The 72,089-nt window shown below is 43.0% G+C and overlaps 1 protein-coding gene and 1 pseudogene across 1 annotated transcript; both read right to left on the reverse strand.

The window, feature by feature from the left end:
* Nucleotides 1–28,391: 28,391 nt before the first annotated feature.
* Nucleotides 28,392–50,408, reverse strand: LOC138085675 (zinc finger protein 627-like). Its single transcript, XM_068980180.1, has 6 exons — nt 50,062–50,408; nt 32,628–32,727; nt 30,439–30,565; nt 30,176–30,236; nt 29,061–29,802; nt 28,392–28,976 (listed from the first exon to the last, which is right to left on the reverse strand). The coding sequence occupies exons 1-6, from the start codon at nt 50,406–50,408 to the stop codon at nt 28,392–28,394; spliced, it is 1,962 nt and encodes a 653-aa protein (XP_068836281.1).
* A 10,050-nt stretch (nt 50,409–60,458) lies between these two features.
* Nucleotides 60,459–71,730, reverse strand: LOC138085676 (zinc finger protein 709-like; annotated as a pseudogene).
* Between the last annotated feature and the right edge of the window lie 359 nt (nt 71,731–72,089).

The following is a 72,089-nucleotide window of genomic DNA, read 5'->3' on the forward strand; positions in this document are numbered from 1 at the left end:
GGAGCTTAAAAGGTTAAGCTGAGAGGTCAGCAGAGAGGTCAGTCCCATCCTCAACAAACAGACTTCTTATAAAAAGCAAAGAAACTTAAAAATCAATGACTCTTCTTTAATCTATCAAAGGACTGAGGTCACAGGGTGAAGTACTGTCTCCAAAATTGGAAAGAGACTGAAAAATAGCCATTTTGAAATATGCCTACAATATTCTGCTCTTCTTAACAAGTCTTGTCCTCAAAAGAATGTTTCAACTTAGAGAATGAATTTATAGTTGCTGGGGGAAAAAACAGGGAGAAGGGATAGTTATGGAGTTTAGGATGGATATATACACACTTCTATATTTAAAATTGGTAACCAATGAGGACCTGCTGTAATAGCACAAGGAACTCTGCTCAGTGTTATGTGGCAGCCTGGATGGGAGGGGAGTTTGAGTGATAATGGATACATGTATATGTATGGGTGAGTCCCTTAGCTGTTCACCTAAAACTATCACATTGTTACTCAGTTATACCCCAATACAAAATTAAAAAAAAAAAGAATTTATGTCATTAGAGGCTAACCAACTGGGATCCTACCAATGCCAGAGGGTAGTGCTATGGTGGGAGGCAAAGGGTCAACTGGACTCCCCACTAGTCTTTCTGCTGACCTCTCAGCAAACACATGGTATGTTTTCTAAAATAACTCCAATTCTCTTAACACCAACTGGGTGTCCTGCAGTGCAATTCAAGTCTGCCACAAACTAACCAGAATTAACATCAGATTCCATAGTTTATGGGTTGAATCCTATGACTGTACCCACCGTCAGATGCCAGCTGCAAAGTGGGCAGGGGCCGGGCTAAACACATTTCTGCCTGACCCACCACAAATTTAGAGGTTCCCTGGACAACACCTCATCTTTGTTAATTGTCTAGAGCAGCTATCAGAATGAAGACAAGCACTACTTATTATTACCAGTTTATTTGATTTTTAAAAAATTTTATTTTGTATTGGGGTTGTTGTTTAGTCACTAAATCATGTCTGACCCTTTTGTGACCCCTTTGGTGCCAGGTTCCTCTGTCCATGGGATCTGCCAGGCAAGAATACTGGAGTGGGCTGCCTTTTCCTTCTCCAGGGGATCTTCCTGACCTAGGATTGGACCTGTGTCCATTGGCAGGTGGGCTCTCAGTGGAGCCAGCTGGGAAGCCCCTCTATTGGTGTATTTATGTTTGAGACATGCATGTGTGCTCCATCATTTCTGACTCTTTTATCAGGAACAGCCACATGGAGAGGGTGCCCAGGGCAAAGTGGTTGGGGTCGGGGTGGCAGGGAGCTTCCATGTTATCTACACACATGACAGGTTCCTGGCTCACTGATGGGTTCACCAAGTCAGATCTCTCTGAATCCTGAGCTTTAGGGGTTTCCATAGAGTTTTCTTATGTCGACAACTGGAGAAGGACTCAATCTCCAGCACCTCCTTCCTCTCTGGAGGCTGGGAACTGGGCTGAAAGTTCTGCCTGGTCACCTGGTGACCAAATCCCTACCCTGAAGCCATCCAGGGGCTTGGAAACAGTTGCCTCATTACAACATAAGATGCTCTTATCACTGATAGAGGTGGTATGGTTAGATAGCCCTACTTATAAGCACTGACTCAACGGATATGGATTTGAGCAAACTCCCAGAGGCAGTGGAGGACTGGAGCCTGGTGTGCCCCAGTCCATGGGGTCACAAAGAGTCGGAAACAACTTAGCGACTAAAAACAACATCACCGGTATCACTCAGAGTCCAAGGGCCTTGGGAAATATTTGCTAAGAACTGTGGACAAAGACCAAACATTTTTCTTATCACACCAGAGAAGGGCAGAGCCCAGGGACACAGGCTCATTAAAATACTGAGACCAGATCATGGGATGATGAAACTTCCCTCTTAGCCACAATGAGCCACTACATCAGAAGACGTATGTTTAATCACAGTAGGGAACTTGGAAACAATGGTATGTTCCAGAACTTATTTAGAAGTCTCTAAAGGGCTGCAATGCAGGAGGCCTGAGTTCGATCTTTTAGTTGAGAAGATCCCCTGGAGGAGGGCGTGGCAACCCACTCTGGTATTCTTGCCTGGAGAATCCCACGGACAGAGGAGCCTGGTGGGCTACAGTCCATGGGGTTGCAAAGAGTCAGACACAACTGAGCGACTAACCCAAGGTAGACAGGGGAGACAAAAGCAAGGACAGCTGAGGCTATTTCACCTCTGACCGCAACAACAAATAGTCAACAGAACTTAAGTTTAGTCAAATAAACATCAAATCTGACATTAAAGGCCTATTTACCTCAGTTCCTTTTCACAGTACAACCTGTCCAGTATCTGCCAAAAAAATTCATAGGTACAAGAAAAAATTAAAAAAACACATCTTCAGGAGATAATTTAGACAGCTCTTTATAGGAAAATGCCCTCAGCAGGACGTCCCTTTCCTTGCCATTTCAGCAAAGCTGTAATGGAACTAACTTTTAAATGAGGCACCTCCATGCCCTATTCATCTCCCGCCCAAGCACACCTTTCCAGTATTTAATCACACAAAACCTTGACTAGTTTGTCAGTTCTTTCTGTAAATCAAAGAAGCAGGTCGAGAGGGAGGAGATGTATGTATACTTATAGCTGATTCATGTTGCTCAGCAGAAACCAACATAACATTGTAAAGCAATTATCCTCCAATTAAAGATAAATTTTTTAAAAAGTAGAAATGAATAAATAGAATAAGAAGTTAACAGAGGACCATATATCATCCCTAGATTCCCCTTCAGGAACCTCACAAACTGTGTGGCCAAATTGTGTGATTTATGTCTAGAGGAAGAACACAAGTCAACGAGACAGCATGTAGTGGGGAAAAGGGACAACTCTGATCCCCAGCTGTTGCAGGGAAAAGCCAGCTCTGACTCTGTGATGGGAATGGTTTCTTTGACTTGCTTTTCCTTGCTGTTGTTACTATAATCATACATAATGGCCTGCTCCAAAGGACCCTGCCCCTTTGTATGCACGTGTTAGTCGCTCAGTTGTGGCTGATGCTTTGCGACCCAATGGACTGTAGCCCACCAGAATCCTCTGTCCATGGGATTCTCCAGGCAAGAATACTGGAGTTGATTGCTATTTCCTCCTCCAGGGGATCTTCCAGACCCAGAGACTGAACCCAGGTCTCCCACATTGTAGGAGGATTCTCTACCAACTGAGCTACCAGGAAGTCTGACTGTTAAACTATAGTGCTTGTGTTTAGCTAACAGGTATATAATCTCACTCTGCCCACCTGTGAATGGCTACAATGAAAAGAAAAGATTAACACACCCTTCCAAATGCTAGACCTTCCCGGAGATGTTTTGCAAGACTTGTTCAGTCGCTCAGTCGTGTCTGACTCTTTGCAACCTCCATGGACTACAACACGCCAGGGTTCTCTGTCTTTCACCATCTCTCAGAGCTTGCTCACACTCATGTCTATTGAGACGGTGATGCCATCCAACCATCTCATCCTCTGTCATGCCCTTCTCCTTCTGCCCTCAATCCTTCCCAGCATCAGAGTCTTTTCCAGTGACTCAGCTCTTTGCATCAGGTGGCCAAAGTATTGGAGATTCTGCTTCAGCATCAGTCCTTCTGATGGACACTCAGAACTGATCTCTTTAGGATGGACTGGTTGGATCTCCTTGCAGTCCAAGGGACTCTCAAGAGTCTTCTCCAATACCACAGTTCAAAAGCATCAATTCTTCAGTGCTCAGCTTTCTTTATGGTCCAACCCACATCCATCCATGACTGCTGGAAAAACCATAGCTTTGACTATATAGACCTTTGTCAGTAAAGTAATGTCTCTGCTTTTTAATATGCTGTCTAGGTTGGTCATAGCTTTTCTTCCAAGAAACAAGTGTCTTTTAATTTCATGGCTGCAGTTACCATCTGCAGTGATTTTGGAGCCCCCCCCACCCCCCCGCCAATAAAGTCTGTCACTGTTTCCATTGTGTCCCCATCTATTTGCCATGAAGTGCTGGGACTGAATGCATGATCTCAGTTTTTTGAATGTTGAGTTTTAAGCCAATTTTTTCACCCTCCTTTTTCACTTTCATCAAGAGGCTCTTTAGTTCCTCTTCACTTTCTGCCATAAGGGTGGTGTTATCTGCATATCTGAGGTGATTGATATTTCTCCCGGCAATCTTGATTCCAGCTTGTGCTTCATCCAGTCCAGTATTTCGCATGATGTACTCTGTAAATAAGTTGAATACAGTCTTGACATACTCCTTTCCCAATTTGGAACCAGTCCATTTTTCCATGTCTGGTTCTAACTGTTGTTTTTTGACCTGCATACAGGTTTCTCAGGAGGCATGTCAAGTGGTCTGGTATTCCCATCTCTCTCAGAATTTTCCACAGTTCATTGTGATCCACACAGTCAAAGGCTTTGACATAGTCAATAAAGCAGAAATAGATGTTTTTCTGGAACTCTCTTGCTTTTTCCATGATCCAGTGGATGTTGGCAATTTGATCTCTGGTTCCTCTGCCTTTTCTAAAACCAGCTTGAACATCTGGAAGTTCACAGTTCACATATTGCTGAAGCCTGGCTTGGAGAATTTTGAGCATTACTTTACTAGTGTGTGAGATGAGTGCAATTGTGCGGTGATTTGAGCATTCTTTGGCATTACTTTTCTTTGGGATTGGAATGAAACCTGACCTTTTCCAGTCCTGTGGCCACTGCTGAGTTTTCCAAATTTGCTGGCATATTGAGTGCAGCACTTTCACAGCTGCAGGGAACATCAACAAAAGACATAGACTTCCATCATAGCTCAGTCGGTAAAGAGTCTGCCTGCAATTCAGAAGACCCTGGTTCGATTCCTGGGTCAGGAAGATCCATTGGAGAAGGAAATGGCAACCCACTCTAATATTCTTGCCTGGAGAATCCCACGGACAGAGGAGCCTGGCAGGCAACAGTCCATGAGGTTGCAAGAAAAGACATAATATATGCATCATGGAAATCCCATAAGTAGAAGAGAGGGAGAATAGTAGAAAGCTTATTTAAAGAAATAACTATTGGGACTTCCCTGGTGGTCCAGTGGTTAAGAACTCTGAGCTCCCCACGCAAGGGCCCTGGTTCGATTGCTGGTCAGGGAACTAGATCCTGCATGCCGAAGCTAAAGAGCCTACATGCTAACTAACGATCCCACAAACTGCAGCTAGGACCTAGCACAGCCAAAAGAAAAAGTATTACAAATTTTTTTAAAAAGATGAAAAAAATTATATAATCACCTTAATAGATGCAGAAATAGAAATTGACAAAATTTAACATCCTTTCATGATAAAAACTCAACACATTAGGTACAGAATGAATACACTTAAACATGATAAAAGTCACACACGACAAGCCTACAAGTAACATTGAACTGAATGGTGAAAAGTGACCTCTTCCAAAACTATGGTACCTAGAAAGAGACTGGAGGAGGGGAGGAAGCCTTTTCCTACAGGAAGGCTGAGCCAGAGGCTCAGGTTTGGCTTCATTGTATTTCAAGAGGGTCTTATTATCAGGGGCTTCCCTGGAGGTTTAGTGGTGAAGAATCTGCCTGCCAATGCAGGGGACACGGGTTTGATCCTTGGTCCTAGAAGATCCCATGTGCCACGGAGCAGCTAAGCCCATGCTCCTCAATACTGAGCCTGCGCTCTAGAAACTATGCTCTGCAACAAGAGAAGCCACCACAATGCAAGCCCATGCACCATAAGAGAGAGTAGCCCCTGCTCGCTACAACCAGAGAAAAGCCTGCCCAGCAACAAAGACCCAGCATAGCCCCAAATAAACTCCATTTAAAAAAAAAAGAATATGTTGCCTTCCAAACATCAAAACAACCTAGGAGTTGCTGTGGGTGCAGAGAGGAACAACTGTTATTTTTTTCATAGTGTCAGGGAGGAAGGAGCCCCTTGTTTATTTACCACATAATTTTCAGGAATTTAACCAAGGGGTCAGGGCCTTACTTATGGATGGGCTAATGACCCATGCACTTTTCATGAGCAACTTTTTTCGGTATCTGCAATGTCCTGAATGTCAGATGAACTTCCTCAGAGGAGAACGTCATCAATGTCATGTCATACCTGTGCTCTTGGAGCCAAGAGGATGCAGCTCACATCCTGACTGCAGAGACCGTGTGCAGTGGCAGTGGTGCTGAGGTTCCCAAAGCTAACCAGGTCAAGGTGTATCACGTCCCTTCAGAGGTGAGGGCCAAGTGCAGCAAAGAAGCTGTTGAAATAGGCATCAAACACAACAAATTTATCCGAATCTGTGAGAGCAGGGTATCTGCCAGCTGTTGACAGGATGGAGTCGGTAATTTCCACAATGTTGGGGACTGAGTACAGAGGTTCATTTGGTGTGACCACAACCTCAAGTGTTCAGTAATCCACTGTCAGGTGTCATTCAGTCTTTTTAGATTTAAGAACAGGCCAAATTCAGCTGTGAAAAGAAGTACAGGGAGTAATCACCTCTTTGCTAAATAATTTTTGTGGGGACTTCCTTGGTGGCCCAGTGGTTAAGAATCTGCGTTTCCATTTCAGGAGGCACAGGCTCAATCCCTGGGTGAGGAACTAACATCCTAGGTGCTATATGGTGCGGCCAAAGAATTTTTTTTTTGGTAATGGTCTTCAATCCATCAAGGCCCTGTTTAATTTTCATTGGCCCATATTATGTGATTTAGGCTTCCTTGATGGCTCAGTGGGGAAAGAATCTCCCTGCAAAGGAGGAGATAAAGGAGACTCAGGTTTGATCCCTGGGTTGGGAAGATCCTGCAAAAAGAAATGGCAACGCACTCTAGTATTCTTGCCTGAAAAATCCCGTGGACAGAAGAGCCTGGCAGGCTACAGTCCATGGGGTCACAAAGAGTCGGATACAACTGAGCATGAGCACAATAATGCAATTTACCTAGGGGGGTAGATTGTGGGGTCCTATTTTGTCAAGCCAATTTGGAATTAGCAAAAAGTATTTAACTTTACTTTGTGAATCATTGGTTCAGAGCTTTCCTGTTCACTATAGGATACTTTAGGAAAATTGATCCTATGACCATGGGAGAATTTAGGCAAGAAAAGAGTTGGCTGACAATCATTAAAGAAAGATATGCCTATTCAGTAATTCCTCTAAGATTATGGGAAGTTCCTTGCTTAAGTTTGTTGGTGTTGTTTAGTCGCTCAGTTGTGTCTGACTCTTTTTAGACCCCATGGACTGTAGCCTACCTGCTCCTCTGTCCATGGAATTTTCCAGGCAAGAATATTAGAGTGGCTTGCCATCTCCCTCTCCAGGGGATCTTCCCAACAGGAATTGAACCCACAATCTCCTGCACTGGCAGGTGGATTCTCTACCACTGAGCCACCAAGGAAAGCCCTGCTTTAAGTTCACTGGGATTCTAATATAATTGGAAACCCAGCACTGATTATTTGCATGAAGGTTTGTGAATCAATGCAACACAGCAGATGACCAAATTAATTCAGAAGCTCTGCTGTAGGGGCCCAGAAACCCAAAAGTACCCCTTTATCATTTGGGTTGTTTAAAGTCTTTTAGTGTATTTTAGACTTCCAGTTGGGTCCAATTGTGGAGCCTTGTTTCTGTATTTTTCCTTTGTTTCCTCTCTCCTGTCCATCCCTGTGTTGTTTTTTCAGTCACTGAACATATTCCAGGGGAGACAGTGACCTCTCCACTGTGGTATTTATAAGATTTTCCCTCCTGAGGGCCTCACGTATGTGCCAGAAGGAATAGGGGGCTCGTTCATGACAACTGTTGCTGTGTTGTTTAAAGTAAGTTTAAACTAACCCGAGGTTTAAAGGCAGTCTGAACTAACCCCTTGGCTGTGCTACAGCATGTTGTCCCTGTAACTCTGAGGGTCAGGAGCTTTGCTGCAGTAGAGGCAGGGGCAGAGAAACTTAAGAGGAACTTAAGCATGCTCGTGAGCCCTCTGTGTTAGGGGAGTATGGTTTTAGCCTGCCAGCTACTGTCTGCTGTCTATCCCCCCACTCTCTCTCTTTCTCAAATTTTTGGCCACATTGCTACTAGTGATAAAGACCCCCCCCCTGCCAATGCAGGAGATGCAAGAGACAGGGTTCAGTCCCTGGGTTGGGAAGATCCCCTGGAGGAGGGCATGGCAACCCACTCCAGTATTCTTGCCTGGAGAATCCCATGGATGGGGAGCCTGGTGGGCTACAGTCCACAGTGTCCCAAAGAGTCAGACATGACTGAAGCAACTTAGCATGGTACAGCATGTGGGATTTTAGTTCCCCAACCAGGGATTGATCCTGCACCTGCTGCAGTGGAAGCTGGGAGTCTTAACCACTGAACCACTTGGGAAGTCCCTCTCTTTTCAGATGACGGTTCTTTCAGGAGCAACACTCCTTGAAACCACCTCCTGCACAGCACAAAGTCCCTCTCTCCCACCCCTCACTGGGGTATATCAGGGCCAGCCAACCCTGCCTCTGTCACAGCTTCACTCTAACACACAGTTAGATCCCGGCAAAGATACTGACCCAGGACTAATTCGTTAAGAGCCCAATTCCATACTTTGTTGTTTAGTCGCTAAGTCGTGTCCAACTCTTTTGCAACTGCCATTTCCATGGGATTTCCCAGGCAAGGATACTGGACTTGGTTGCCATTTCCTTCTTCAGGGGAGCGTCCCAACCCAGGATTAAACCCAAGCCTCCTGCATTGGCAGGTGGGTTCTGGAAGCCACCAGGGAAGCCCAATGCCATACTACTGCTCCCCAAAGCCAAGGAATTGAAGCTGCCACTCTCATCTGCTGAACCTAAAACTGAGGCCTGGTGGGGTCAATGACAGAACACAGGGCAGCAGAGTGGCCAGCACAAGCTCACCAGCGCTGAGCAGCCCACAGCACCAGCTGCCAACAAAACGCAGAGCAGGTGAGCAAGGCAGGGCAAGAGCAGACAGACCCCCAGGAGTGCGTCATGCCTGGCCAGGCTGCTCATGGTGCCAACTGGCATCGTCACCTACAGTGGTCTGGTTCCCACGATGGGACTGACGCTGGTGTGTCATGCAAACACACACACTCAAGGTAGGAAAAAGTCTATGACCGGGACTTCCCTGGTGGTCCAGTGGTTAAGACTCTGTGCCCCCAATGCAGGAGCACAGGTTTGATCCATGGTCAGGGAACTAAGATCCCGCATGCCACATGGTAAGGCAAAAAAAAAAAAAAAAAACAACACAAAAAACCACATATAAAGAAAGCCAGATTTTCCTGATGGTCCAGTGGTCAAGAATCCTCCTGCCAATGCAGGGGACACGGGTTCCATCCCTGATTTGGGAAGATTCCATATGCCACAGGACCACAGCTACTGAGCCCATGACCCCTAGAGCCTGTGCTCTGCAATGAGAGAAGCCACTGCAACGAGAAGCCTGTGCACAGCAACTAGAGAGTAGCCCCCACTTGCTACAACTAGAGAAAGCCTGCATGCAGCAATGAAGACCCAGTGTAGCTGAAAGTAAATAAATATTTAAAAAGCCTATAACCCACATAATTGACGTCTTAGGGGGTAGGTACGGCTGCCCTTTCAAGTAGCGCTGAAATGGCTTCAGCAAGCAAGGGAAGAGGGCCTGGCCTGGGTTTTGATCATGGCTAGCGGGTGTTGGAGAAAAAACTATTCAATGACAGAAACAAGATAAAGCAGATTTCATCCAGAACCGTTGGGACAGGTATGGAGACTGCTGGGCTGAGATTTCACAGCAGGTGAGAAATGAGACTGCGCTCAGCTCTGAACACAGCATGTCGAAGTGGGAAACCATGGCCAGGGAGCAAGGTTCGGGGTCAGTGGATAGAAATTTACTTGAAGAAAAAACAGGGGTAAGTGGGACTGGATACACTGACCTCACAGGATTTTTACTGAAGTCAGGTCATGGTGAGCACACATCACCTGAGGGGCAGTGGTGGGGCATAGGAACCCAATTGGACACAGAAAATGATCAGATATGAGGAACTGGGGAGCTCTGGGTTAACTGACTTATTAGTGGGGTTCCTGGACTTGCTAAGGAACTACTTATTAGCTAAAACTGGATTTCACAACGAACTACACAGATAGGCCCAGGGTAAGGTTCAGGGTCAGAATACTCTTTGGTCAAGCAAAGAATCTTGGGGTGGGGTCAGGACAAAGGTTCTGCACACATACAGGGGCTTGTATGGCTGGAGCGTGAAGCTAATGCCAGAGGACTACAGACTTTGTCATCAGCTTGTTCAGGGGTGGACACAGCAGGAAGAGAGGGGGTAAGGGGTAAGTTGTAAGCAAACCTCAAAGAAATGTGGAGTCTGCAGAGACACAGAGAACAGACCTGTGTTTGCCAAGAGGGAGGGGCTGTGGGGGAAAAAAGGAGTGGGTGTTTGGGATTAGCAGACACAAACTATTATACATAGCAGTGGTCCCCAACCTTTTTGGCACCAGAGAGTGATTTTGTGGGAGACAGTTGTTCCATGCACTGGGGTGGTGGTGAGGGGATGGTTTGGGGATAACTCAGGCTATTACATTTATTGTACACTTTCTATTATTACTACATCAGCTTCACCTCAGATCATCAGGCCCGGAGATTGGGGACCCCTGATATATAGAATAGCTAAACAATGAAGTTCTACTATATTAACACAGGGAAATATATTCAGTATCCTGGGATAAACCATAGTGAAAAAGAATATATGTATATATATATAACTGAGTCACTTCGCTGTACAGCAGAAATTAACATTGTAAATTAACTATATTTCAAAAAAATTTTAAAAATATGGAGTCTGACCACTCATTACAAGGACAAACATGGCTATGAAAACTATGCATTCACAATGGCTCATTTTTATGTAAAGAAACACTAACAGGAAGCTCAAGAAATGATCAGAATTGTGTATCTGCAGTGGCTGGAGTAACAGAGCTGGAGGGGGCCAGGACACGTGGGCAGTACTTTGCTTAAGTTAGGCTTTGTATCTTGCAGGTTTATTGAAAATAAGCAGAGAAAAATATATTCACCATGTTTTACTATGTCATAAGTGAAGTTGCTCAGTCGTGTCTGACTCTTCGTGACCCCATGGACTGTAGCCCACCAGGCTCCTCCGTCCATGGGATTCTCCAGGCAAGAATACTGGAGTGGGTTGCCATTTCCTTCTCCAGGGGATCTTCCGGTCCCAGGGATCAAACCCAGGTTTTCCGCATTGCAGGCAGACGCTTTAACTGCTGAGCCACCAGGGAAGCCCCACTGGAGTGGGTAGCTGTTCCCTATTTCATAACCTGTCTTTAATTTTAACTTTTGTATCAAACCAGTCAATCCTAAAGGAGATCAACCCTGAATATTCATTGGAAGGAGTGTTGCTGAAGCTGAACTTCCAATACTTTGGCCACCTGATGCAAAGAGCTGACTCACTGGAAAAGATCCTGATGCTGGGAAAGACTGAGGGCAAAAGGAGAAGAGGGCAGCAGAGGATGAAATGGTGAGATAGCCTCACTAACAGGAAGCTCAAGAAATGATCAGAACTGTGTATCTGCATGAGCAAACTCTGGGAGATGGTGAAGGACAGGGAAGCCTGGTGTGCTATAGTACATGGGGTCAGAAAAAGTCAGACACAACATAGGGACTAAACAACAACAATACATAGGAAACCACAGCTGCTCCTTTAAACACTAATGGCTACAAAAGTATAAACCATACAGAATGAAAATTTCCACATCTTTGCTAACTAAAAGGTTAAGATGCATCCCAGTTTGCACTTTCTCTGTATCTCACATCAAGGAGGGGGGAGAAGTATTTTCAGGAATAAACACAACATTATAATGCAACAAGGGTTTGGGTTTAGTTCTTTAAACACAGTAGAATTTTCAAAGACTGATGTAAGTTTTTGTTTAAAATTTATTTTTAAGTGAAAGATAATTGCTTTACTATATTGTATTGGTTTCTGCCATACAGCAACATGAATCAATCCTAGGTATATAAATATCCTCTCCTTCTTTAGCCTCTCTCCCTGTCGTAAGCTTTGATTAGCTGTCCTCACATCAGTGAAGACAGAAATTCCATTGGTTTAGCTTTTTTTTCCTTTGGCTACACTGCATGGCTTGTGGGACCTTAGTTCTCCAAGCAGGGACTGAACTCCTGCCTGGGCAGTGAAAGCTCCTAACCACTGGGCCACCAGGGAGTCCCCTGCTATAGCCTTTTAAATTTTAATATACTCGTAAGTATTAGTCACTCAGTCAAGTCCAACTCTTTGTGACCCCATGGACTGTAGCCCACCAGGCTCCTCTGTCCATGGAGTTCTCCAGCCAAGAATACTAGAGTGGCTTGCCATTTCCTTCTCTAGGGGACCTTCCTAACCCAGGGATTGAACCCAGGTCTCCTGCATTGCAGGCAGACTCTTCATTGACTGAGCCATCAGGAAATCCTGCAATATACTCTAAAGATGTGTACAAACACTGACGTAAAAGAAAACGCATACCTGAAAATGTAAGCACATTCATCTCACATCTTAAGCTTCTCTTCCCTAAAAGGAACAAAGATTCTATTTAGTTCCACAATTGTCTTGCCTTACTGACATCATCTCTCTCAATCAACTCTGATTTTTTAAAGCCCCAGAAACTAAAAATGTTATTTCCTACACAGGGAATTAATTACAAAGTGTTGAAGGAAGTTAGAGCCAAAGGACTGCACTGTTTAATGGATAGAAGAATCCAAAGGAAAAAACCCACAAACACTGGAATCAGCACAGATAAGCAGCCTGAGTCCTACAGGACAGACGGAGCCATACTCAGAAAATTTAATACATGTCAGGCTCTCCTGGCGGAGAAGGCAATGGCAACCCACTCCAGTACTCTTGCCTGGAAAATCCCATGGATGGAGGAGCCTGGTAGGCTGCAGTCCATGGGGTCGCCAAGAGTTGGACACGACTGAAGCACCTTAGCAGCAGCAGCAGCAGGCTCTCCTGGGGGGCTTCCCAGGTGGCACTGGTGGTAAAGAACCTGCCTGCCAATGCAGGTGACATTAGAGACTCAGGTTCAATCCCTGGGTCCGGAAGATCCCCTGAAGGAGGGCATGGTAATCCATTCCAGTATTCTTGCATAGAGCATGGACAGAGGAGCATGGCAGGCTACAGTCCGCAGAGTTGCAAAGAGTCAGACACAATTGAAACGACTGAGCAAGCATGCACGCAGGTTCTCCTGATTAAGACAACTGCTCGACCAGGTCAGTCCCTGGTGAAGGAGGGTGGGGGCACTGGAGCAGCCACAGGAATGAACCCTGGGAGCACCACATGCCCTACTCTCCTTAGGGAATAAAGGGACCACTCCCTTTCTCAGGCATGTTCCCCCAGTGAGAAAACTCAGCAGAATTCAATTTAAGGTTCTGACTCAAATGAACTCCAATTTGTGACCCCTAACCCAAAATCACTGCAGATGGTGATTGCAGCCATGAAATTAAAAGACGCTTACTCCTTGGAAGAAAAGTTATGACCAACCTAGATAGCATATTCAAAAGCAGAGACATTACTTTGCCGACTAAGGTCCGTCTAGTCAAGGCTATGGTTTTTCCAGTAGTCATGTATGAATGTGAGAGTTGGACTGTGAAGAAGGCTGAGCGCCGAAGAATTGATGCTTTTGAACTGTGGTGTTGGAGAAGACTCTTGAGAGTCCCTTGGACTGCAAGGAGATCCAACCAGTCCATTCTGAAGGAGATCAACCCTGGGATTTCTTTGGAAGGAATGATGCTAAAGCTGAAACTCCAGTACTTTGGCCACCTGCTGCGAAGAGTTGACTCATTGGAAAAGACTTTGATGCTGGGAGGGATTGGGGGCAGGAGAAGGGGACGACAGAGGATGAGATGGCTGGATGGCATCACTGACTCAATGGACACGAGTCTGGGTGAACTCTGGGAGTTGGTGATGGATAGGGAGGCCTGGCGTGCTGCGATTCATGGGGTCACAAAGAGTCGGACACAACTGAGCGACTGAACTGAACTGAACCCAGGACATGGGGCTTCCCAGGTGGCTCAGTAGTAAAGAATCTGCCTGCTAATACAGGAGATGTAGGAGACTCAGGTTCGATCCCTGGGTTGGGAAGATCGCATGGAGGACAAAATGGAAACCCACTTCAGTATTCTTGCCAGGAGAATCCCATGGACAGAGGAGCCTGGTGGGCTACAGTCCATGGGGTTGCAAAGAGTCAGACATGACTGAGTTACTGAGCACGCATGCAGGAACCCAACCCAGGACTCAGAACTCCTGACTGTTACAAACTTTCTCAATGTAGACAAATTACATTCTCGGCACAGCTACACTGTGAATGCAAAACTCCAACCTACGACTCAAAACAGCTCTGGAGGGACCATGTTAACAACTTCAAAAGGAGTTTGAAGGAGTCACCACATCCTCTCTCCCCATAAACCCCTTGCACCATGTGCACTTGTATCCCAAGCTTTCCAGGGCTCTGTTGTTTCTCTCAGCTTAAGGGCTCCTTCCATTGAGGGTGTGAGCTGTGATTCCAGCAAAATCACACAAACCTGGTGTTTATGTAGAAAGGAGGGAAGAAAATTATATTCTTCTAGGTCAACAAGAAACCCATAAGTATCTACTACTCTCGAAAAATGTGAATTATTATTTCCATGGCAAGAAATTGTTTTATAAACACATAATTGGGGAAAGGATAAATTAGGAGTTTGGGATTAAAATATACACACTTCTATATATAAAACAGATAATCAACAAGGGCCTACTGTAGAACATGGGGAACTAAATTTTGATAACCCATAATGGAAAAAGATCTAAAAAAGAATATATATACATGTATATATGTATATATATACTGCATATATGCATATACTGTATATATATGCATCATATATATGACTGAATCACTTTGCTATATACCTGAAACACATTGTAAATCAACTACATTTCAATAATCTTATTCTCTAGAATATTTTACCTTATTTTTATTAATTTTTATTGGAGTATAATTGCTTTCCAATATTGGGTTAGTTTCAACTGTACAGCAAGGTGAATCAGTTATACAAATACACATATCCTCTCTTTTTTAGATTTCCTTCCCATTTGGGGTCCCGCAGAGTACTGAGGAGAGTTCCCTATGCCATACAGTAGGCTCTCATCAGTAATTTTACACATAGTAGTATAAAGATGTCAACCCCATCTCCCAATTCATCCCTCAACTCATTTCAGTTGTACTTGAACACCTCAAGCCTAAGCCCTGGAATTGCATTTGAACCCTCTCAAAAAACCCCCAAAACTGACACAAAAAAACTGCAAAACAAAAACAGACTTCAGAAAATTACTACACCTGTTCCGGGGAGGAAGAAAAAGAGAAACAAGAATTTTTAATACAACCAATGTAGCAGAAAACCATTTTCTTTTTTCTGAAGTTCACCTATTCCTTGCCTCTCCGGAAATATTTTATACTATCTTTCAATCTCCACTGGTTACATAAATTTTAATTTTTTGAATAACTGAGGCTCACATAAAGGAATAAATCTTTCCAGGGTGACAGACCAGGGGAGGGGTAGTGCTGACAGGCAAGAATACCCAGGAACATTTCCAAAGGGGAAAATCCACCGAAAAGACTTCCCATAGGACGTCTGCACCCAGGAGAGATCCTGGGAGGAGAAGCACAAGGATTTCATACAACGTGGTTCCAGGTGGTTATCCTCAGCTTTCCTCTCATGGAAAATATGCACAGCAAATATAAATGTTTAAAAGCGAGCCACCCGCAACTCTGCAGAGAAAGAATAGCCAATTAAAATATGATGTCTGTTTGAAATACACCACGAAGGACAAATAGTTGATAAAGATGCTGTGAACTGAAGACAGAGAGTTGGCTTTAGGAAATGTGAGAGGGATCTTGGAAATTTAGAGATTTACTGCCAGTCGTAGGAAGAGTTAATCTGGGGATACAGAGTTCAGGATCTGAAACCCTGCTCTTTAACACTCAGGAGAAAACGGGTCCCCCTTAGGTAGAAAGGGACTGGAGAATCCCATAGACCAAAACTCCTCCCACGCACAAGCCACGGAGAACAAATCTCGATGGTCCCCTGATGACCCTCCCCGGGGTCACCACACATTTTGGAGGAAACGTGGGGCTGTGCGGGCAAAGCTGCCCAGAGAGGCTCCGGGCTTAAAGTTACCGCCTGCAGGGACTGGACGGGAAGCTCGAGGTCCAGGCTGCCGGCCCCACCCCCACGCTGGGACCCGGAGTGGAAGGAGGTTGAGAGGCGCCCCCAGGCGGACTCGAAGCAACAAACCCCGGAGTGGACCGCACGGGGAGGCGGTCCCGCTAAGGCCGACTGTGTCTCATCCTCCCTGTCCCGCCTCCCTGTACCGAGACACCTCGCCCAGCACACTCACCACTTCACACCTTCTGGGGTTCTCCAGAGTCATTCCTTAGACTCACGCGGCCTCTGCAGCTCACAGCGGCAATGAAGCTGGAGCGAACTAACCTGAGCTGCTTCAACGCTGGTGAGACTCCACACAGAGCGTGCTAGGAGCCACCACAGGGCCTGCGGGACGTGGCCCCACCCACCTTCCCCTGCTGAGCTCCTGATTGGACAGTTCGCAAGCAACGCTCCCTTTTTCCTGAGCAATAATTGGTCCAGAGGCCACGTGGCTGAGCAGAATCAGCTTCGGCAGGCGGGTGGAAACCTACCCGCCTCCAGGGACTTTTGTTTAAACCACTCTTGTTACTTGTCCTAGAGGGACAGTGGCAACTTCCTCAGATACTTCAGAACGTGGGGACACAGGTGTGCACAAGGAATTCCAGAGTCAGATTCCAGAAGAACCGACGTTCTTGTCCAAAAAAGGAGCAGGCCAACTGGAAAAAGAGGGTCTGAGGTCCTCCATCGGGAAAATAGTTCGCACAGATTGCGGAGCCACTGATGATACTATGACGCTCGATTTCAAACACACTGAAAAATATCCTCACCATGTGTAATAAACCTTCTGGCTTCATTTTTATCTTTGTTGACAGCGTCGAGGCGTACACTCATCCCTTCCCCCCGCTCCATACATGTGGTATTTTAGCTAAAGAATCCCATGGCCTCCCAAGCACTTGTCTGGTGGGAAGTTTGAACCCTGCAGCCCTGGCCTGGGAATATGGACTCTTCTCCCATCGATCAGAACTTGTGCGATGTGTTAAATAATACTCTCAAGTATACATGTTACGTGAGAAGGAAATTTTAGTTTCGTATGATCCATGGGGTCGCTAAGAGTCAGACACAACTGAGCAACTTCACTTTCACTTTTCACTTTCATGCATTGGAGAAGGAAATGGCAACCCACTCCAGTGTTCTTGCCTGGAGAATCCCAGGGACGAGGGAGCATGGTGTGCTGCCGTCTATGGGGTCTCACAGAGTCAGACACGACTGAAGCGACTTAGCAGTAGCAGCAACAGCAGTATGTGCCTAGAGATTTTGAAATGTAAACGGCTATGATATCCCAAAGGCAATTCAGTTATTATTGTCACCAATATAACAAGAAACAATAAAAAGTTTTGGAAATGTACCATACACTTGAAAACTTTTGGTATTCTTAACATACTGGTTCAAAACTTCTAATGAATTTATCTGAATAGCTTTATGAGGTAAAATACACATACATTTCCTGCAAAACTCTGATGCTGGGAAAGATTGAGTACAAAAGGATAAGAGGGTGACAGAGGATGAGATGGTTGGATGGCATTACCGACTCAAAGGATGTGAGTTTGAGCAAACTCTGGGACATAGTGAAGGACAGGGAAGCCATGCGTCCTGCAATCCATGGGGACACCACAAAGAATCAGACACCACTGAGGGACGAAATAACAATAACCACTAAAGGGATGTTGCCTACAAATATAATATATATATAAGGGCCCATCTTTGGGAACCCTGCCTTCACCTGTAAGGAGCATTAAACTAAAATACCTTGTTTAGCTACAGAAAACATCCTGATCAGGACAAGTTAATCACTAAAGGGATGTTGCCTATAAAGCTTAAATTATATGTAATGGCTCATCTCTGGTAACCCTGGGTTCTGTAATGAGTGTTAAGCTAAAATATCTATTTAGCTTACAGAAAACATCCTGATCAGGGTCACCTGTGAATGACTGCAGGAAGGAAGAAATTAACACATCCCCTTAAGAGTCTAATCAGAACCAGAAAATGTTTGACTTCAACCCTTTTAGTATAAAAGCAGGTTGAATTCTAAGTGAGAGAAGATAGTTCTTTGGGACACTAATCTGCTGTCTTCTCAGTCATCTGGCTTTCTGAATAAAGTTGCTATTCCTTGCTCCAACAACTTGTCTCTTGATTTCTTGGCCTGTCATGGAGCGAGCAGTATAAGCTCTGACTTGACAACAACGACTTTTCTCTGCTTCTCGGGAGCACTTCCAACATCACTAGTGGCACTTCCTATGGATCCTGTGGTGTTAAGCAAGGTTTACAGTATTGCACTGAGTACAATGAAAAAGACTCAAGAACCACCAGAGAACACTTTATACTGCCATACGAAATTTACTGGAGAGACACAAACTGCTCAAGTGATGATTAGCATCACATGATATTTTATGGATACTTGCACCTCTTGAGCTCACCACAGGAACAACAGGAAGTGGCTACAAAGTTATTACAGTAAGACTTCCCTGGTGGTCCAGTGGTTAGGTGTCTGCCTGCCAATGCAGGAGTCACGTATTCGATCCTTGGTCCCACAGCTACTGGAGCCTGTGCTCTAGAGTCTGGGTTCCGCAACAAGAGAAGCTACCACGAAGAAAAACCTGCGTACTGCAACTAGAGAGTAGCCTCCGCTCACCACAACTAGAAGTTGGCAGGCTCCAATGAAGACCCAACACAGGCCCCCCAAAATTTATTACAATACTAGAGTATATACTATAGTTAATTTTATGCAGTTATGATTTGATACTACATGTTTATACTTTTCTCAGCTGTGAATGGGCCATGTATGGTCCACGTGTATATGAGATTTGATAAGTTTTAACTTTTTATAGTAGATATATGTATATTTCATGGTGGCAAATGACAAAATAGACTAGTATCTACATTTAATACATTCACAACATAGCTAGCTTTTCCTAAATTTTTTCAGTATTTCTGGGCTACAAGGTTTATCTGCAAGTTTTTTTCAAATTGTTGTAAATCTCTGAAGTTTTTTTCCAGTATATTCTTTGGAAAAAATCTGCATACAAGTGGACATGTGCAGTTCAAACCCATGTTGTTTGAGGGTGAATTATACTTTCTATAAGTCTACTGAGATGATCATGCCATCTTTGCTTTCTACTGTATTAATACATTTTATTGCTTAAGTTGAATTTGAGGTATTAACCTACCCTAGCATCACAGCAGCATCCCTGAAGGGCTTCTTAGGTGGCTCAGTGGTAGAGAATCTGTGTGACAATGCAGGAGACACAGGAGATGCAGGTTTGATGCCTGGGTTGGGAAAGCCTCCCAGAAGAGGACATGGCAACCCACTCCAGCATTCTTGCCTGAAGAATTTCGTGGACAGAGGAGCCTGGTGGGCAGCAGCATCCCTGAAGTAAATCTAACTTAATCGTGTTGTGGTTAAAGATGCTGGACTGTATTTTTTAGTATTGTTGATTTTTGGATGGTATCCATTTTCACATGGAAAATTGGTTTCTTGATTTTTTTGGCAATATCTTTGTCTGGTTTTAGAATCAGAGTAGTACTGGTCCTATAGAATGAGTCTGAATGAATGTGAGAATGAGTGTTGATTCTACTTAGGGGGAGGGTTTCTGAAAAATCATTAAAACTTTGAATGTTTTGAGGAATTCTGTGGTGAAGCCATTTTGGTCTAGGTTTTCCTTTTGAGTAGTTTTTTGTTAGTAATTCAACCACATCACTTGTTACACTTACAATCAGAAAATCCTTTTTTTCTTATTTTCTGTAGAATGTATTATTTTTTAGAGATTTGTCCATTTCATCTAGGTTATCTAATTTGTTGTGATACTGTTGTTCATTGAATTCCTTTATAATGTTTTTGTTTTTTTTGGTCGCAATGCAAGGCATCTGAGATCCTTGTTCCCTGACCAGGGATCAAGCCCTTGACCCCTGCAGTGGACGTACAGAATCCTAACCACTGGAATTCCCCTACATTTCTTTATAATCCTTTTTATTGCTATAAAGTTGGTGCAATAGTCTCTGTGTCTGATTTTAGGAATTTGAGTCTTCTCACCGTCTATCAGTCTAGCTAAAGGTTTGTCAATTTTATTGATTTTATTTTCAAACAACCCGCTTTTGATTTTATTGATTTTCTGTATGCTGTTTCTATTCTCTATTTTCTGCTCTATCTTTTTTATTTCCTTCACCTCCTTGGGAGTGGTGGTGTTGGTTGCCCATCCTTTCAAGTGTTGTAAGGTACCAGGTAGGATTATTGATTTGAGATCTTTTAGCACTTCTCTGTGGATTTCTTTGACACATGGGGCAGTGTTCTGTAGACACCTGAGGTGTGTACTTACAGTGTTTCACACGTCTTTTATTTTCTTGCCGATATTTTGCCTACTTGTGTATATAATATTGAAGTGAGATACTGGAGTCTCCAATTACTGTTTTTCCCTTCATTTCTCTTTTGCTTCATTTATTTTGGCAAAGTTTCAATAAGTTATGAGAGAACACAGACCTAGCAAGACAGAAGGACAAGACACTGTTCCAGTCAAGAGACCATACACTTGATGCTAATGTTTCAGCATCCCTTGGCTTCCCTGGTGGCTCAGATGGTAAAGAATCTGCCTGCAATGTGGGAGACCTGGGCTCGATCCCTGGGTTGGGAAGATTCCCTGGAGGAGGGCATGCAACACACTCCAGTATTCTTGCCTGGAGAATCCCCATGGACAGAGGAGCCTGGTAGGCTACAGTCCATGGGGTTGCAAACAGCTGGACACGACTGAGCGACTAAGCACACACACACACACATTGCTGGGCACTTTAGAGCCAAGGTACCCCATTAGCACAAATAATCAAGGCACTGTAGGACTTGAATACAGCAGCATGAGATAAACAAGTTCTTGCAGCCCTGATGATAATATTTTTGTGGGAAAAGACACATGGTTATGAAATGGTAAAGCTTTGGCTTATAGATGGAAATGAAGGCTTTGATGGAAATTAAAATAACAATTCCATGTTCAAGGTCAGGAGGGGCAGTGGTGAGGAGACACCCCTCGTCCAAGGTAAGCAGCAGCAGCTACATTTTGCTGGAGCAGCCATGAAGAGATACCCCACATCCAAGGTAAGAGAAACCCAAGTAAGATGGTAGGTGTTGCAAGAGGGCATCAGAGGGCAGACACACTGAAACCATAATCACAGAAAACTAGTCAATCTAATCACACTAGCACCACAGCCTTGTCTAACTCAATGAAACTAAGCCATGCCCATGGGGCCACCCAAGACGGGCAGGTCATGGTGGAGAGGTCAGACAGAATGTGGTCCACTGGAGAAGGGAATGGAAAACCACTTCAGTATCCTTGCCTTGAGAACCCCATGAATAGTATGAAAACACAAAATGATAGAATACTGAAAGAGGAACTCCCCAGGTCAGTAGGTGCCCAACATGCTACTGGAGATCAGTGGAGAAATAACTCCAGAAAGAATGAAGAGAGGGAGCCAAAGCAAAAACAATACCTAGTTGTGGATGTGACTTGTGATAAAAGCAAGGTCCGATGCTGTAAAGAGCAATATTGCATAGGAACCTGGAACGTCAGGTCTATGAATCAAGGCAAATGGGAAGTGGTCAAACAGGAGATGGCAAGAGTGAACGTCGACATTCTAGGAATCAGCGAACTAAAATGGACTGGAATGGGTGAATTTAACTCAGATGACCATTGTATCTACTACTGTGGGCAGGAATCCCTTAGAAAAAATGGAGTAGCCATCATGGTCAACAGAAGACTCTGAAATGCAGTACTTGGATGCAATCTCAAAAATGACAGAATGATCTCTGTTTGTTTCCAAGGCAAACCATTCAATATCACAGTAATCCAAGTCTACGCTCCAACCAGTAACGCTGCAGAAGCTGAAGTTGAACAGTTCTATGAAGACCTACAAGACCTTTTAGAACTAACACCTAAAAAAGATGTCCTTTTCATTATAGGGGACTGGAATGCAAAAGTAGGAAGTCAACACCTGAAGTAACAGGCAAATTTGGCCTTGGAATATGGAAGGAAGCAGGGCAAAGACTAATAGAGTTTTGCCAAGAAAATGCACTGGTTATAGCAAACACCCTCTTCCAACAACACAAGAGAAGACTCTACACATGGACATCACCAGATGGCCAACACCAAAATCAGATTGATTATATTCTTTGCAGCCAAAGATGGAGAAGCTCTACACAGTCAACGAAAACAAGACCAGGAGCTGACTGTGGCTCAGATCATGAACTCCTTATTGCCAAATTCAGACTTAAATTGAACAAAGTAGGGAAAACCGCTAGACCATTCAGGTATGACCTAAATCAAATCCCTTATGATTATACAGTGGACGTGAGAAATAGATTTAAGGGACTAGATCTGATAGAGTGCCTGATGAATTATGGATGAAGATTCGTGACATTGTACAGGAGACAGGGATCAAGACCATCTCCATGGAAAAGAAATGCAAAAAAGCAAAATGACTGTCTGGGGAGGCCTTACGAATAGCTGTGAAAAGAAGAGAGGCGAAAAGCAAAGGAGAAAAGGAAAGATACAAGCATCTGAATGCAGAGTTCCAAAAAATATCAAGAAGAGATAAGAAAGCCTTCCTCAGAGATCAATGCAAAGAAATAGAAACAAACAACGGAATGGGAAAGACTAGAGATCTCTTCAAGAAAACTAGAGATACCAAGGGAACATTTCAGGCAAAGATGGGCTTGATAAAGGACAGAAAAGGTATGGACCTAACAGAAGCAGAAGATATTAAGAAGAGGTAGCAAGAATACACAGAACTGTACAAAAAAGATCTTCACAACCCGGATAATCATGATGGTGTGATCACTCATCTAGAGCCAGACATCCTGGAATGTGAAGTCAAGTGGGCCTTAGAAAGCATCACTACCAACAAAGCTAGTGGAGGTGATGGAATTCCAGTGGAGCTATTTCAAATCCTGAAAGATGACGCTGTGAAAGTGCTGCACTCAATATGCCAGCAAATTTGGAAAACTCAGCAGTGGCCACAGGACTGGAAAAGGTCAGTTTTCATTCCAATCCCAAAGAAAGGCAATGCCAAAGAATGCTCAAATCACCGCACAATTGCCCTCATCTCACATGCTAGTAAAGTAATGCTCAAAATTCTCCAAGCCAGGCCTCAGCAATATGTGAACTGTGAACTTCCAGATGTTCAAGCTTGTTTTAGAAAAGGCAGAGGAACCAGAGATCAAATTGCCAACATTGGCTGGATCATGGAAAAAGCGAGTGTTCCAGAAAACATCTTTTTCTGCTTTATTGACTATGCCAAAGCCTTTGACTGTGTGGATCACAATAAACTGTGGGAAATTCTGAGAGAGATGGGAATACCAGACCACCTGACCTGCCTCTTGAGAAACCTGTATGCAGGTCAGGAAGCAGCAGTTAGAACTGGACATGGAACAGCACACTGGTTCCAAATAGGAAAAGGAGTACGTCAAGGCTGTATATTGTCACCCTGCTTATTTAAATTCTATGCAGAGTACATTATGAGAAACGCTGGGCTGGAAGAAGCACAATCTGGAATCAAGATTGCGGGGAGAAATATCAATAACCTCAGATATACAGATGACACCACCCTATGGCAGAAAGTGAAGAGGAACTAAATAGCCTCTTGATGAAAGTGAAAGAGGAGAGTGAAAAAGTTGGCTTAAAGCTCAACATTCAGAAAACGAAGATCACGGCATCTGGTCCCATCACTTCATGGCAAACAGATGGGGAAACAGTGGAAACAGTGTTAGACTTTATTTTTTTGGGCTCCAAAATCACTGCAGATGGTGACTGCAGCCATGAAATTAAAAGACGCTTACTTCTGGAAAGAAAAGTTATGACCAACCTTGATAGCATGTTGAAAAGCAGAGACATTACTTTGCCAACAAATGTCCGTCTAGTCAAGGCTATGGTTTTTCCAGTGGTCATGTATGGATGTGAGAGTTGGATTGTGAAGAAAGCTGAGCGCCAAAGAATTGATACTTTTAAACTGTGGTGTTGGAGAAGACTCTTGAGAGTCCCTTGGACTGCAAGGACATCCTACCAGTCCATTCTGAAGGAGATCAGCCCTGGAATTTCTCTGGAAGGAATGCTGATAAAGCTGAAACTCCAGTACTTTGGCAATCTCATGTGAAGAGTTGACTCACTGGAAAAGACTCTGATGCTGGGAGGGATTGGGGGCAGGAGGAGAATGGGACGACAGAGGATGAGATGGCTGGATGGCATCACTGACTCGATGGAGTGAGTCTGAGTGAACTCCGGGAGTTGGTGATGGACAGGGAGGCCTGGTGTGCTGCGATTCATGGGGTTGCAGATTCGGACATGACTGAGCAACTGAACTGAACTGAAAATAATAATATGAGATAATAGGGAAACTGGGGTGTATATATCTTTTCACTGAGGGTAGGTGCCTCAGTGAATGGTGATGTCATTATTGATCACTGAATTTCTGCGATGTAATACATCTTAATACTTTTTTCAGGAACTCCTTGGCTGTGTAAGTAAATGTTTAGTCACCAAGTCGTGTCCAATTCTTGCAACCTCATGGACTGTAGGCCACCAGCCTCCTCTGTTCAAGAGATTTTTCAGGCAAGAATACTGGAGTGGATTGCATCTCCTTCCCCAGGGGAACTTCTTGACCCAGGGATCGAATCTGCATCTCCTAATTGGCAGGCAGATTCTTTACCACTGAGCCACCTGGGAGGCTGTGTCAGTAAATAGGTTGCATCATTATAGAACTTCTGCATTCTTGTAATTAACAGTAAAGATTCCCTGTAAAGAGAAAGATACAGACATGGTTCCTCTTCATTTTTGCAACTGTTAAACATTTTGTATATAGAATGTGTGCTCATGAGTTTGGATATTGTTGGACATTGGCTCTTGGAACTTCCTAGTGATTTGGGCCATGTTGTTTGTGGTGGTTTTATTTTTAACCACCTCATTTGAGGGGGTTTTAATTTACCTTTAACTTTTTAAAATTGTTACACCATTTGGTGCTTTCATTTTGTGACTTAACACACCAATTAACAATGTTTACCTTATTAAAGCATGGAGTTCCTCTTTTTTAGGGAAATACATTCACCTGCACTGTTGAAACCCATCCTGAGTTTATTCTATGAGTAGAGTGATGACTACTGAAGTCTGTTGTGATTTCCCACATGAAACATGAAAAACAAAAAAAGTGGATGTTTAGAGGAGCCTGGTGGGCTGCCGTCTATGGGGTCACACAGAGTCGGACATGACTGAAGTGACTTAGTGGCAGCGGAGGCAGTCATACAAGGAATAATTGAGGTGAGCTGTAGAGAGAGGGTATTACTTTGGGTAATATCCTAATTTAGTATAAACGGAGAAATGAGAACTTTTGTGTCTTTTTATTGCAGAGTGGTTGGAAGTCTTGTGCCTCAGTGACTCATTGGCCTGTTTTACTATTCAAAGTTTCATTTCCATATGCTTAGACTTCCAGCATCTGTTGTGTAAGACTAGGAGACAAAAGTAATAGCTGTGAGTTTTTATGAAGTTTTATAAATATATATAAAGCTTTTATACTTATTTATAGATAGGTAGATAAGAAAGAAAATAACACAATTTGTATGCTAGGAGAATATTAAACTCTCCTGAACTTCAAGTTTTCAACTTTTTTCCCCAACTCTGAGATTCTTTCTAGGAAGAACTGAAGGACTGGGGAAGAAGGACATGGGCCACAACAGGCCTTTTTTACAACCCTGTCTGAACACCCACTAGGGCTGCACCTCTCCTCGTTTCATCACATAACTAGGAGTGAAGTGAGAGGGCTCCCAGGTTTGTCTTTGAGTCTAAGTCAGCTTCCTCAAACAGATCTTTGGACATATTGTGGTCCTGAAACCAAAAGGTGTATCTAAAGTGGAATTTGCTGGGGACATCCTTATTCAAGTGCATCACCATCAGTTCCCTCCACGGCTATCCACAAACCATTTCCAAGTCATTGTTTCCCAAATCAGGCCTACTTAGGCCTGCTTACTTTGAAACATCTTTAGAAACCAATGTATATTCCACTCTGAAAAACTGACCTGAGGTAACACCAGGGGCAGAGAGTGACAGACACTTTCATCAGAATCCATGTCATGGGCATATCCCATTGACCACAGAGACCACAGGCACTGCATGTTTATCAGATTCACTTGCTTGCTTATTTATGCAATATTTTGAAAGGGGACACAAATAGCTTTCTTTTTAAAAAAGTTTTATTTAAATATTCATTTGGCTGCATCAGGTCTTAGTTGCAGCATGTACATATCTCAGAAAATGGATGTCGAACAGTTAGTAGTGGTTTTGAGGATACTTGACTGGAAGGAAAAAATGTACAAAATGGGCTGGAAGATAGTATACCTGAAGCTCCTATGATTTGGCTCTCTTTAAATATGATGACTGTGAAATCTGACTAATACCTTCCTTGTTTCTGCCTTCCAAATCTCTGGCAAGTCACACTATTGGTGGACTCTAACAGGGAACCATAAAGAGGATGAGTTCTGGAAAATCTAATCCCTAACATTACCTACAGAGAGTCTAGCTTTAGATTTTGTTGCCCCACCATAAGCCTCTCTTCTTTTTTATTTATTTACTTGGCTACATTAGGTTGTAGTTGGAGCATAGGGGATCTTCATTGCATTATGTGGGATCTTTCATTGAGGCACACCGGCTCAGTTGCTCCGTGGCATGTTCCCTGAGCAGGGATCAAACCCAGGTCCCCTGCATTGCAAGGAAGATTCTTAACTACTGGACCACCAGGGAAGTTCTAGGCCACTCTTCTTAATTCCAAGTCTATTCACCAAATTATAGTCAGAAGGAAAGAAACAAAGCAAGACATAAATATGAAAATAATTATTCACATAGAAACTATATTCATTTATAAGTGAGGCATACACAAATATTCATTGAACAGTTAATTAGTATAGAAAATGTTAAAAGGCTCTTGTACTCTTCACTCCAACAAAAGAGCTTGGTAAGAAAGATAAATAGATATACTGGACTAGAGATATCCGAGAACTGCCACAAGGCTGTTGCTGCTGCTGCTGCTAAGTTGCTTCAGTCGTGTCCGACTCTGTGCGACCCCATAGACAGCAGCCCACCAGGCTCCCCCGTCCATGGGATTCTCCTGGCAAGAACACTGGAGTGGATTGCCATTTCCTTCTCCAATGCAGGAAGGTGAAAAGTGAAAGTGAAGTCACTCCATCGTGTCCGACTCTTACTGACCCCATGGACTGCAGCCCAGCAGGCTCCTCTGCCCATGAGATTTTCCAGGCAAGAGTACTGGAGTGGGGTGCCATTGCCACAAGGCTGTTAGGAAAATCCAAATACCAAACTGTCATTCCTCAATGGCCCCTTAACACAGAGCAAATCAAACATTATAAAACAATTTTCACCTAATTGCATTATTAGAAATTTACTTTGATTCACCTATGATCCAACTGGCTTCAAAAAGAAAAGAGAAAATATAACTGATTTAAAGAAAAAGCTCTATTAATTTTATGTACCACTGTGGAAACATGACTTACAGAGTCATCTCCCCTCATATTCATTTCTGAGAGTAATTACTAGAAATTCACTGTCCAACAGTGCACTTTAAGAAAGAGGATTGATAAACACAATGTATTTCCAACTTTAATAACAACTTTTTCTTCTGAAGGATTACACATAGATTAATTTTCATCAAGCTTTCTCATATTACTTATATTTCTTTCCAATGTGAGTTTTTACATGTAAAGATGTGGGCTCATTGAAATCTTTCCAAAACTGTTTAACTCAGGAGTTTTTGTCCAGTGAGCCCTTTCATTCTTTTGGAATTGGAATGACTGAAAGTTTTCTGACTTTTTTTTTTTTACATTATAGAGTATCTTTCCAGTGTGCACTCTCTTCAAATGGTTTGTGACAAATGAAGGCTTTACCATACTCCCTCCACTCTGATCTTTTTCAAGTCATCAAAAATAAATAAAAACCTCTGGTAACATCTGAAGGCTTTTCCATATCCCTTACAGTCACAGGGTTTCTCTTCAGTATGAATTCTTTCATGCATTTCTAAGGAGGTATAATTTTTGTAGGACTTCCCACATTGTTTACAAGGTTTCTCTTCTATGGGAATCCTTTCATGTGTTTGCAAACTTTGAAAATATCTTAAGGTTTTCCTATCTTGTTTACACTGATAGGCTTTCTCTCCAGTGTGGCTTCTTTAACATTTTCAAAGTGAAGTTGGTTGACTAAAGGCTTCTCTGTATTCCTTATTCGTAAAATTTCTTCTCAGTGTGAATTCGTTTGTGCTTTTGGAAGGAAGTGTAATATCTGAAAGCTCTACCACACTGTGAGCATTCGTAGGGTTTCTCTCCAGTGTGCAGCCTCATGTGTACTCTCAAGGTTTGGTGATGGGAGAGGGCTTTCCCACATTCCTTGCATTTGTAGGGTTTCTCTCCAGTGTGAGTTCTTCCATGTGATTGTAAGGAACTGTAATGACTGAAGGCTTTACCACATTGTTCGCATTCGAAGGGTTTCCCTCCAGTATGAATTCGTTTGTGTTTGTGAAAGGAAGGGTAATATCTGAAGGCTTTACCACATTGTTTACATTCATAGGGTTTCTCTCCAGTGTGTAGCCGCATGTGTATTTTTAAGGTTTGCTGATGGGAGAGGGTTTTCCCACATTCCTTGCATTCATAGGGCTTCTCTCCAGTATGAGTTCTTCTGTGTGACTGTAAGGAATTGTAGTAATTGAAAGCTTTACCACATTGTTCACATTCATAGGGTTTCTCTCCAGTGTGAATCCTTTGATGTATTCGAAAGGAACTAGGAGAAATGAAGGCTCTCTCACATTCCTGACATTTATAAGGGCCATCGCCAGTGTGAGTGATCATGTGTGCTCGAAGGCTTGAGAGACCTCTGAAGGTTCTCGCACATGCCTTACATTCATAAGGCTTTTCCCCAGTATGAATTCTTTCATGTTTCCGAAAAGAACTAGGACAACTGAAGGCTTTACCACACTGCTTACATTCATAGGGTTTCTCACCAGTGTGAGTCCTTTGATGTGTTCTAAAAGTATGATAATATCTAAGGAATTTTCCACATTGCTTACACTGATAGGGTTTCTTTTCACTGTGGGTTGTTTCATGTGTTCGCAATGAAGAGGAACAATTAAAAGCTTTCCCACATTTCTTACATGTATATGAAGCATTTCCAGTGTGTGTTACCATGTGTCTTCGAAACCCTGTGCTCCACATGAAGGCCTCCCCACATTCCTTACATTCATAGGGTTTTTCTCCTGTGTGGATTCTTTCATGTGCTTGAAAGGATGCACGGGAATGGAATGCTTTCCCACATTCCTCACATTTATATTTTTTCTCTCGATTGTGATTTTTCTCATGGGTCTCTAAAAATTGGAGATACCCAAAGGCTTTACCACATTCTTTACATCTATATGGCTTCTCTCCATATTTCTGATACTCAGGTGGTTTACGTTCAGTGTGATAACTCATATGTCTCTTAAGGGATGAATGACGTGTAAACACTTTTCCACATACACTGCATTCACGTGGTTTCATTCTATTAGTTTTCTTGTTCAGACTGAGGTTTGGAATAATGCTGAAGTTTTCTCCACACTGACTACCCTCTTTACTTTCACAGAGTCTTTCTACTACATGACTTCTGTGGAAAAAAAACAAACAAGGAGTACATTATTAATGAGTTCTTTATTAACAATTTTATATTTAGTAGGACATTTGAAGCACATTTTTATCACTTATAGCAATAGTGTAGGTTTTCTGCCTTGTCTGAATGGTTTCAAGTTTAATATAAGAAATGCTCTTGCAATCATCAAAACAGTGGCAATTCACATAGAGAATTTATTTAAAGTGTTGAAATATTTTGTAAACACTGAACATCTATGTCACATAAGTAATTTTGGTGAAAATTTTCCAATAACTAAATTTGGAGCACTAGTTATTTCCTCCTTTTAAAATTGTATAACATAACGGAATACTCACATGAGGTACTATATTATATTGTGGGTATGACTTACCTTAATTTTCTCCCCTGACTTTTGTGCTGATCTTCAATGTCATGATCTTCCCATTTTTCTCCTAAATTACAGATCAAGGAAAATGATTCCAAAATATTATTAGTTATAGAAAAATGACTAGATTCTATATCCATTGTTGGCTGTGTCCTTGCCTAGTTTTATTTAGCAACATCCTGCATTTCCACATTTAATATCTTGGAACAATAAGCAAGAAACACTTGTTGTTACTAATTAACAAAATAAAGGCAAGTTGTCATCCTCACCTATTGAGACCAGGTTCCTCAAGGTTTCCCGCATCACATCTCTATAGAGCTTCTTTTGTGAAGGATCCAGGAAAGCCCATTCTTCCAGGGTGAAGTTCACAGCCACATCCTCAAAGGTCACTGAGTCCTAAAGCATCCCAAATGTGTGTATAGGAGGATGTGTGAGACTAACAGCCCTGGACATCTATACACCATTTATATGAAGACTCATTTTACGTATGAGTCTGTCACCTCTCTGACTTGATTATGAGAAACTTACTCTCTGTCCACACTTACTTCCTTATAAGTTTAAGAGCATCACGAAAACATGCAAATTATTTATACAGTTTGTCGTGATCGTATCAGATATTATTTCTGTCTCATCGCAGGGTCCACACATGTTGGGAAATGACAGAAATGCTACACACATGAAACAAATATTATCATTTTAAGATCATGGATTCCTTGTGAGGAAAACTCTTCCCTCTCCCTTACTACCCACTATTTACAGCACTCCAAGGGGCAGAGGGTGAAATTTACATAAGATTTTACTAAGTAAAAACATGGTGAAGAACTAGAAACTTTTACTTCTATGCCTATCACCAAACATGAGTGTCTAGGACAAGTAGAAATCCAGTTTTTAATAAGATCCAACTGGCTATTAAGTCCTTAAGTTCCAGGTTTTTAGAAATAGTACAGTGATGTAGCTGGTGGAATGAAAATATCCCGACTACCAGGATGTATTGCTTTTAACTTGTGTAATATTTACCACAGGCTCAGCTCTCCCTTTCTCTTTCTGATTTTATGGACTTGAAAGTTACTTGGTATTTAGAGCTCAGATACCAGGAAGAAGATGTCACAACTTAGACCACAAATTCCCTATACTCATGCACCTTGGGGCTGCTCAGAGGCACACAAAGTCACACAAAGTGGGATAATATGCCAGAAGCACTCTTTATGGCAGAACCAGAACACTGTGCCCTGTGCTTTGCTGACCTTGAGTAACAGGTAAAGAGCTGCAGACTGCAAGAGTATTCATTGAAAATCACAATGGATTCATGGTAATTTGACCTTAAAATATAATGAAGGATTCAGCAGTGCTTTCCTCCAAACAACCATAAAATCTGTTTTCAAACTGCAGGAAGAAGTGGTTTCAAAACCAGTCATTCTAGAAGCTGTCCTCCCAAGTTCTCTATTTCCCAAACACTCCTATCTGGTCTACAGAAGTATGATGGCTTGACCACTGAACATATGAATCCCTTCGCTGATGACAGCACACAGTGCCAATAGCGTATGAAAGGGTTTACTTCCCATAATTGAGGTCTCCGGGGAAAGTAAGGCCTGCTTCTCCAGCAGTCAGGAAATGCCTTAAGAGAGAAAGGAGCTTGGGTTTTTAAAAAAATTTGGGGGTGGATTTGGGTTCACACACAAGAACAGGATCTTATGAGGGCTTGACGTCTTGTTACTGCCAATAGAAAGGAGCACCATGGCACTCTTACAACTATGTAGAGGTGTGGGTCAAAGAGAAATGAGAGGAAGGGCCCTGCATACATTCCCTTCTCTCTGAGGAATCTGGATTTTTTCTCTGGTGCACGTTAAGGCAGACTCTTCTTGACACCAGTATGGATTTTAAACACTGGTGAGTCTGAAAGGACCACAGGTTTTTCTGCAGCCTTTTTTCTAGCATTTGCCAGCCCCGCGCCTGGACTGACCTGAATACTCTTTCTCTCTGTGCCATCTCCCCTCCCACTTCCACTGCCCGCCTTCCACTGCCCTTGTATGAACAGAGTTTTGTAATTCTAGCTGTTGTATTTTGTGGACCTGTTATTTTTGTTTTTCTGTGAAGCACAAATATTAGATGTGGGAGGTATAGGAGACTCCACTCCTCCTGGTCACTCCCTTCATAGCCAGCCATCACTGTCTTGTTTCTTGTAACTCAAGTTAGATTTTGGTCTCTTGCTCCACTGCAAAAAACAAAAACAAAAACAAACGCACACACACACACAAGAGATGGGACAGGAGGAAAGACCTCACAGCTAGATCTGCTGGGTTTGAGGAATGATTTTCTTTCTTCCCCATGAAGACAAAAAAGCTTTTTCCACTGGTACATTTAAAGCTCCCCCAACAATACGGAGGTACAAATTTTGGACACGTGCCACTGCAACACGGAATGCTCAGAGAACCTGAACTTTTAAACTCTAGAGGGCTACACGTGACTGTTGGCCACTGCTGGGTCTGTCTGGTATTTCAAAGGAATACTGGGTGCTGAAAATAGGAACTGCAGGGGTAAACTTATTAAACCCATTAAACCTATGGGGGAAAAAAAAAAGAAATGGGTAGGGGGAATGAGGTTTTAAAGTTAATAGCAGTCCACCATAAAAAATGGGAGTTAGAGAACTCTGGTTTTGGGTCTGGTATTTAAGGAACTTGGGGGACTTCCCTGGTGGTTCAGTGGTTAAGAATTCACTTTGCAGTGCAGGGGACGCAGATTGGATCACTGGCCAGTGTCTAAGATTCCACATGTCTTGGAGCAACTAAGCCTGTGTGCCACAACTGAGCCCAGGCGCCAGAACCAGGCGTCCGTCCAAGCACTGCAACAAAAGATCCTGCATGACACAACAAAGATTCTGTACGCCATGACTGAGATCTGAGGTTACCTAAATAAATAAATAAACATTTTAGAGCACATGGATGCCATTCCCAACTTCATAGGAAAAACTTGCAAACATTTGAAATCAATAACTCTTCTTAGATCCATCAGAGCATTGACGTTACAGGAAAACCACTGTTTCCAAAATTGAGAAAGAGAAAATAAAGATACAAGGCCTGGGGACTTCCTTGGTGGTCCACTGGTTGGGAATCCACTTTGCAATGCAGGGGTTCAAGAGCTGGATCCTTGGTCGGGAACCAGGATCCTACATGCTTCAGGGCAGCTAAGCCATGCACAGCAGCTGGAGGGCCTACTTGGCACAACTACTGAAGTCCGCCCACTATGTAGCCTGAGGGCCACAATTAGCCTGTGTGCCACACCTGGAGAATTTGTGTGCTGAAGCAATGGATCCCAACTAAGACCCAATGGGGCCAAAACCAAACAAATATTTTTAAAAAGTCATTGATGGCAAACCACAAATGCAGAAGTTCAGAAGACACTCTGTAAAGAGTCTGGCTGCCAGTAGAGGAGACTCCAGTTCGATCCCTGATCTGGGAAGATCCCACATGCCTTGTAGCAACTAAGCCCATGCACCACAACTATTAAACCTGTGTACCAGAGCCCAGGAACTGCAACTACTGAGCCTACAAGCCACAAGCACTAAAGTCTGGGCACTCCGGAGTCTGTGCTCTGTGACAAGAGAAACCCCCGCTTGCCACAACTAGAGAAGGCCTGCACAGCAACAAAGACCCAGCACAGCCAAAAATAAATAAATAAAAATAAAATTATAAAAAAAGAAAACGCACACCCAAGTATTTCATATTGAAACTGAAGAAAGAGTATATTGAAAAAGAAACACCTTAGTTTACACAGATTTTTAAAAATTTACTTTAAGTATAGTTGATTTACAATGTTGTGTTAATTTCTGCTGTATAGCAAAGTGAATCAGTTATACAGATACATTCCTTTCCATATTCCTTTCCATTCTGGTTGATTGGAAAGTGAAAGTTGCTCAATCATGTCCGACTCTTTGCAACCGCATGGACTATAGAGTCTATGGAATTCTCTAGGCCAGAATACTGGAGTGGGTAGCCTTTCCCTTCTCCAGGGGATTTTCCCAACCCAGGGACCAAACCCAGGTCTCCCACATTGCAGGCGGATTCTTTACCAGCTGAGCCACAATGGTTGATTACAGGATACTGAATACAGTTCGTTGTGCTATAGAGTAGGATCTTGCTGTTTGCCCATTCTATGTATAATAGGTTGCATCTGCTAATCCCTAACTCCCAATTCATCTGTCTCCACTTTCTCTCCCCCTTAGCCATCACAAGTCTGTTCTCTGTATCCATGAGTCTGTTTCTGTTTCATAGATAAGTTCATTTGTGTCATATTTTAGATTCCACATATAAGTGATATCATATGATATTTGTCTTTTTTCTTTCTGACTTACTTTCAGTTCAGTTCAGTTCAGTCACTCAGTCGTGTCCGACTCTTTGCGACCCCATGAACCACAGCACGCCACGCCTCCCTGTCCATCACCAACTCCCGGAGTCCACCCACACCCATGTCTATCGAGTCGATGATGCCAACCAACCATCTCATCTTCTGTTGTCCCCTTCTCCTGCCTTCAATCTTTCCCAGCATCAGGGTCTTTTCCAATGAGTCACCTCTTGGCATCAGGTGGCCAAAGTACTGGAGTTTCAGCTTCAACATCAGTCCTTCCAATGAACATCCAGGACTGATCTCCTTTAGGATGCACTGGCTGGATTTCCTTGCAGTCCAAGGGATGCTCAAGTCTTCTCCAACACCACAGTTCAAAAGCACCAATTCTTTGGTGCTCAACTTTCTTTATAGTCCAACTCTCACATCCATACATGACCACTGGAAAAACCATAGCCTTGACTAGATGGACCTTTGTTGGCAAAAAATGTCTGTGTTTTTTAATATGCTGTCTAGGTTGGTCATAACTTTCCTTCCCAGAAGTAAGCGTCTTTTAATTTCATTGCTGCAATCACCATCTGCAGTGATTTTGGAGCCCAGAAAAATAAAGTCAGCCACTGTTTCCCCATTTATCTGCCATGAAGTGATGGGACCGGATGCCATGATCTTCGTTTTCTGAATGTTGAACTTTAAGCCAACTTTTTCACTCTCCTCTTTCACTTTCATCAAGAGGCTCTTTAGTTCTTCTTCACTTTCTGCCATAAGGGTGGTGTCATCTGCATATCTGAGGTTATTATTGATATTTCTCCCGGCAATCTTGATTCCAGCTTGTGCTTCCTCCAGCCCAGCGTTTCTCATGATGTACACTGCATATAAGTTAAATAAGCAGGGTGACAATATACAGCCTTGACATACTCCTTTCCTATTTGGAACCAGTGTGCTGTTCCATGTCCAGTTCTAACTGTTGCTTCCTAACCTGCATACAGATTTCTCAAGAGGCAGGTCAGGTGGTCTGGTATTCCCATCTCTCTCAGAATTTTCCACAGTTTATTGTGATCCACACAGTCAAAGGCTTTGGCATAGCCAATAAGGCAGAAAGAGATGTTTTTCTGGAACTCTCTTGCTTTTTTGATGATCCATCGAAACTTACATAGATGACTTCCTTTACTCAGTATGATAACCTCTAGGTCCATCCATGTTGCTGCAAATGGCATTATTTATTCTTTCTTTATGACTGAATAATATTGCATTGTGTGTGTATATATACACAATGTCCATTCATTTGTATATGGACATTTGTTTTCATGTCTTGGCTATTGTGAATAGTATTGCTATGAACATAGGGGTGCATGCATCTTTTCTATTTATAGTTTTGTTTGGTTATATGCTCAGGATTTGGATTGGTTGCTCATATAACAACTCTATTGCTAGTGTTTTTGAGGAACCTCCATACTGTTTTCCATAGAGGCTGCACCAATTTACATTCCTAGCAACATTGGAGGAGGGTTCCCAGTTCTCCACATCCTCTCTAGCACTTTTTATTTGTAGTCTCTTTAACGATGGTCATTCTGACTGGTATGAGGTGGCACCTAATTGTAGTTTTGATTAGCACAGAGAAAAAAAGATTTGAATTAAATCAGACATGTTTTCAGAAACCATGCAAGGAAGAAGAGAGTGGATTGAAATTCTATACAGGCATACTTCATTTTATTGTGTTTCACTGTAGTTTGTGGAAACCCTACATTGCCAGATGATGGTTAACATTTTTTAGTAATCAAGTTTTTAAACTGAGCTATACAAATTGCTTTTTAGATATAATGCTGCTGCTGCTGCTAAGTCACTTCAGTCGTGTCCGACTCTGTGCGACCCCATAGACGGCAGCCCACCAGGCTCCCCCGTCCCTGGGATTCTCCAGGCAAGAACACTGGAGTGGGTTGCCATTTCCTTCTCCAATGCATGAAAGTGAAAAGTGAAAGTGAAGTCGCTCAGTCATGTGCGACCCTTAGCGACCCCATGGACTGCAGCCTACCAGGCTCCTCCGTCCATGGGATTTTCCAGGCAAGAGTACTGGAGTGGGGTGCCATTGCCTTCTCTGATATAACGCTACTGCATACTTAATAAGCTATGATATAGTAGAAACATAACTTTTATATGCACTGGGAAACCAAATAATAAGTGTGACTTACTTTATTGCAGTGGTCCTGAACAGAACCCTCAATTTGAGGTCTCCTTGTATTTCAAGTTTTGAAAGAAAAAAACACTCTTCTAGTTTTCAAACCCCAAAGGTAATCCTTTGAAAATATTAATTTAATAAAATGATAAACAGCCAGTCAAGACGATGAAGAAAGAAAACAGAAATTACTAACATCAGAAATAAAAGGAGAAATAAGCATGAAAAAGGATTTGACACCAACCAACATCCATTTATGATAACAAACAATGCTATTTGCTGAGCAAGTTTAACAAATGTACCACAGTCAAATAAGAAATAAAAAACAATATAGTGCAAACTGTGGATGCAGAGGGGTTATGTATACTTTCTGATACATTTCTCTATGCTTCCTAATCAATTTTCCTATACACTAAAACTGCCCTAAAAAAACTGAAGTGTACTAGAAAAAAAAAAAATTAAAGATGAAGACAAACTCATTATCCCTGATGAGTGACCGATGACTGAAACAGGAAACCTTTCATCCAACTCATTTGCATTTATTCAATAAGGCGGCATAGTGTTCCATGAGCTTAAGACCAGTAAGAGAGGTGAAACTTCCACTGAATGCCCTGTTGGACAGAACTGCACAGCATATTCTGAGAAGCGCCATGGTTACTATCAACATCTCTAGAACTCTAATGTGGATGAGAAGTGTCCTGGCAAGACCGTGAATAGTGGACCTAGTACATGTACCGGAGAAGGCAATGGCACCCCACTCCAGTACTCTTGCCTGGAAAATCCCATGGACGGAGGAGCCTGGTGGGCTGCAGTCCATGGGGTCGCTAAGAGTCGGACACGACTGAGCGACTTCACTTTCACTTTTCACTTTCATGCACTGGAGAAGGAAATGGCAACCCGCTCCAGTCTTCTTGCCTGGGGAATCCCAGGGACGGGGGAGCCTGGTGGGCTGCCGTCTATGGGGTCGCACAGAGTCGGACACGACTGAAGTGACTTAGCAGCAGCAGCAGCAGCAGCAGCAGCAGCAGCAGCAGCAGCAGCAGCAGCAGCAGCAGCAGCAGCAGTACATGTACAGAAGAGTGTTACCTTGTGACTTCCCTGGTGGTCCAGTGGTTAAGCAAAGCATCTGCCGAGCAACGTGTGGGACATGAGTTCAATTCCTGCTCATGGAACTAAGATTCCACACACCTACTGAGCCCACACATTGCAAAGAAAGATCCTACCTGATGCAATGAAGATACCATGTGCTGCAACTAAGACCCGATATAGCCCAAAACAAATATATATATATATTTAAAAAGTATTACCTTGATTTGTATTTTGCGTTATCTATTGAGTTCAGAGGTTCTTAAAGTTCTTTTACTACAAAAGGGGCAACTCTTAGACAACTGTCCAAGAATCTGTGAATACAAGTAGATAAGGCCAGTTTTGGGCCAGTATCAAGATACGCGCCTGATGTTTGGGTAGCTGTGTGACCCTGGGGTTTGGATTTTTAATCAGGGATATCACAAATAAGGGATGAAGAGCAGCAATTGTCTTCTGAACTTGTCCTGCAGGAATGTATATTGTCTTCCTTACAGTCATGCATACATCCCAAAACTGCACCTTCAATTAACCCCAGGTAAGACTCCATCTGGGAGAATGGGGACCTTTCCCAACACTGCAGCAACTTTTAAGGGAATGAGTAGACGAGGCCTCCTTCTGCAGGAGACTCAGGCGAGGACAGATGTGACACCATCATGTCACATGGAGGTGTTGGTAAGCATGCTGACCCGATGGGGTGCTGTTTCCAAGGTCACAGGCATAATGAGCAGCTCAGCAGAGGATCACATGCTCAGTGCTTGCTGCTGCTGCTGCTAAGTCGCTTCAGTCGTGTCCAATTCTGTGCGACCCCATAGACGGTAGTCCACCAGGCTCCTCTGTCCCTGGGATTCTCCAGGCAAGAACACCAGAGTGGGTTGCCATTTCCTTCTCCAATGCATGAAAGTGAAAAGTGAAAGTGAAGTCGCTCAGCCGTGTCCGACTCTTAGTGATCCCATGGACTGCAGCCTACCAGGCTCCTCTGTCCATGGGATTCTCCAGGCAAGAGTACTGGAGTGGGGTGCCATTGCCTCCTCCTGCTCAGTGCTTATGTTCTCGAAAAATGCAAGTCTGAGTGCCTGATGCATAGTGAGGCCAAACAATACTAAAACACTGGAATTTGGAACAGAGAAAAGTTTATTACAGAGCTATGCAAAGAGATGGGTGGCTCAAAAACCCCAAACTTACTAAAAGCTTTCAGCAAAGCCCTTTTATAAGAAAGGTGAGGGAGAGGCCTGATTAGTTGTTGCAAACTTCTTGGTGTCAGATCCTTTGTTCCTGAAGTTAGGTCATGATCAGGCAACAATCTTCTTGTAAATCTCTACCAAATGAATGTTATTCTTTCTTCTGACAAGAAAGAGCAAGGTCCCAAGGCAAAGCTTTCACCCTCTGGGGTCCTGGTCCTGGCTAAGAGGAGGTAGATCTCAGTTGGCAGCTTTGGGCCAGGTTCCCAGACTGCCCGGATGTCATCACTGAGGGAGCCAGGCACAGAACCCAATGGCCCTCAGGCTGCCCAAAGAAGGGGGAGACAAGGTCCCACAGACTGTGACCCAGGCAGACTGCCACTGCTACTATTAGGTCACAGAGGCTAGGAGGCGGGAGAGGTTCACTGCTGCCTCAAGGCCTGGGCCAAGACTAGCTTTAGTGAGTGGCTTTAGTGAGGGCTCTGGAGCCCCACCAGATAGATTCATGGGACTAGATCTGATAGACAGAGTGCCTGAAAAACTACAGATGGAGGTTCATAACACTGAACAAGAGGTGGTGATCAAAACCATTGCCAAAAAAAGAAATGCAAGAAGGCAAAATGGTTGTTGGAGGAGGCCTTACAAATATCTGAGAAAAAGAGAGAAGCAAAAGGCAAAGGAGAAAAAGAAAGATATATCCATCTGAATGTAGATTTCCAAAGGATAGCAAAGAGAGATAAGAAAGCCTTCCTAAGTGAACAATGCAAAGAAATAGAGGAAAACAATAATGGAAAAGACTAGAGATCTCTTCAAGAAAATAGAGAACAAGGGAACATTTCATGCAAAGATGGGTACAATAAAGGACAGAAACGGTATGGACCTAACAGAAGCAGAAGATATTCGGAAGAGGTGGCAAGAATACATAGAACTATACAAAAAAGAACTTAATGACTCTGATAACCACGATGGCGTGATCACTTACCTAGAGCCAGACATCTTGGAGTGTGAAGCCAAGTGGACTTTAGGAAGCATCACTATGAACAAAGCTAGTGGAATTGATGGAATTCCAGGTGAGCTATTTCAAACCCTAAAATGTGATGCTGTGAAAGCTAGCACTCAATATGCCAGCAAATTTGGCAAACTCAGCAGTGGCCACAGGACTGGAAAAGGTCAGTTTTCATTCCAACCCCAAAGAAGGGCAATGCCAAAGAATGTTCAAACTACTGCACAACTGTACTCATTTCACATGCTAGCAAAATAATGCTCAAAATTCTCCTAGTTAGGCTTTAACAGTATGTGAAGCAAGAACTTTCAGATGTTCAAGCTGGATTTAGAAAAGGCAGAGGAACCAGCAATCAAATTGCCAACATCTGTTGTATTATAGAAAAAGAATTCCAGAAAAACATCTGGTTCATTGACTATGCTAAAGCCTTAGTCTGTGTGGATCACAACAATCTGTGGAAAATTCTTAAGGAGATGGGAATACCAGACCATGTTACCTGCCTCCTGAGAAACCTGTATGCAGGTCAAGAAGCAACAGTTAGAACCAGACATGGAAAAATGGACTGGTTCAAAACTGGGAAAGGAATATGTCAAGGCTGTATATTGTCACCCTGCTTATTTAACTTACATGCAGAGTACACCATGCCAGGGGAGATGAAGCACAGGCTGGAATCAAGATTGCCAGGAGAAATATCAATAACTTCAGATATGCAGATGACACCAACTTTATGGTAGGAAGCAAAGAGGAACTAAAGAGGCTCTCGATGAAGGTGAAAGAGAAGAGTGAAAAAGCTGGTTTAAAACTCAACATTCAAAAAACTACGATCACGGAATCCAGTCCCATTACTTCATGGCAAAAAATGGGTAAACAATCAAAACAGTGACAGACTTCATTTTTTTTGGCTCCAAAATCAATGCAGATGGTGACTTCAGCCATGAAATTAAAAGACTCTTGCTCCTTGGAAAAAGAACTATGACAAATCTAGACAGTGTATTAAAAAGCAGAGACATTACTTTGCCAACAAAGGTCTGTCTAGTCAAAGCTATGGTTTTTCCAGTGGTCATGTATGGAGGTGAGAGTTGGACCACAAAGAAGGCTGAGCACCAAAGAATTGATGCTTTTGAACTGTGGTGTTGGAGAAGACTCTTGAGAGTCCCTTGAACTGCAAGCAGATCCAACTAGTCCATCCTAAGGAAATTAGTCCTGAATATTCACTAGAAGGACTGATGCTGAAGCTGAAACTCCAATACTTTGGCCACCTGATGCGAAGAACCAACTCGTTAGAAAAGACCCTGATGCTGGGAAAGATTGAAGGCAGGAGAAGTGGATGACAGAGGATGAGATGGTTGGATGGCTGTAGTTGGACACGACTGAGTGACTGAACAACAGTTGGAGCCCCACAGGACACAGCCTCCAGCCTGTTCCCTGGGCCCCAGCTCACCTGTTGGCCCAAGGCCCAGTGAGCTGAAGGGCTTCCAGGAGAAGGCCAGGATCCACCTCTTACCTCACTCTCCATCTGATGCCCACCATACCACGGACAGATGGCTGAATTCCTTCTCTAAGTTAGTTGCTGAGTCACATTCAACTCTGTGACTCCATGGATGGTAGCCCGCCAGGCCCTTCTGTCCGTGGAATTCTTCAGGCAAGAATACTGGGTGAGTAGCCATTCCCTTCTCCAGGGGATCTTCCTCACCCAGGGATCCAACTCAGGTCTCTGGCATTGCAGGTAGATTCTTTACTATCTGAGTCACCAGGGAAGCCTGAATTCCTTCCCTGCTGCTGCTAAGTCACTTCAGTCGTGTTCGACTCTGTGTGACCCCATAGACGGCAGTCCACCAGGCTTCCCCGTCCCTGGGATTCTCCAGGCAAGAACACTGGAGTGGGTTGCCATTTCCTTCTCCAATGCAGGAAAGTGAAAAGTGAAAGTGAAGTCGCTCAGTCGTGTCCGACTCTTAGCGACCCCATGGACTGCAGCCTACCAGGCTCCTCCATCCATGGGATTTTCCTGCTCAGTTATTGGTCAGCACTGCAGAGGGCCCTGCCCACAAGTAACAAACTGTCAATAAGGGAATTCCTTCCCTCAGTTCAGTTCAGTCGCTCAGTCGTGTCTGACTCTTTGCAACCCCAAGAATTGCAGCACGCCAGGTCTACCTGTCCATCACCAACTCCCGGAGTTCACGCAAACTCATATCCATCGAGTCGGTGATGCCATCCAGCCATCTCATCCTCTGTCATCCCCTTTTCCACCTGCCCCCAATCCCTCCCAGCATCAGAATCATTTCCAATGAGTCAACTCTTCGCAGCAGGTGGCCAAAGTACTGGAGTTTCAGCTTTAGCATCATTCCTTCCAAAGAACACCCAGGGCTGATCTCCTTTAGAATGGACTGGTTGGATCTCCTTGCAGTCCAAGGGACTCTTAACAGTCTTCTCCAACACCACAGTTCAAAAGTATCAATTCTTCAGCGCTCAGCTTTCTTCACAGTCCAACTCTCACATCCATATGTGACCACTAGAAAAACCATAGCCTTGACTAGACGGACCTTTGTTGGCAAAGTAATGTCTCTGCTTTTGAATATGCTATCTAAGTTGGTCATAACTTTCCTTCCAAGGAAAGTCATCATCTGCAGTGATTTTGGAGCCCCCAAAAATTCCTTCCCTAGTGGTCCCTTGACAGTTTATTACTTGTGGGCAGGGCCCTCTGCAGTGCTGACCAATGACTGAGCAGGACTACAAATGGTTGCTCATCCACAATTGGTTGCTCGTAGGCAAGGCCCACTGAGGTACCAACCAAATGCTGAGCAACCTGTTGCCTGGTAACAGGGTGAGCAGTAATGACAAGCACAGCAATGGCTGTGTGCTAAGGGCTGTGTGCTAAGGGCTATGCTCACTGCATTCTGTTACACGTGTGAGAGTCTCAGTTTTCAAGAGAACCTAGTACATGGTGATAATTGCACTTCTAAGGCAGTTCTTTGCACCAGAAGACTATAGACAGCTTAAGGCCATCATGGGTCACTGTAGGAGGCATAAGAGGAAGCCATCGTATCCTCTATACTGAGGGAGACTCCAAGGGAACTAACAGGAGTGCCTGTTGTATGGTCATTTAAACACAGTCCAGAGCCTTCTGTAGCAGGGGTGCTCTCCAGGTCGGGGGATATTTCCAAGTAATAGTAAAAATGGGCTCAAGTAAAATTCCTAAATAACGAATATGTTGTCTCCCCAACACCAAAACAACCTAGTAGGCCTTGTGGGTGCTGAGAACAACTACAAATATTTCTTCACATTGTAAAGAAGGGAGCAGTTGATTACTGAAAAACATACAGAAACTTAACTAAGGGTCTCACATTGCATTGGTTAATGGCCCATACACTTTCTGCAAGATCCTTTTTTCCATATTTGTGTATTCTGAATGAAAATGAAATGAATGTGCTCAGAGGAAGATGTCCTTAGTGTGATGTCATACCTGTGTTCCTGAAGCAAAGTGCATGTAGTTCAAATATTCCTGCAGAGACTGTGGGATGGCAAGACCACTGAGGTTCTCTGAGGGTAACCAGATAAAGATGTCCCTTCAGAGGGGAAGGCCTTTGCAGCTGAGAGAATGTTGAAATAGATACTCAACAGAACAGACTTATCAAGCCTGTAAGAGCAAGATGTTTACTGAGTGGATGAAGTAAGTAATTTCCACAATGATAGGGACTAGGAATAGGGGCTAATTTGATGTAACCACAGCTCAAGGTTGTTGTAATCCACTATGAGGTATCATTCATTCTTTCCAGGTTTAAGGACAGATCAAATAAGGCTATTAAAGGAGAATATTGGGGGCTATCACTTCTCCCTTAATACGTTTCTTTATAATGTTTTTCAATATAATTCAATGCCGTGGTCCATGTACGGGTTGGAAAAGAATTTTCAGACATGAGGCAGAATGAGAAGGAAATGAAGTTTATTAGAGTGGGAGGTGCTGTTAGAACAGCAGCCCAGCTCAAGGGAGAACAGAGGTTGAACAGGGGTCCTTAGTATACTTTTATACCCAGGGGACAAGGGGTGGGATAGGGGTCATTTGCTGATTGGATGAGGTACGTATTCTGGGTGAGGTAAGAGTAAGGCAAATAACTTCTCCCTGTGAGGTAGGAGGGAAAACAGGTTATATTGCTCAGGAGGACCTGAAATCCGTTAATAGTTACAACACGGAGGAGGGAAGGACAATAAGCAACTGGCTTTTCTGTTCCTGTGTTCCAAGACCCTCCTTAGTTTTATTTGCTCTTTTGTCCTTGGGTTACCACATTCAAGGCCCTGTTTAAGACTTTAAATCAGGCCATATTAATGAATTTAACTGTTGGGTAATGTTTGTGGACTCTTATTTTGTCTTGCCAATTTGGAAGTAGAAGACAATTTAATTTTACTTAATGAATCATGGATTCAGAGCTTCCCTGCTCACTATGGGATATTTTGGGACAATGAGTGATACAACCATGAGAAATTTAGGCAAGAAGAGAGTTCTGCTGCTGAAGGCAAAGTATACCTATTTGTCCTTTATACTCTATTCAGTCATTCCCCTCAGATGATGAGGTAAACTGCTTAAATATGGAGAAGGCAATGGCAGCCCACTCCAGTACTCTTGCCTGGGAAGTCCCATGGATGGAGGAGCCTAGTGGGCTGCAGTCCATGGGGTCGCTAAGAGTCGGACACGACTCAGTGATTTCACTTTCAGTTTTCACTTTCATGCATTGGAGAAGGAAATGGCAACCCACTCCAGTGTTCTTGCCTGGAGAATCCCAGGGACGGCGGAGCCTGGTGGGCTGCCGTCTACGGGGTCGCCCAGAGTCGGACACGACTGAAGCGACTTAGCAGCATACAGGAGATGTTAATATTAATTTAAATTCGTATTACAGAGGACCAAAAGTCAGGCAGGCCCCTTCTATCTTTTTGCTATGGAAATTCTACCAGCATATTTTGGATTTACAATTGAATGAAACTGTAGTCCTTTCTTTCAGTACCTTTTTATCTGGTTCTCCCCCTCCAGTCTTTCTTTGTTTTGCATTTTAGGTCACTGGATATACTCTGGGGGAGAGAGTGTCCTTTCTACCCTAACATTGATAATTTTTTTCCTTTAGAGAGCCTCACACCAGTGCCATCAGGGTCAGAGGCCTCCTTCATGACAACTGGTTAGGTTATAGAAATTAAGTACCCCAGGCTTAAATTGGTTTAAATTAACCCCTTTTCTGTGCCACAGTGAGGCTATAGGTGTTCCCCACCTAATTCAGAAGGTCAGTGTCTTTGTTGCAGGTGCTTCTAGCAGGTGCAGAAACAGCAGAGGTACTGAAGGGTCCTGTGAGCCCTCTGGTATTAGGAACGGACTCAGCCTGCCACCTACTGGCTGCCTTTACTCTCTCTTCTCTTTCTCTCTGAAATTATCTTTTCAGAGTGATCATCTGAGGGGTTTACCTCATTCACAGGGTATAATCAGCCAAGTAACCCCCGAAGATCCCTCCCCTCCAAGGTCTGGGTGAACCCAGCCTCAGTCACACCTACACTAAAACACAGACAGGTTCCATCCAAGCCATGGACTAAGGATCACTAGGAGGGTCCCATCCTCATTCTGCTCCCACAGGACAAGGAATTAACACACACTGTCAACTTGGTGTCCTCTGTATATAGAACCCAGGTTTGATGGGGGTCAATAATGCCACACAGGGCAGCACAGGGCACAAGCAACCGGCAGCTCACAGAGCAGGAGCCCCCAGGCTTTCTTATCAGCCTGTCCAGGTAAGACGTACTAGGGGAAATGGGAGCGGTGAGGCTTATCTTTCAGTACTAGTCAAACATCAAGTATGTGGAACTTGATTACTCATTACAAGAATCAAACCCAGGTAAGAAAAACATGCATCTGCACTGGCTTGTTTCCATATAAAGAAACATCAACAGGATGATCAAGAAGTAATTATAACTGGGTATTTGTGCATGGGTGGAGTAAGAGCACAGGAGTGGAGGAGGACATGCGGGCTAGGAGTCCTCAGCTAGTTTCCCATTTTAGAAATATTTTTAACCTTCACATGCATTATTTAAAATCAGGAGAGAAACTGATATACATCTTATTTTCCTATGCTTAACATTATTTTAAATTGAGTTTTGCTTTTTAAAATTAATCTTCATTTTTCTACATAGGAAACCACTCCAAGATTTAATCCTTTAAATGTTAACAGATATAAAACTGCACACCATAAAAGATTTACAAATCCCCTTCTAACTACAAGGATAAGAACATTATAGTTTGTCCCTCCACTATATTTCATACTAGGGATATTTTCAGGAATAAGTGGCATAATATAAAATATTAGGGGTTTGGAATTAAACCCAGAAATAGACGTAAAAGATGTATATAAGCTTTAAAGTGTTTTCTTTATATCAACAAAAATATAAATTCAATGGCTTTTCCCTCACATTCATTAAAACAAGAATTCATTTGCTTTAGGAATAGCATGGCCTTCTAAATGTCTAGGGACAGGAGGGCATTATGCTAAGTGAAATAAGTCAGACAGAGAAAGATAAATACTTTATGACATCACTTACATGTGGAATCTAAGAAACACAACAAACTAGTGAATATTACAAAAAAGAAGCAGACTCACAGATACAGGAAAAAAAAACTAGTGGTTATGGGGTTGATGGGGGCAATCCAAGTGTAGGGAACTGGGAGTCACAAACAATTTGGTTGTAAGACAGTGTACAGGGATATATCATACATCATGGGGAATATAGCCAGTATTTTGTAGTAACTGTAAATGGAGTATAACCTTTAAAAATTGTATAATAATTTTTTTAATGGAAAAAACATTTGAGCACTTAAACACACCCATCTCATACTGAGGCTCTCTTTGCCTTAATGGAGCAAAATTCAAGTTGGTTTCAGAATTTTCTTGCTTTACTCACATCGTATCTCTCAAGTAACTTACACATTAAAATCCCCAAAGCTAATGGAAACTAGAATCAAAGGACTGAAACATTTAGCTAAGAAAGAAACATACATTTGAAATGACTGATTTTGAGATTCAAGTATTTATGTGAAAATTTAACAATTTTTGAAAAGTGCTTGGAAATTGAATTGGCTTATTAAACTTCCCTACGGTAGAACTGTAGTTTTTCGTGCACTGGGACTCTACCCGGCTTTGGATCAATCCCAGAACAAAGGAGGACCACCTCTCACACACACACACATACAATCTCCCTGATGCAATAAACCTGGAGAACTTGCAGGAGGAAAAGGAGAAATGGTAAAGTTCTTTTTAAACTTTTTATTTTTTATTGGGGTATAAGCTGATTAACCATTTGTGATAGTTTCAGGTGAACAGTGAAGGGACTCAGCCATATATATACATGTATCCATCAGGAGAAATTATATAGTTTTAAAAACATATTAGGAACTTCCCTGGCAGTCCAGTGGTTAAGACTCCACACTTCCAATGCAGGGGGTATGGGTTTGATCCCTAGTCCAGGAACTAAGATACCCCATGCCATGTGGTGTGGCCAAATAATTAATTTTAAAAAGGACATATTAATTCTATAAAATAATTTATTCTGCTATAAATCACCATTAAAAAACTTTTAATTAAAAAATTTATTTATTTTAATTGGAGGCTAATTACTTTACAATATTGTAGTGGTTTTTGCCATGAATCAGCCACGGGTGCACATGTGTTCTCCATCCAGAAACTCCCCTCCCACCTCCCTTCCCATCCCATCTCCCAGGGTCATCCCAGTGCACCCGCCTTGAGCACCCTGTCTCATGCATTGAACCTGGACCAGCGATCCACTTCACATATGATAATATACACGTTTCAATGCTACCCTCTCAAAGCATCCCACCCTCGCCTTCTCCCACAGAGTCCAAAAGACTGTTCTTTATATCTGTGTCTCTTTTGCTGTCTCTCATATAGAGTCAAAAAAACAGTGTTTTAATTTGGTATACACAACATTTTTGGATTAAAAATTGTCATGAAAGTAATTTTTTAAAAAAACAAAGAGAAAATACTGGTATCAAAACAGATAAGGAATGGCACCCCACTCCAGTACTCTTGCCTGGAAAATCCCATGGATGGAGGAGCCTGGTAGGCTGCAGTCCATGGGGTCGCTAGGGGTCGGACATGACTGAGCGACTTCACTTTCACTTTTCACTTTCATGCATTGGAGAAGGAAATGGCAACCCACTCCAGTGTTCTTGCCTGGAGAATCCCAGGGACGGGGGAGCCTGGTGAGCTGCCGTCTCTGGGGTCGCACACAGTCGGGCACGACTGAAGCGACGCAGCAGCAGCAGCAGCAGCCTTCTTGCTACAGTTCAGAAGAAAAATACACTTTTAGAAAGATGACCAAATTCCCCGACTTGGGGTCCAACATATAGTTCTTAGAGCAGGTTAGTCACTGGAGAAGAAGGGTAGGGACAGTTGAGGAGCCACAAGAATGAATTCTAGGCTCCACATGCTCTCCCATGTCCCCAAAACAGGGAAGCACAGACTCTACTAGGTTCTAGTCTCACAAGTGAGGAAACCCTATGTCTGATTCAGTTTAAGATTCTGATCCAAATTCATAAACCCTTTGTCCGCAACACAGAAGACATAATAACGGCCTCTTTCAATGTGCATAAATTACACAGTGTACCTACACTGTGAACGCAAAACTGAAGTGCCGAGTTTTGCGTCCACAATGTCCAACTCTTTTGTGACCCCATGGACTGTAGACTGCCAGGCTCCTCTGTCTATGGGATTCTCCAGGCAAGAATACTGGAGTGGGTTGCCATTTCCTTCTCCAGGGGCTCTTCCCAATTCAGGGATTGAACTCACACAGGAAAGTTTTAGGCCTCCAACCTCAGAAATGAAATCAGTCCCCACCACTGTGTGCAGTTGCATCCTCAGCTTTCCAGGGCTCTGTAGCATCTCTCAGTATAAAGTCTCCTTCCATTGTGGGTGCGAACATGTAAGACACCTGCCGGGGCGGGTAGTTGGGAGTTGCTTCCCCAAAAGAATAACTGGGTCTGCAGGTCGTTCTCTTTACAGGAGCCTTGGCATGGATCACTGACTATAGGCCTCTGCTCTGCACTGGAGTATCTTTGGAACATGCTTGATGTTTCAATGGACACAAACTTAGTGTTTGAACAATCCAGCAACACAATTTAAACCTATCATTTATGTGGAAAGGAGGAAAGAAAATTGTAGGGCATTTTCACTAGTTCAACCAGAAAACCTGAAATATTTACTCCTTTCAGGAAAAAAAAAAAAAAAAGATGTCAGTCAGTGATTATTTCTACAGTGAGAAATAGGTTTGTAAATAATCACACCTGAACACTTGGTCTGGACATCTAAGCAGATACCACACAACCAGAGAACTTCATCTGAAATCACCTAAAAGTAAAGAATAGTCCTGAGGAACGTACTACACATGCTCCAGGGAGAAAAAACCAGCAGAACAAAATTTTTTAAATGAAATGTAACCCTGGAATTTTTTTTCCCCTAAAATTCACCTCTTTTGCCTCTTGGGAAATATGTTATACTATCTTTTAAGCTGTATTGATTAAATGCATTTTACTCTGATTGAAAAAATGGCATTTAAATATATGAATAAATCTTATAAAGGTGACAGTCTTTAAAGTAGGGCCAACCCCGACAGGACACATGACCCAGGAAAGTTTTAAAAGGAACTTCCACACATTAGATGTCTGTGCCCAGGAAAGAGTCTAGGAGGAGAGGCACCAAACTGTTGAACAAAGTAGTTTCAAGTGGTAATTTTTTGCTTTCTTCTAGTGGAAAACATCCACAGACAAAAAAATGGAAAAAAAGAACCATCTAAGGCTCTGGGAGGAAAATGATAAACAGGTAAAACACTGCGTCTGTTTGAAATGCACCACGGAGGACAAATAGTTGATAATGATACTGTGAATCTGACAGGGAATTTGGCTTTGGGGATGTAGGGTGAACTCCGAAAATTTAGGGAACTCACTGCCAGCCCTAGGAAGAGCTAAGCTTGAGCGGACAGGGGCGTAGACTTGAGACTCTTGGTACTCAAATAACTGGAAAACAAGAGAAAACGGGTGACCCCCGGGAAGAAGTCAGGGACTGGAGACCCCACACACCAGAGCTCTTCCCACGCACGAACTACGTAGACCGAGTCACGAGGGTCCCCTGACAATCCTCCCCGGGGTTCACCACACAGTCTGGGGAGGACGCGGGGCTGCGGGGTCGGAGCCGAAGTCGGGGCGCGCAGTGACTGTAGAGGACGCCCGGGGTCCTGGCTGCCGGCCCCGCCCCCCACGCGACCGGGCGGAGGAGACTGAGGTCCGAGCAACGCCCCTCGGGTCCGCAGGCTCCGGGGTTGACAGCGGGGAGGCCCGACACAACCACAGCTGGTTCGGATCCACTCCAACCAACGCCTCCTCCCCTCTCGCTCCAACTCTGCACCCGGATAACGCACACTCACCATTTCTAGGTTTCCTGGGTCTCCCTGAGTCCTTCCTATGACTCCCACAGCAGGTCACAACAAGACAGACTCTGAGGCAGTGCCGCTAGCGTCTCTGAGAGGTGGGAAACCGGATCACTAGCCGAGCCAGAGGGAGTGAAAACGGAGCCGAAGCGGTGCGTCGCCCCACCTACCTGCCCAAGCGGCGCTCCTGATTGGACAGTTCTCAAAGCTGCACCTCCTAGTACTTGAGTGACAGCTGGACAGAAGGACTTCTGTCTCTAGGGGACTAGCTTCCTCGGACAAGCCCCCAAGAGGCGCCCAGACCCGCGCTGAGGGCAGTGGGTGGAGCAGAAAACTGACCCAGCCCGACGCGGTTACTTGGAAACAAGTTTTTGCAAGCCTGGAGCGGCCTATCTCGTATTCGCCCAGCTCTTTGTGCACACGTGAGGGCGGGGAATTTCTCATTGAGTTTCCAAAAACAGAGCATGTGCATCCCCTACCAGTATACCTGGTACACCAGTACACCTGGTACACCTACCAGTAAACCTACTCACATGACTGCTCCTTCCTCTATATCTTAGAGCCTAGGCACTGAGTTGCCCCAGGCTACTGATTGTTCTACTCTTTTGATCAGAATATCTCCACTTGCACACTTCATCAAAGGGGTGTTGAGGGGTGTATGCCTCTGCTGGTTTCCTTGACAACTGATGAGCCAACTTGGGGTCAGTTTTTCTCTATAGCTGGTTATTCCCACCCAATTTAATGTATAACTCTTCCTGCCTGACATCTGACCCTTTTGCTTCAGATGTGTAAGATAAGCACTGATGCCTCTGCCACTGAATCTAGACTCTTTCTTCGGTCTTGGCAATTATTGAGCTTGCGAACCTGCAGGGTGCAGTCCAACACCCCAACACAGGGCCACACTGTAACAAAAGGGTCTTGTTGCAGAGAGGAGCCAGTTCTGACTCCATGTTGGAACTGGTTTTTTTTTTGACGTGCTTTTTGTTGCTTTTATAATTACAACCATACAGAATAGCCTGCCTCAGAGGACCCTGCACCTCTACCTGTTAAACTAAAGGATCTTAGTTCTTATGTCTTAGAGACATAATCTGACCCTCCCCACCTGTGAATAATTTCAACGAAAAGAAGAGTTTAACACACTCTTCCAAAGGCTGGCCCTTCCTGGAGATGTTTTACTGAAGACCCTTTTTACTTTACTTCCTCATTACATCTCCCTCTTGTTCTGCCTTTTGACTTTAATTCCTCATTGCTTCTCTCTGTCTGACTCTATAAAAGAACCTGGCATCCAGATCCTGGACAAGATACTTTCAGACATTAGTCTGCTATCTTCTTGGTCAGCCAGCTTTCCCAAAAAAGTCATATTCCTTGCCTGAACACGGCTCTCAGATTCATTGGCCTGTCATGTGGCAAGCAGAGCAAGCTTGGACTCTGTAACATTATGTCCTCTAGGGGTCAAGGTGTTAAGGGTGAATTTAAGGTATTTTCTTGATCACCAAAGCAGAGAGCTTTAAGTAAAGTGAAATTTTATTTAAGCAAGAGGAAGAGCAGGTAGGCATGTGAGGAGCTGCTGTTCTGGGTTTCTTTTGAAGCTGGTTATGAGAGGCATATAAATGAAGGGATGGACTATGTCAGGTGAGTGTATGCTCCTCGGTTCTGTCTCGTCACAACAAAGATTTCGAGTGACGGATATTAAAGCCCTTGGCGCGTCATAGCTCTCAGGTCTTGGACAAACCATGTTATAGCTCTTAGACAAATCAGTGTTACAGCTCTATTTTATTTAGAAGATAGCAGGAGAATCCACCCTCGAAGCGTGAGGGCATGCCAAGGCAAAGATGTGAAGAGAAGAGAGTGGAGGAGCGCGCCAACGAGTTGGTGGGTGGGGAGAGAAAACGCGTTGGCTCCTCCTTTTATGTTTTCTCCTCCCCCTGGGCCTGCCCTGTGTAAATTGGGTTAGCCAGGAGTGCTGTTTGTTCTGCCTGAGTTCCTCACTCCAGTCCTCGGACCTTCCTTTGTTCTATTTCTGAGGGCTTTTCCCTTCCTTGTCTTTTAGCCACCGCCATTTTGGACTCCTGTTTCCTCTTCTAACCACCTAACAGACTATTAAACAGCAGCAGCAGCAGACTGTTTACTGGGGAAGGAGGAGTTTGGGGGTCCTCTTCCATGATTTTCATCCCAGCTCCACTGTCTCAAGGGGAAGAGGGATTTTCATCCTCATTTAGCTTAGATCAGAAGTGTCTGGGTGTTGCAGAAACAGTACTTGAGGAACCAAACACCACACTCGGAGAGTTGGAGAACTCAGGTTTATTATGCCAACGGGCCCAGAGGAGTTAACACTCTAAGCTTTGCGCCCTGAACAAACAGGTTACAGAGTTCTTATAGACAGACTATAGTGGGCAACACTAGCTGCTAATAGGCTGGTTTAAACTAAGGGGTTTCGCGCAAGTGGGAACAGCAGTCAAGATGGGGAGGGGGATGCATGATTAAGCAGGTTTGCAGGGGCTGGGCAATTGCAAAGAGCAGGACAGGGGTGAGATAAGCTCCAGTTCCTAGTATTCTAAGTGCCCACTTTCTGAGACTACATGACCTATGTGACCCAGACTTTGCAAGGGGCAAGCTGAGTTACAGAGGCAGAGTGAGCAGGTTATGTAAAATTTTAGCTTTTCCTCTTCATGGGGTCTTCCCTGGTGGCTCAGTGGTAAAGAAAATCCACCTGCCAATGTAGGGGACATGGGTTTAATCTGTGGTACTGTTGCAGGAAGGGGAACCCCTTCCAGGGCCTGAGAGTGGGCTCTTGTCTAACACTTGGAAATGAATTGTCCATGGGGACATTCATGTTGACAAAGCAAGAGACTTTATTGGGAAGGGGCACCCAAGTGGAGAGCAACAGGATAAGGGAATCCAGGAGGACTGCTCTGCCACTGGCTCCTGGTCTCAGGTATGGTATGGAATTAGTTTCCAGGTTGTCTTTGGCCAACCACTCTGACTCAGGGTCCTTACTGGCAGCACACTCATTGCTTAGCCAAGATGGTTGCCAGCAAGAATAATTCTGGGAGGTGGAAGGACATGAGGTGTTTCCTTTTGACCTTTCCCAAACTCTTCTGATTGGTGGTGGCTTACTAGATCTGTATTCCTTCCCAGGACCTTCTGTTATAACATAACTCACGTAAATGGTTACTACGTAACCAGTACCTGGCCAGGTTGGGTGGTTTCAGTCAGGGTGCTTCCCCTAAAAGCCCCAGAAGACGCACATGCTATGGGACCACTAAGCCTAAGAGAAACTACTGCAGTGAGAAACCCACGCACTGCAACTAGAGAGTGGCCCCTGCTCACTGCAGCAAGAGAAAGCACAAGCATGTGCACAGCAATGAAGACTCAGCGTAGCCAAAAATAAGTAAATCTTTTTAAAAAACCTGTTTTATTTGGGGGGCAGGGACAGAATCACTGGACTATGTAAGTCAGATGAGGTTCTTGGCTTTTATTCCTCACCTTTGGTCTGATCAAAAACCTGAAGGGTCAGAGTGTTGTCTCACTGCTCGTTCCCCAATCAGATAAGGTTCAGGCAAATTAGTTTTTCTTGAGGAATGGCCTAAGTTGCAGAGAAGGGAATGCTTTGTGTGTATATCAGAATGTACCCCCCACACACCATTTCTGGCATGGAACGGGAGGTCATTGTTCCCACTCTTCACAGTGAGAAACTGCTTGGGCTCCTGTCGGAAAAATTAATAAATCCGGGGGCGCCCCAGAAGACTGGCTCCTCGTAGAGCTTTTAAATGTCAAGTTAATCTGTACTGTGTATCCAGCAAGTCTTTTATCATACTTTATGTGTTCCTAGAAGTTGCTGGCTCCCATGGCTTCTGCTTCCAGTAATTTGCTATAGTCAACTGACTCTTTTGTTTGGAGGGAATTGGTTTACCATATAACCTCAAATATCTTATGGAGAGAATTCCCTGGTGGTCCAGTGGTTAGAGTCCAATGGTTAGGCTCCACACTTCCACTGCTGGGGCCACAGGTTCTATCCCTATTTGGGGAACTAAGACTCTGTACGTGAACAGCATGGCAAAATAAATAAAAAACATTAGAGCCACGAGGTGGTTATGGATTACATGCACTCACAGCCAAATTTAATACCATTAGATCTCAGGCATAAGTATGTGGTCAGAAAGCCCAGTAGGTATATTGCCCTTAGCAGTGAAATGAGCCTCTGCAGATTGACGTTAATATGTGAAGAGTAAGAGTGGCATTAACTTGTACTTGTATATCACAGGCTTCCCTGATGGCTCAGTGGGTAAAGAATCTGCCTGCAATGCAGGAGACACAGGTTTTATCCCTAGGTTGGGAAGATGCCCTGGAGGAGGAAGATGGTAACCCATTCCAGTATTCTTGCCTGAAAAACCTCATAGACAGAGGAACCTGGTGGGCTACAATCCATGGGGTCGCAAAGAGTCGAACATGACTGAGCAACTAAGTATACTGTAAGGCAAGTTAACTTTATAGAGTTCTTTATGCCTTAGGAGGAAACCTTGAATAAAGAGTTTTTGTTATTGGTAGAATCAGACAGGTATATTTTGGGCAATAGCCAAAGGATCCGTAACAGTGGAATTGATGCTTTTGAACTGTGGTGCTGGAGAAGACTTTTGAGAGTCCCTTGGACTGCAAAGAGATCAAACCAGTCAATTCTAAAAGAAATCATTCCTGAATATTCATTAGAAGGACTGTTGCTGAAGCTCCAGTACTTTGGCCACCTGATGCGAAGAGCCAACTCATTAAAAAAGACCCTGATGCTGGGAAAGATTGAAGGCAGGAGAAGGGGATGATAGAGGATGAGATGGCTGGATGGCATCACCGACTCAATGGACATGAGTTCGAGCAAGCTCTCGGAGATGATAAAGGACAGGGAAGCCTGGCATGATGCAGTCCATGGGGTCACAAAGAGTTGGCCATGACAGCAACTGAACTGACTGACTGATGTGTTTGTTTAGCTGTGCTGAATATTAGCTGTGGCATGTGGGATCTAGCTCTTTGACTAGGGATTAAACCCAAGTCCCCAGCATTGAGAGCACAGAGTCTTACCACTGGACCACCAGGGAAGTCCTGAGTTTGATTCTTGGCAAGGAAATTCTCTGCTAGCATGATTGATTAGTTTGACTAATCCATGTGATTCCTGGGTCGTCTGTCATCCCAGAAGGCCTGTTTGCTCTAGAGACAAAATGTAGCATCTTTGCAGTGGACCCCATCAGGTGCAGTGGCAGCACACTGTATATAAGGTATGTGAACACTCTGGTCAGCTGTGTGATCCCAAGTGACTTCCAAAATCACCAATGTGCCTAGAAAAGAAACGACATACTCCAGAACAGATAGCATCCATCATAGGAGAGGTCAACACACTTCCTCCTCTAGGTGAGATATACCAGAAGCACTGTGTTTGGCTCTATTCTATAAATACCAATATATATTCAAAGAGAAGGCCTCTAGTTAGAAAGCTTGAGAGATCCTGCATTTATGACCCAATGCCAAATGGAAAGCTGACTTTAAGGGATCATCAACTCAGACACTGGGAAGTGGAAGGTACTCCATTACAAATAAACTGTCAGTTCCCAGCAGTGGCATCAGTAACTGTGTTCACTAACAGCTGAGAATAGTTTCTGGCATAAGAATGCTTTAAATAGTACTTCTCTGCTGGCTTGGTGGTAAAGAATCTGTCTGCCTCCAATTCAGGTGATGGGTTCGATCCCTGATCCAGGAAGATCCTATATGCTGCAGAGCAACTAAGCCCATGCGTTACAATTATTGAGCCTGTGTTCCAGAGCCTGGAAACCACAACTACTGAAGCCTGTGCATTGTAGAGCCCATGCTCTGAAACAAGAGAAGCCACTGCAATGAGAAGCTGGTGCAACACAATTACAGTAGGCCCCAGCTCGCTGCAACTAGGGAAAGCCTGCATGCAGCAGCAACGACCCAGCATAGCCAAAAATAATTTAAAAAAACATAGCCACAAAAACGGAGTTTTCCTCAGGGTGGAAAATGACAGGGGAAGAAAGAGCTGCTGTAACTGGGAGCATCTGGGTCCCCCAGAGGGAGCCACAGCTCAACAGCTCTGCCTTAACCATGGCCTCCCCTCCCTCCCTCAGGTGGGCAGGAGTCCCTGTCCCCCATCCGTTTTCCCTGTAGGTGTCACCAAGAGTCTGTAAGTTGCTTCAGGTGTGAGAACACGGCTCATTCAGAACTCCCTCCCTCCCCATTATCTTTCCAGTTTCCACACACTAGACCAGTCTGAGGAGCTCCCTGGGACCAGGCAGTGGAGGAGCAGCTTGGTGCCCTGACCACCCAGTGTCTTGCTCTAGCATTGGGAAGCCGCCCTTGTCCTTGTCCCAAGGTTATGAGAACTTGTCCTTTGCTTTGATGTCACATGATAGGAATAAAGTCCCAAAGCCCATGTCATTTCTTCCCCAACATCATTTCCTGGTGTCTACAGGATCCTGCTTCTTGCAGGTCGGGGAAGAGGGCTCCAGGGCTGGCCAGGAACGTCTCCTGAAGGAAAGTGGGAGCTTCTGATTCTAAGGCCCTGATCCAGGTTTCTCTCCCAAACCCCAACCCTAAGGTTCAGGCCTTGGGCCAAATCTGCCATGGTAGAGGTGGAGGTGGGGTTCTGCCAAACTTTTCTGACTAAACAAGCAATAAAAGGTTCTAGGCTGACACTGTTTTGAGGACCCTTTCTGCTCTCCTTTGGGTCTCCTTGTCTCCAGGTGCAGGAAGAACCAGAGCCACCTGCCTTCCTCTCAGGCTTGTCCACATGTCCTGAGGGACTCATGACCAGAGCCCACGATGGCCTGGTGGGAGGGTTTCTGCTGCTTCTGCATGAAGCCTGGCTCCACAGGCCTCATTCTCACTAGAACCCTGCAGTTCCTTGCTAGAAATGCTGCACCCCCCGCCCAACTTACCCCCTCCTCCCTTTTCTGCAGAGGCAAATAAGTCTAAGCAGGGTTCATCCATGTGCATCAGAGCCAGCCTGAAGTCATTATGTGCTTTCTGGTCTCCAGTGTCAGTGTGTTAGGGGCAAGAGATGATTGCAAAACTTGTTCCTTAGGGGTATCAAGCCAGACTCAACTTTGGAGGAGGACAAGATTGAGAGGGAGCCAGTTCATCACAGGATCTGTTTCAGGGTTTCCTACGAGCCCTTCCTGTTTGAGGCTAGTTTTTGGTAATCAATAGGCCACCAGGTCTGGTAACGCCAGTTCAATCTAGTGTCTGCTTGCTGGTAATTACAGCCAAACCCCAGGGTGGTTGGCTGGAGGGTCCAAGGTGTTTTGGAGCTGATGAATGGGGCTGAGGTCTAAGGGGTCCTGGAGTTAATGCTAGATCACTGGTGGGTAGAGTCAGATCCTGGAGTCTTTCACTGTTGTAAGCTGGGGGTCTCAAAGCTGGTGTCAGCCCACTGGTGGACAGGGCTTACTTCTGTCACAGATGGCTACCAGGCCTGTGTGTGTTAGTCACTCAGTTGTGTCCAACTTTGTGACCCCATGGACTGTAGCCCACCATGCTCCTCTGTCCATGGAATTCTCCAGGCAAAAACACCGAAATGGGTTGTCATTCCCTTCTCCAGGGTATTTTCAAGACACAGAAGATCAAACCCGGGTCTTTCACATTGCAGGTGAATTTCTTACTGTCTGAGCCACTGGGGAAGCCCCAAATGGTCTAGGGTATCCCAAAGCTGATATTGCCCCATTGGTAATTGGGGTTGGGCCCCAACAACTGGCTGTGGTGCTACAGGGGCCCCAGGACAACTGGGGGCTCAAAATGTCTTCAGGCAGCTGGTCATATGGTGCATGAGGCTGTGACCTTGCCTGGTTAGCTGCCTGGCTTGAGGCATCCCAATACTGGTGCCAACAGGCTGATGAGTAGCACAGGTCTCTCACACTAATAAACTAGAAGGACCAGCACCAGTGTCCTTGTGGTAGAATGAGCTTCTTAAAATGGCTGTCATCAGTGTTTGTGTCCCAAGGATAAGCATCAGTTGCCTCCTGTTTCTCCAGGAGTCTCCAAGATTAGCAGGTGGGTCAGACTTATGCCCCTTTCAAATTACTGCTTTTTCCCTGAGCATGTGAGATTTTATGAGCAACCCTTAAGAATGAGTATTTCCTACAGCCTCCTTACTCTCCTGTAAGTAAGCCCTGCAGTCTTCAAAGCCAAATGTTTGGGGGGCTCATCTACCCAGTGCAGGACACCTAGGCTTGGGAGTAAGATGGGGGCAGGGGTTGGACCCCCTTGCTCCTTGGGACAACTTCTGCAATTATAACTATCCTCCTGTTGTGGGTCATGGTCTTGACTATAACTTTTATCTACCCTTCCTACTGGCCTCACTGTGGGTCCTTCTGCTAGTGTTCAGATCTTTCTCATCAATAGTTGCTTGGCAAATAGTTGTAATTTTGGTATCCCTATGGGAGAAGGTGAGCTCAGGGTCTTCCTACTCTACAATCTTGGACTCTTCAGTTTTGAGGATATTCTTGACTGGCAGAGTAAAAAATGAGGAAAGTAGGCTTGAAGCAAATGCCTGCAAAGGCCCTATGCTTCTTGTCTCTTTCCATACATGTGGCTCCAAATCTACCTAATACTATTTCACTTTCGCATTTCAAGTTACCTGTCTATTCAGGTTTGGTGAATTCTAACATGGGACCATAAAAGCAACAGAATCTAGAAACTGTAGTTCACGTTACTCACATTGACAAAACAGTTAAAAAGAGTCATCTCCAGCTCTAGATTTTATTGTCATCATGCAGGTCTCTCAATATTCCAGAGCCCAAATCCTAGCCAGAAGGAATGACAAATAAAGGACAAAAGATGAAAAGAATAATTCCTCATGAGACTACATGAGGAACTCTGCATATTTACAAATACTCTCTATTACATTTCCCAACTCTTTATTACATTTCTGTTAGGAAGGAAATGCAATAAAACTCTTAAGCCAATGAAAACTTTGAATATAATGTAAAAGGGATATTGAGTACTTGCCACAAGAAACTAACAAGTACCAAAATGCCACTTTTTAGTGTTCCCTTTTTTACACAAAAATTACAAAATTATTTAAAAATCAAACCTACTTGCATATTAGAAATACAGTTCAAATCACCTATGGATCAGAGTCTTAACAGTAAAAATAAAAAAAAATTTAATGATAAAAGGTTAAATTACTTATTAAACTTAGGAATGACAGCCTAAAGAGTATCTACAGAATTATCTTACCTCAATATTTACTTGCAAAAGTAAGTAGAACCCCATACTTCAGAGAATAAGAGCATGCCACTGATAGGAAAATATATGTTTAAATTTTATAACATTTCCTCCATATTGTAACTTTGAGAGCACTCTACATGAGTCTGCAGAGGCTTACACATATTACTTACATTAACATGAGTTTTTTCCAGTGCAGTTTTCATATGACTATAAAGATATTTTACTTTTCATTTCAGTTATATGCTATCTATCCAGTGTACATTCTTACATGGTTTTAAGAATGTAAGGCAAATGAAGGTTTCCATATATTGTTTACATTTAACAGAATTCTCTCTAGAGTGAGTTCTTTCCCAAGAATATGAGAGAAAATTGTGCATCATCTTGCATCCTTAAAATGGCATGTGACAAAGGTATTCCAATATTCCTTACGTTCTGTTTCTGAGTTCTTTCATGCATAACAGGAATTGCTGAAGGCTTTACCATATTTTTTTTGCATTCAAAGGAGTTCTCTACAGTGTGAATTCCTTTCTGTATTCAGAATGAACTGAGACAACTGAAAGTTCTCCTACATTTCTTACATTCATAAGCCTACTTTCCATTATGAGTGTTCTCAAGGTTTTGAACAGAACTGGGACCATCGAAGGCTCTCCTATAATTTTTACATTCACGCTGTTTCTTACCACTGTGAGTTCTGATTTCATAATGAACGGAAAAAATTGAGGGCTTTCCTACATTTCTTACATTATCCAGTGTGCTTCACCACATGTCTTGAAAATTTGGTGATAGAACTAAAGGCTTTCCCACTTTCTTACATTCATAGGGTTACTCTCCAATATGAGTTCTTTCATGGTTTCGTAAAGAATGAATGCGACTGAAGGCTTTACTACAATTCTTACATTCATACAGTTTCTCTCCAGTGTGTGTTCTTTCATGGTTTTGTAATGAACTGGGACAACTGAAGGCTTTCCCACATTTCTTACACAAATAGCCTCTGACTCTAGTGTGCTTTATCATGTGTAAATGAAATTTTGAGGGGAAAATGAAGGCTTTCCCACATTCCTTACATTCATAGGGTTTCTCTCCACTGAGTTCTTTCATAACTTCGAAGGGAACTGAAATAAGTGATGGCTTTACACTGTTAGGATTGTTTACACTGATCGGATTTCTCCCCAGTATGATTCCTTTCATGTTTTTACAAGAAATTGGGATAACTAATGGCTTTACCACATTCTTTACATATATGAGGTTTCTCTCCAGTATGAGTTCTTTCATGTTTTTTAAGGGACCTAGGAGTACCGAAGGCTTTATAACAGTCCTTATATTCAAAGGGTTTTTCTACACTATGAATCCTTTCATGACTTTGAAAGTAACTGGAAGAATCAAAGACTTTCCCCACACTCCTTACATTTATAAGGTCTGTCTCCAGTGTGCTTCATTACATGTCTTTGAAATTTGGTGAGAGAACTCAAGGCTTTTCCACATTCCTTATATTCATAAGGTTTCTCTCCAGTATGACTTCGTTCATGTTTTTGACAGGAATTTGGACTACTGAAGGCTTTACCACATTTTTTACATCCATAGGGCTTTTCTCCAATGGTCTCCTTTCATGGCTTTGAAAGGATCTGGAACAACTGAAGGCTTTACTACACTGCTTACACTTAGAGGGTTTCTCTCCACTATGACTTTTTTCATGTCGGCAAATGGAAGTGGCCAATTGAAAGTTTTCCCACATTGTTTACATTTATAAGGCTTCTCTCCTGTGTGAGTCCTTACATGTATTTGAAATGAACTGGGAGTAGTGAATGCTTTCTCACATTCTTTACATTTATAAGGTCCATCTCTGGAGTGACTTATCATGTCTGCTCTAGGGCTTGAAAGAAAAATAAAGCCTTTTCCACACTCCTTATATTCGTAAGTTTTCTCTCCAGTATGATTTCTTTCATGTTTTCGAAGATAACTGGAATAACTGAATGCTTTACTACACATTTTACATGTATAGAATTTCTTTCCACTGTGATTTCTCTCATGGTTTTGCAGTCCTACAGGAGAAATAAAAGCTTTAACGCATTGCTTACATTCATAGGGTTTCTCTCCTATGTGAGTCCTTTCATGTATTTGAAAAGTTTGAAGATATCTAAATATCAATAACCTCAGATATGCAGATGACACCACCCTTATGGCAGAAAGTGAAGAGGAACTAAAAAGCCTCTTGATGAAAGTGAAAGAGGAGAGTGAAAAAGTTGGCTTAAAGCTCAACATTCAGAAAATGAAGATCATGGCATCCGGTCCCATCACTTCATGGGAAATAGATGGGGAAACAGTGGAAACAGTGTCAGACTTTATTTTTGGGGGCTCCAAAATCACTGCAGATGGTGACTGCAGCCATGAAATTAAAAGACGCTTACTCCTTGGAAGAAAAGTTATGACCAACCTAGATAGCATATTCAAAAGCAGAGACATTACTTTGTCGACTAAGGTCCGTCTAGTCAAGGCTATGGTTTTTCCAGTGGTCATGTATGGATGTGAGAGTTGGACTGTGAAGAAGGCTGAGTGCCGAAGAATTGATGCTTTTGAACTGTGGTGTTGGAGAAGACTCTTGAGAGTCCCTTGGACTGCAAGGAGATCCAACCAGTCCATTCTGAAGGAGATCAGCCCTGGGATTTCTTTGGAAGGAATGATGCTAAAGCTGAAACTCCAGTACTCTGGCCACCTGATGCAAAGAGTTGACTCATTGGAAAAGACTGTGATGCTGGGAGGGATTGGGGGCAGGAGGAGAAGGGGACGACAGAGGATGAGATGGCTAGATGGCATCACTGACTCAATGGATGTGAATCTGAATGAACTCTGGGAGATGGTGATGGACAGGGAGGCCTGGCATGCTGCAATTCATGGGGTCGCAAAGAGTCGGACATGACTGAGCGACTGAACTGACTGAACTGAAGGAACTCAAATAATGGAAGGCTTTACCACATTGCTTACATTCATAGGGCTTCTCTGCCCTGTGAATTCTTTCATTTTTTAAAATACTTTCAGGACTTTTACAGGCTTTTCCACATTGTTTACATTGATATGGTTTCTCTACATTGTGATTCCATTCATGCTTTTGAAGATCACAGGGAAAAATGAATTCTTTCTCACATTTCTGACATTGGAAAGGTAAATCACCAGTGTGTTACCATGTGTCTTCGAAAAGTTACTTTACACATGAAGGCGTTCTCACATTCTTTACGTTCATAAGGTTTCTATCCAGTGTTAGTTCTTTTGTGTTCTTGGAAGTAGTTTCGATATGGAAAAACTTTTCCACATTGTAAACATTCATAGGGTTTCTTTCCAGTGTGACTCCTTTCATGTATTTTAAGAGAATTGAAATTAATGAATGCTCTCTTATATTCCTTACATTTATAAGGGCCATCTCCAGTGTGTGTTACCATGTGTTTCTAGAGGCTTTCCTTAAATCTGAAGGCTTTCCCACATCGTATGCACTTATATTGTTTTTGTATTTGAAGAGCGCTAGCACAAGTTGATACTTTAGAACATATTTTACATACATATTGTGTCTCTCCTGTGTGAACTCTTTTGTGTGCCTTTAAGGAACTCAAATTATTGAAGGTTTCCCCACACTCGTTACATTCATAGGGTTTCCCTCCCCTATGAATTCTTTCATGTACTGTAACATTTTCAGGACTTTTAAAGGCTTTTCCACAGTGCTTATCTTGATAGAGTTTCTCTCTATTGTGTTTCCTTTCATGACTTCTAAGCCAACTGGGAGCAAGGAATGCTTTCTCACACTTCTGACATTTATAAGGTAAATTTCCAGTGTGTGTTAACATGTGATTCTGGTTATTCTCCACAAGAAGGCTTTCTCACATTTCTTACATTCATAGAGTTTCTCCCCTGTGTGAGTTCTTTTGTGCTGTTGCAAAGAGTTTTTATATAAAAAAACTATTCCACATTGTAAACATTCATAGAGTTTCTCTCCAGTGTGACTCCTTTCATGTGATATGAGAGCACTGGGAGAAAAGAATGCTTTCCCACATTCTTTGCATTTACATACCTTCTCAGGGTACTTTCAATGTTCTCTTGTTTTGTCTTCAATGTGAGATTTCATGTATCTAGTAAGGAATGAACCACTCATGAAGGTATTTTCATATGCACTGCATTCCCACGGTTTTAAATCAGGAGTTTTCCCCCTTATTTTGAGAGTTGTAATTAGATTGAAGTTTTCTCCAAAGAAACTAATGTCTTTACTTTCACAGTTTCTCTATCATTGGCCTTCTGTAAATTATAAGAACAACATTCTAAATACCTTTATTATTTTTCATTTTTGTATTTATTATGATTTATAGGAATAGTGAGGTTTTCTATCTTGTGTGAATTGTAACAAGTTGAATATACAGAATGCCTTCCAACAGAATTTAAACCTTTCTGTTAAAAAGTGATATCGAGGGCTTCCCTAGTGGCTTAGTGGTAAAGAATCCACCTGCCAACATTGGAGACATGGGGTCAATCTCGGGTCTTGCATATGCTGTGGAGAAACTAAGCTCTTGTACCACACCTATTGAGCCTAAACTCTATGGCCTGAGACCAAAAGTACTGAAGCCCAAACTCTACAACAAGAAATACATAAATAATAAAATTTTTTAAAAAAAATTTATATTCAAATATAGAGTTTATAAATATGAACTGTAAACAAATTACATTGGAAACATGCAACATCTCTTCCATATTTAAGAAAACATTTTGGAGAGACATTTTCAAGAATAAATAAATTTGAAGATGGGGCTATTTCTTTTCTTTGATTCCCATAAAATTTTCATTATACACCAAGATTTGGACATGAGACATGCTGGGTATCATGAATATGGCTCACCTTAATTTTTGCCCATGGTTTTTCTCCTGTTCATCAATGTCATGATCTGGCTGTTTTGCCACTGAAATGCAGAACCAGAAAAAAATATGACTGAAAGTACTAGAAATTAAAGAAAAATTCACTGGATTTTAGGTTCATGATGAATTCTGACCCTGCCCAGTTTCTATTTCTTTCTTTCTTTTTTTTTTTTTCTGCCATGTTGTGCAGCTTGTGGGATATACTTCTTGAACCAGGGATTGAACCCAGGCCAGAGAGGTGAAAGAGTCAAGCCCTATCTTTTGGACTGGAGGAGAACTGCCCTTTCTTCCCTCATAGTTTCTCTACCAATGTATTGTCTTTCCACACTCCACATCTTTGAACACTATAGACAGGTAAGAAACACTTCTCTAATAGATCAATGAAGGGAATTTTGTCATTCTTACCTACTGACGCCAAACTCCTGATACTTTCCAACATCATGTCTCTATGGAGTTTCTTCTGTGAGGAATTCAGTAAAAGCCACTCCTCCCAGGTGAAATTCACAGCCACATCCTCAAAGGCCAATGAGCCCTAAAACATCCAAAATATGTGCACAGTGAGATGCAAGAGACTGACACACTAGACATTTATACTCCATTTGTAAATATTATGCAGCTTACGTATGATTCTGTTCTTTAACAAGAGTTATGCTATGACTTGATCATGAGAAACTTACATTCCACACATCCTCAATAATGGAATAGCATCAGGAAGAAACGAAATTATTTGCACATCATTTCTATGATCACAGTATTACTTATATCACAATCATGGCCAACCCAGAGAATATAGGGAAATGACAGAAATCCTTTACAAATGAAACAAATACAATTTCAGGAACACTGATTTCCTGTGGAAAAATTCTTTCATCTTCTTCCTTATGGTCTACATTTTACACTACCCCATGGGGCAGATGATCAACATTGCATAGGGTTTCAATGAATAAAAACCCAGAAAAAAACTGGAAAGCCTTTTCTAGTTGTACAACCTAACATCAGAGGCCAGGTGACCAGTATAACTCAAATTTGACCCAAGCCCAGCTGTCCACACTGTCCCAATGTCCTCCAAGTCTTTTGGAAAAAAAAATCACCTGTACCTGTCTGAATATAAATATTCTGCTGAAGAAACACTGCCTTTAAGTTGGTTGATAATAATCACAGAATCTGCTTTTCTCTTCTCTCTACATAAAACTTGATGCAGATAGCAAGTGATTTCAACCTTAGAACTCAGAGATGAAGAATCACTAACAGTATGTTAGACCACAAAGTTTACTCTACCCAAGTGTCTCTGGGCACTTTGAGCCAAACTTTAAACACACAGTGCAGTTACACACCAGAAAGACTCTTTGTCATCACACACTAACAGTATATCCTGGGCCTTACTGCCTTTAAGCACAGGTTAAGGGCTACAGTTACATCAACGTCCATAATACTTTGAGGATGAATTTTCCTGTGATCATAAAATATGTGAAGGTATCATCATTGGCTTCCTCCAAAAGAACATAAGGCTTCTATCTTGCAATTTCAAGAACAAGTGTTTCGCCAGTAGCCACTATAACCCCAGAGACGTGTAAATCTAGTCTGTGATTTGTGAATTTAAATGTTGTGATTCTCCATCTCACAAGAAGAGAATGAAAAACTTGAAATGAAGGAGTTATCCCACAACCATCAGAGCATGACTCAATGGTCAAGCTGGAGTCCTAATACCTGGAAGAGAAAAGAAAGACAGTTTAAAAATATTCCTCAAATATTTTGCTCTAAAGACATGTATGCCCCAAACACCTGTTTAACTAGAGTCTAACACAAAGACTAAAAATATAAAAAAACACAGAACAAAATATTCATGAAACCTGACATGACATGACATTTTATTAATGGGAGATTTCAGGTACAGCTAGTGAAAATAACTAAATGAAAAGAGAAACAGAAATCAAAAGCACTGAGGTTTTCCTAACATTAATGACAGACAACACCTGTTCAAGAAACCCAGTGAACAAAAAATCAAAACTCCAAAAATGGAGACCAGTGCATGTTATATCCAAAAGGAGAAAAAAACAAAGGCAAAGAGAATATATTATAAAAAGCCAGAGGTAAACTTTTATGTACAGGAAAAGACTACAATCAGATTGGACTTCTTTCCGGGACAAACATAAACTAAAACAAGAATCAAGTTGACTGAAATATTTAATGATTTCATGTTAAAAAAAAAACTTCCTAGAATTTTGTTAGCAAGCACAATTAGGAAAAACTTAGAATACAAAGCCATTTTGAGGAAAAAAATTGAGAGAATTAGTCAGTAATGTAACAAGTTTGAAAGATACCTTTGAAAATTCATTAGAAATGTGTATTCGCTGGTGGTCAGGTTGAGAATCCACCTGCCAATGCAGTGGACATGAGTTTGACCCCTGCTTTAGGAAGAGCCCACATGCAAAGTGGCAACTAAGCCAATGGGCCACAAGTACTGACTCTGCTCTCTAGAGCCCTAGAGCCAGAACTACTGAGCCAGCATACCGCTACCACTGAAGCTCTTGCCCACAGAATCGATGCTCCACAAGAAAAGGCATCCCAATGAGACAACTGCTCACCGCAACTAGAGACTGGCTCTCTCTTACTGAAACTAGAGAAAGCCTGTGTGAAGCAAGGAAGACCCAGGGCAGCCAAAAATAAATAAATAAATAAATAAATTAATAATAAATAAATCTTTAAGAAAAAATTCATCGGAAAGAATAAAAATTATGCAGATGGACTGACTAAAAGTGGCATTCTTGTTGTTCAGTTGCTCAGTCTTTTCTGACTCTTTGTGGTCCTATGGACTGCAGCATGCCTGGTGCCTCTGTCCTTCACTATCTCCTAGAGTTTGCTCAGATTCAATGATAAACATGTAGTCATTATGACTACAAGGGAAGAAAGAAATAACTAATATTAGGAAGACACACAGGGGAAATGAAAATTTAAAGGATTTAGTAATATCAGGCATCCATTTATCATCACAAACAAGAAATAGAGGCAACTTCTACTTCCTAAGTAAGAACATGTTCCTGAACTCTGTAGGTAAATTCAAATAGTCATTCTGTGGCATATAACTACCTCTGTGAAACATTTGAAAGACACTCCAACAACAGATAACTCTTGGTTAAGGAGACTATATTCAGAGTGTTCCCTGGTAGCCTAGTGCTTAAGAATCTGCCTTGCAATGCAAGGGATGCAGGTAAGAACCCTGCTCCAGGAATAAAGTCCTGCATATCCCGGGGCAACCAAGCCTGCCTGCTTTAGAGCCCCTGTTCCATAACAAGAGAGGCTGATGTGCCTGAACTACAGAAAAGTCAGCAAGCTGCAGCAAGATCCAAAGCAGTCAATGTAAAGATGATGAGAATAATAATAATAATAATCTGGAAAATAAAAATTTGAAACTTCAAAAACAATGGGGCAAGACTTACCTAATATTGGAAGAAAATCAGTATCTTCCTAGAGAGCCACATTGAAGTTGGACAAAGAAAAGGAAAGGCAATTCAAATGAAAATATACGTTTTTTAACAAATAGTGCGAGAATTAATAGATATTCACAAACACACAAATAAAATGAATGTTGACACAGGACTACATATTTTACCAGAAAAACTCTCAAAATCATCACAGACCTAAATGTACAGTACAGAAGGAAGAAACCCCTGCAAATTTCACAGAAGGAAATTAAGTCACCTTGGCTTTGATGATTAATTTTCAAACAACAAACACAAGGCCTATAAAAGAAAATAAGCATAATTTCACTTTATTAACAGAAAATGCCTCCTCTGAGAAAGAGAATGTTAAGAGAATGATAAGCCAAGTCACAGGATAGGAGAAAACATTTGCAAATCACTTATGTGATAAATGGGGCATTCTTGTAGCTCAGCTGCAAAAGAGTCCATCTGCAATGCAGGAGACCCTGGTTCGATTCCTGGGTTGGGAAGATTCCCTGGAGAATAGATAGGCTACCCATTCCAGTATTCTTGCCTGGAGAATCCCCATGGACAAAGGAGCCTGGTGGGCTACAGTCCATACAGTCACAAAGAGTCAGACACGACTGGGCAACTAAGCTCAATACCACACATATGATAAATGACTAGTATTCAAAATAGCCCCACAACTATGAAAACTCAACAGTAAGAAGATAAAATAATCCAATTAACAATGGGCAAATGATCTCAACAGTTGACCAAAAAACATATACAGAAGGGAAATAGGAAATATGAAAACAAGCTGAACATCAAATGTCGATTGGAAACTGCAAATAAAACAATAAACTGTCACTACACACTCATGACTATCAAGAAAAATACTCAGACTACCAATTAGATGTGAAGATCATCCTCATTCTCTGCTGCTGTTGTTTAGTCGCTAGGTGGCGACTGTGAGTCCCACTCTCCGTAACCCCATGGACTATAATTAACTATTCCAGGCTCCATAGGGGTGCTCCAGGCAAGAATACTGGAGTGTTTTCCATTTCCTTCTTCATGGAATCTTCCCAGAGCAAGGATCCAACTGGAGGCTCCTGAATTGGCAAGGGAATTTACTGCTGAGGAAAATGGAAATTGATACCCCTATCAAGGAAGACAGCAACATTCTTTGAAAACAAAATATACTGTTACCTTACTAAGTATCTTAATACCCAGCTATACCACTCCTTGTTATTTGTTGAAATGAGGACAACTCTTGTATTCACACAAAAGTCATACACAAATAGTTGTATGGGGCCCAGGGAGCAGAAGTTAACAGGTAAGCAACAAATCCTGCAAGAGTCAAATAATCAGTGGTACATTCATACAATCAAATAACGTTCACTAGTGAAAAGGAATGAAGTGTTAATATCAAACTATGAAAACACATGAAGGAAACTTGTATTAAAACTGTATTGCAACCTGAAAGGAGACAATGTGAAAAAGCTAGAAAATGTATGATTCTAAGTGTTAGGTAGGTAGAATAGGGAAAAGGAGTCCAAAATGGCGGTGGCTAAAAGACAAGGAAGGGAAAAGCCCACAAAAATAGAATAAAAGAAGGTTCGAGGACCAGAGTGAGGACCTCAGGTAAAACAAACAACACTCCCATCTGGCTCAATTTACATAAGACAGGCCCAGGGAGAGAGAAACATATAAAAAGAGGAATATGCCAGCAAATTTGGAAAACTCAGCAGTGGCCACAGGACTGGGAAAGGTCAGTTTTCATTCCAATCCCAAAGAAAGGCAATGCCAAAGAATGCTCAAACTACCACACAATTGCACTCATCTCACATGCTAGTAAAGTAATGCTCAAAATTCTCCAAGCCAGGCTTCAGCAATACATGAACTGTGAACTTCCTGATGTTCAAGCTGGTTTTAGAAAAGCCAGAGGAGCCAGAGTTCAAATTGCCAACATCCACTGGATCATGGAAAAAGCAAGAGAGTTTCAGAAAAACATCTATTTCTGCCTTATTGACTATCCCAAAGCCTTTGACTGTGTGGATCACAATCAACTGTGGAAAATTCTGAAAGAGATGGGAATACCAGACCACCTGACCTGCCTCTTGAGAAATCTGTATGCAGGTCAGGAAGTAACAGTTAGAACTGGACATGGAACAACAGACTGGTTCCAAATAGGAAAAGGAGTATGTCAAGGCTGTATATTGTCACCCTGCTTATTTAACTTCTATGCAGAGTACATCATGAGAAATGCTGGACTGGAAGAAACACAAGCTGGAATCAAGATTGCCTGGAGAAATATCAATCACCTCAGATATGCAGATGACACCACCCTTATGGCAGAAAGTGAAGAGAAGCTAAAAAGCCTCTTGATGAAAGTGAAAGAGGAGAGTGAAAAAGTTGGCTTAAAGCTCAACATTCAGAAAATGAAGATCATGGCATCCGGTCCCATCACTTCATGGCAAATAGATGGGGAAACAGTGGAAACAGTGTAAGAATTTTTTTGGTGGGGGCTCCAAAATCACTGCAGATGGTGACTGCAGCCATGAAATTAAAAGACGCTTACTCCTTGGAAGAAAAGTTATGACCAACCTGGATAGTATATTCAAAAGCAGAGACATTACTTTGTCGACTAAGGTCCGTCTAGTCAAGGCTATGGTTTTTCCAGTGGTCATGTATGGATGTGAGAGTTGGACTGTGAAGAAGGCTGAGCGCCGAAGAATTGATGCTTTTAAACTGTGGTGTTGGAGAAGACTCTTGAGAGTCCCTTGGACTGCAAGGAGACCCAACCAGTCCATTCTGAAGGAGATCAGCCCTGGGATTTCTTTGGAAGGAATGATGCTAAAGCTGAAAGTCCAGTACTTTGGCTGCCTCATGAGAAGAGTTGAGTCATTGGAAAAGACTCTGATGCTGGGAGGGATTGGGGGCAGGAGGAGAAGGGGACAACAGAGGATGAGATGGCTGGATGGCATCACGGACTCGATGGACGTGAGTCTGAGTGAACTCCGGGAGATGGTGATGGACAGGGAGGCCTGGCGTGCTGCAATTCATGGGGTCACGAAGAGTCGGACACGACTGAGCGACTGAAGTGAACTGAACTGAACAGGGACTGCCTCTGCTATCTTCTCCACATTCATGATTCTTGTAAGGTATAGTTCGAGACGAGGCAATGAGAAAGGAAGACGACCTCAACAGAGACAGGTTACCTTTATTCAGTCAAGGAGAGGCGACTGTCGGTCTAACGACCAAGCTGAGCGCATGCGGGATCAGGGAGGTTTCATATTTAAGGCAAGGTTTATGGAAGCGATATGGGAAGATTTAGTAAGGCGGGGCATTCTGGGTGATCTTTAGCTGAGAGGGCAGTTCACAGTTGAACAACAGTGGGGTCCGGGGCAGGGAGTTGAAAGTCTCGGGCTGATGCAATCTGCCGGGAGTATCGAGGTGAAACTTTTAAGTTCAGTTTTGTTTTCCCCGAAGTCAGGTGATCCAGGCCTTTGAAATCGTTATCTCCTTTTTCCAGGCCCAAGGATGCCTTCAATTCTGTTTCAAGATGGCACAAGTATAGAGAGGAGGATGATCCAGGTCAGTCCTGCCTGGAACTTGAGCCTCTTGGGTCCTCTAGGGGCAAAGACTTGGTGCAAAACTGTGTGGCCAGGCATGGAACTGTGCCTCTTGTTAAGAAACGTGGAACTTATGGTGAACTCACCATCTGTAATAAAGGGACTGGCTCCATTTTCATCTTTGGTCTTCGACAGCGCTAGCCTTCCACCCATCTATGCCCTGTTGCCACTCAATGGATACTTAAGCTAAAGAATCCTAGAGCTTGTGGCTCTGGTAGGAAGTGGCTCTGGAAGTCAGCTTAAGGGCGTGTGAGGACAAGTCTCAGTCAAGCCACAGGATGTGAGGAAGGTACATTAAGTGCTCAGGTGTACATTTAACACTGGAAGAAATTTTATTAGTTAATTAATTTATAACTTTTATTGGAATATAGTGATCCACAATGCTGTGCTAGCTTCAGTTGTCCAGTGAATCAGTCATGCTGGACAACTGAAGCTAGCACAGCATTGTGGATAAGCTCGTCTTAGATTTTTCTCCCATATAGACCATTACAGAGTACAGAGTAGAATTCCTT

This window comes from Capricornis sumatraensis, chromosome 9 (assembly GCF_032405125.1).
Source record: "Capricornis sumatraensis isolate serow.1 chromosome 9, serow.2, whole genome shotgun sequence".
Taxonomy (NCBI): domain Eukaryota; kingdom Metazoa; phylum Chordata; class Mammalia; order Artiodactyla; family Bovidae; genus Capricornis; species Capricornis sumatraensis.

Excerpts from the sequence above, each read along its gene's own strand:
- LOC138085675 (XM_068980180.1), bottom strand. The coding sequence starts at position 50,408 with ATGGTGAGTGTGCGTTATCCGGGTGCAGAGTTGGAGCGAGAGGGGAGG. Across the intron at positions 30,566-32,627 it reads GCAGTGGCCAACAGTCACGT|GACTCAGTGACCTTTGAGGA; the intron begins GTAGCCCTCTAG and ends GGGATGCTTTAG. Across the intron at positions 30,237-30,438 it reads GAGGAACCTGGTCTCAATAG|GAGAAAAATGGGAAGATCAT; the intron begins GTGAGGATGACA and ends TCTGTAATTTAG.